This window comes from Gossypium arboreum, chromosome 10, assembly GCF_025698485.1.
Source record: "Gossypium arboreum isolate Shixiya-1 chromosome 10, ASM2569848v2, whole genome shotgun sequence".
Classification (NCBI taxonomy): Eukaryota; Viridiplantae; Streptophyta; class Magnoliopsida; order Malvales; family Malvaceae; genus Gossypium; species Gossypium arboreum.
The window spans coordinates 19,531,515-19,603,603 of NC_069079.1; the positions used below are offsets into that span (position 1 = coordinate 19,531,515).

Here is a 72,089-nt window from a genome sequence, read left to right on the forward strand (position 1 = left end):
TATGCTTGAGGAAAGTGTGGCAATTTGGCTTTGCAAATGGCCTATTTTTTTCCACACGGGCAGAGACACAAGTGTGTGTCTCCACCGTGTGTGACACACGGTCATGTTACACGACCGTGTGTCCCCTGGGGTAGTCCTTTGAAATAAGTCAGTATACCCTACAGGTTTGACATGGCCTAAACACACGGTCCTATCTACTGGTCGTGTGTGTTACACAGACTCACACACGGGCGTGTGACTGACCATGTGACATAAGTCAGTATACCCCCTAAATGGCACATGGCCTAGCACACGGGCGTCTGTGGCCATTTCGAAGGGTACACGGGCTAGACACACAAGCGTGTGGTCGAACGTGTGACTCAAATCAGTAACCTCCCTAGTTTTCCCATGGCCATGGCAGACGGGCGTTTCTTTGGTCGTGTGGTACAAGTCAGTATGTATGCCCTGTTTTCACTCGGCCTGCGCCACGAGCGTGTTTGGTGGTCATGTGAGGCACACGACCTGTTCACACGGGTGTGTGACCTATGTTTTCATGAAATTTTTCTAAGTGTTCAGAAATTTTTATATGTGATTGGTTTAGTCCCGAACCACTCTTAAGCAAGTTTTATGGTCTCGTAGAACTATTTAAGGGACTTTGTGTATGTGAATGAATGATATTGAATGTTTGATAAATGTTATATTGTCCGGTAATGCCTCGTAATCCTATTCCGGCAACAGATATGGGTTAGGGGTGTTGCAGGGTACCCCAGGGGACACACAGTCGTGTGGCAGGACCGTGTGTCGCACACAGTTGAGACACGCCTATGTCTCTGCCTGTATGGACAAAAATAGGCTATTTGCAAAGCCAATTTTCCACCCTTTTCTCAAGCACACCTAACATCCAATATGGTACCATTTCAATACATTTATAAGCAGCCAAAACATGAGAATTCGTACACATTTCATCATCTCAAAACCAAGCCATAACATATCATCATTCCAGCATTAACTCACTAAATGAAAACTAGTTACTTGAGCAACCATATAACCTTACCAAACAAACCAAAACATATGACAACTTATACATCATGAATTACTTACCAAACACCTAATTCAAGCCAACTTAAATGGCCATACTCACCAACATTTACATCATTTCACAAGCCAATACAAATGGCTAATATCATATCTCAAAACTTATTATCAAAGTACTAGCCTATACATGCCATATACCATATTTACAAAGCTTCAAAAGTACTAATAAGATGATCGATAGTGTGATGACATTTCCCGAAGATCCTCGAGCCCGAGCTAGCTTCGATAATTTATAAAATAGGACAAGAACACACAAAGTAAGCTTTAAAAGCTTAGTAAGCCATATACAAATTAAGTCATCATATGAATATTTGCATATCAATTAAAATATGCTAAGTATAGCTAAACACATACAAGTTCACAAACCTTTCTCATTGTATACATATTCAATATCATAATTGAATTCATCAAATACTTCCCATTTCAATACTCGTATGAATATCATACGTACTTGAGTCACTTAACTCATTCACACATTCTTTCTCGACTTGACTTTTCCCATTGAACTGTTTGGAATCGTTAAGAATACTCGGCAATCACATATAGCTCGTACAATGCCATATCCCAGAAATGGTCTTACATGTTATCACATATCAATGGCACTGTCCCAGACAGGGTCTTACGCGAAATCGATTAATGATGCCAATGTTCCAGACACGGTCTTACACGTAATCACAATACAATGCCAATGTCCTAGATATGGTCTTACATGTGATCACATCTCGATAACCTAATGTCATGACATTTGTATCCTATACTATTCTTAAGGTTAGTATGAGACTTTTGGATATTGTAACTTCGTCGATTCTTGCCTGTATTTACTCATTCAAAATTCATAGCAGTTCAAGGACAAATAAACATAAATAATTCAATTTAAAGAGATTTATTTGCGTATGAACTCACCTTGGTTGTAGAAACAACGGAACTAGCCGATTAATCGAGTACTTTGTTCTTGCCTCGATCTAAGTCTGATTTCTTTCATTCTTTATCTATATATTCAAAATTAATCCATTTAATCACCAACTCAATCAATTTCATCCAAAAACACATATTTAAGCCAATTTGCACTTCTGCTCTAAACTTTCACATTTCTTACAATTTAGTCCTTATTTCAATAAACACAAAATTAGACCAATTCATTAAAAACCCATGTGTGCCAAATTACCATAGTAGCCCATATTTCACATTTATTTCACATTTCAACCACATAATTTGTACTTTTCACAATTTAATCCCTAAATAGTGTTTTTTTTTACCAAAAATAACTTTACAAAACATGTATATCAAACACCAAGATTTCATATTTCATCATCAACATCACAAATCTCGTAGATTGAAAAATGGCACTTCATGAAATCATCAACAAATTCAAAAATTAAGGTACGGGCTAGCTAGTACTAGATGCAATGATCACAAAAACATAAAAATCATAAAAAAGAGCAAAATACATACCTTAATCAAGCCACACAAGTGCCAGATGGTTTAAGAATTCAAAACCCTGTTCTTTTCTTTAATTTCGATTCAAAAAGATGAGAAATAATGAACCATTTTGTTATTTTTTGTTATAATTAACTTAATTATATAATTACCATTTTAATCTTAATGAAATAAATACATAATTCACATATTTTAAGGTCATTTATGACCAACACTACTATCATTGGTCCAATAACATTATAAGGACCTCACAATTAACTTATCAAAGCAAATAAGCATTTAAACAATTTGAACGCAACTTTTGCATTTTATGCGATTTAATCCTTTCATCAAATTAAGTAGTCAAACACTAAAATTATTTCACGAAATTTTCACACATACATATTCCCACAATATAAATGCCAAAATAATATTAAAATATTTTTACGATGTTAAATTTGTGGTTCTAAAACCACTGTTCCGATTTTGCTAAAACCGGGCCGTTACAACTCTCCCCCGTAGGGATTTTCGTCCCCGAAAATCTTACCAGTGAATAGGTTTGGATATTGTTCTCTCATAGCATCCTCAAGTTCCCACGTAGCTTCTTCAATCCCGTGTCGATGCCATATTACTTTCACTAATGCAATTTTCTTATTTCTCATCTCTTTGATCTCACGAGCTAGAATCTGAATCGATTCTTCACTATACGACATATCTGATTGAATTTCAACCTCAGTCGAGGAAATTACATGTGAAGGATTGGATCGGTATCGCCGAAGCATCAAAACATGAAATACATTATGTATGTTTTCAAACTCAGACGGCAATGCTAGCTGATGAGCAACTGGTCTGACTCGCTCGATAATCTCATATGGTCCGATAAATCTCGGACTTAATTTGCCTTTACCACCAAATCAAAGTATTTTCTTCCACGGAGATACTTTCAAAAACACTCTATCCCCAATCTAAAATTCAACATCTTTTCATTTAAAGTCTGCATATGATTTCTGATGATCTGATGCTTCTTTCAGACTATCACAAATCACTTTCACTTTCTGTTCGGTCTCTTTAATCAAATCGACCCCGTGAATCTTATTCTCACTTAGCTCAGTCCAGAACAATAGTGTTCGACACTTCCAACTGTATAAAGCTTTGTACGGTGGCATTTTAATACTCAATTGGAAAGTATTGTCATACGCGAATTCAATCAATGACAAATATTTTTCCCGTACCTTCGAACACAAGAATACAACATCTCAACATATCCTCGAGTATCTGTATAACTCGCTTGGATTGACCATCCGTCTGCGGGTGAAATGTGGTGCTAAAATGTAGTTTTGAACCCAGTGCATCTTGCAGTTTCTTCTAAAACCTCGATGTGAATCTCGAATCTCTATCTAAAATAATAGAAACAAGTACTCCGTGTAATCTCACAACCTTGGAGATATACAACTCAGCTAACTTTTCAAGCGAATAGTCCGTTCGTACCGGAATGAAATGAGCTACTTTTGTAAATCTGTCATCTATAACCTAGATCGCATTTTTCGTTCTCAGAGATAGGGGCATCCCGACACAAAATCCATAGTCACTCTATCCCATTTCCACTCGAGGATCATAATCGGTTGCAATAATCCAAATAGTACTTGATGTTTAGCTTTAACTTGCTGACAAATCAAACATTTAGAAACGAACTCTGAGATATCCCGTTTCATGCCATGCCACCAATAAAGTTGTTTCGAGTCATTATACATTTTCGTACTTCCTAGATGAACAGATAAACAACTACTATGTGCTTCATTCAAAATCATCCAAATCAACTCTGAATTTATCGGAACATATATTCGGCCTCTGAATCTTAAACAATCATCAGAATCAACTTGAAACTCTACATCAAGGTTCGAATCACATTGAGCTCATTTTGCTAACATTTCATTATCAAATTTCTAAACCTCACAAACCTGCTGTAAAAAAAAAGGTCTCACTTTCGACTCAGCTACAACTGGACCGTCGTCAGATAGAGCCAACTGAGTATTCAGTGCACGTAGAGCAAATAAAGACTTCCGGCTTAATGAATTAGCAACAACATTTGCTTTTCCCGGATGATAATCAATCACTAGCTCATAATCTTAGCCCAGACCATTCAACGATGCATCACTATAGATCACAAATTCCTTACCCAATTCTAGCTGTACTAACACTGGAGCTTCAGTCAAAAGAGCTTTCAGCTGATTAAAACTTTTCTAATATTTCTCAGACCATTCAAACTTTACATCTTTCTGAAGCAATCTCGTCAATGGAGTTGCAATCATTGAAAAACCTTTTACAAATCGTCTATAATAGCCAAAAAGTCCCAGGAAACTACGGACTTCAGATACATTTCTCAGAGGCTTCCAATCCATTATTACAGAAATCTTACTCGGATCGACTCGAATACCCGATGCTGACACAATATAACCTAGAAAACCAACCTTGGACAACCAGAATTCACATTTACTGAACTTTGCATATAACTACTTATCACGCAGAGTCTGCAATACAATTCTCAAATGCTCGACATGTTCAGTTTCATCTCGTGAGTAAATTAAAATGTCATCAATGAACACAACTACAAATTGATCTAGGTAGGGTCTGAAAATCTGATTCATTGAGTCCATAAAGACAGCAGGTGAATTTATTAGTCCAAAAGGCATAACTAAGAATTCATAATGATCATACCTCATTCTAAATGTAGTCTTTGGCACATCAGAATCTTTCACTCGCAACTGGTAATAACTCGATCTCAAATTTATCTTCGAAAATACTATAACCCCTTTTAACTGATCAAACAAATCATCTATTTTAGGCAGAGGATATTTATTCTTGATCGACACTTTGTTAAGTTGGTTGTAGTCTATACACATTCTCATCGTGCAATCTTTCTTTTTCACAAACAATACGGAAGCACCCCAAGGCGAGAAACTCGATCGTACAAATCCTCTATCTATCAACTCTTGCAACTGAGATTTTAATTCTTTTCAATTCTGTCGAAGCCATTCTGTACGGAGTTATTGATATAGGCACTAATTGAATACCAAACAACTTCTCTAATAGGTGGTAATTCTGGCAATTCTTCAGGAAACACATCCAGATATTCACACACAACTAGCACTAATTCGATCTTTTTTTTCAATCACTTTTGTATCAAGCACATAAGCAAAATAAGCTTCACAACCCTTTCTCACATATTTCTGAGCTAACATTGATGATATTGCTGCTGGTAAATTGTTCAAATCATCTGACTCAATCCGAATAATCTCATTATTTTGACATCTCAGATCAATCGTCTTTCATTTACAATTCACATTAGCATCATGCAACATTAGCCAATCCATACCCAGAATTATATCAAATTCATCAAATGGTAATAACATCAGATCAGCTGAAAAACAGAAATCTCGAATCATCAACGGACAGTTCTTGCACACTTTATCAACCAACACATACTTGCCTAAAGTGTTCGATACTCTAATTACAAATTCAGTAGACTCTACAGGCAAAGTCTTACTGGATACTAAATTCACACATATATACGAATGAGTTGATCCTGGATTTATCAATGCAATAACTTTAGTATCATAGAGAGTAAAAATATCGGTGATAACATCTGGAGATGATGCTTCTTCACAAGCGCGAATAGTATAGGCTCGTACAGGTGCTCTGGCTTCAGCCTTACAGCAGAGTCTTTGGTCGTTCTCTGACTACCAGTCACTTTAACAACATTTCTGGGTGGTCTAACTCTAGCTGCAATGTTACTCGGCCTCGTGTTTTGTACTATTTCTTGCTCAGCCAACTCAGGACAGTTATGAATAAAATGATCTAATGATCCAGATTTAAAACAGGCCCGATCATTCAATCTATAATCACTGATATGCTATTTTCCACAATGTCTACACTCAGGTCAGTTTTGTCTCACACTGCCAACACTGGCAATAGATGTAGCTTGAGCTTTAGAACTCACACGTTGCTTTTCACAATCCCTGATTGAATGTCCCATTGATGCATTAAAACGGTTAAATAGTCTCGAAATTTCTTCAATGAAGATTGATATGGCTTACTCATTGATCTCTTTCTCGAGTCTCTAGCTTCTGAGTCTACTTTTCTCTTTTCTTTGTTGAGATCCTCGGCTTTACAAACCCTTTCAACCAAAACAACGAATTCTTTCAATTCAAGAATCCCGACTAACAATTTTATATCCTTTTTCAATCCATCAACGAACCTTTTAAACATGATCTCCTCAGTAGAAACATATTTTCAAGCATACTTGTTTAAACGTATGAATTCTCTTTCTGTAATGGCTTAAATTCAAGGTTATCAGAACAGTGGTTTCGTAAACACAAATTTGATTTAAAGAGAAATTTATTTTAATATTTTTTCATGAATATTGATATGATAGAAAAATCTTATGAAAATATTGATAGAAAAATTTTACCGATTTAGTGGTTAGTTAGAAAAAGAAATTATTGAAGAAACTAGGTAAAAACAAGGTATCGATACCTCGATCTCGTAAAAATAAGTCAAAAATATTTTTATAAATATTTATGGAATGTTAGTAATATGGTATTAAAATTTCGTTAGAAAATTTTTACATTTGGGTAGTTAATTAAGTAAAAAGGACTAAATTGAAAAGGGTGTAAAAGTTACTAAAAAGATGAAATAGCTCAATTGTTAAATGAGGACGGACATAAATTGTAAATAAGCACAAAAGGAGATATTTTGGGTGACATAAGCTGAGAAAACTCAGGAGAATTGGTTAAATAAGGACAAAATGGGAAAATAACAAAATTTATCAAAATAAAAATGGGACCAAATTGGAATATCTAGAATTCTCTTCATATTTCTTCATTATCATCAGCCAAAAATGTCCTAAGGGTTTATTCAAGCTGGTATTTCATAATTTTTGCGCCAAGTTAGTTAATCCCTGTCTTTTTCTTATAATTTTTGTGTTTTTAAGACTTTTACAACTAGGTCCTACTATTAAATTCATTAGTTTTTGATTTCATGGATGAAATTGAAAGTCACCATGGTTGAGTGCTGTAAGTTTATGATGAAATAGCATGAAATTGAATCTTTAATTTGTTTTTAGGACCTAATTGTGAAAATGTTTAAAACTAAAGTCTAGTGCTGAAATTCTGGTTCCCAAAGGTTATAAAGTAGTTTAAAGTGATAGAATTAAGTGTTAATTGAGAAAAATCAGCTCAATTGAGAGGCTAATTGAGTAGGGGTGAAATTATCATTTATTAAAAGCTTAGGGGAAAAATGGTAATAAACATCTTGCATTAAAACAGTTTTGGACAACAGCAGTAGACTAATTTTGAAAAATCACCATAAATTGTTGAAATTGAATTAGAAGATGAAAAAAATATGGAAATAAAGCTTATTGAGTCTAGTTTCTCATAGAAGAAATGGTGTAAGCAATGGAATTATAAATCATGAGATATAATAAATTTTGTGAGACAATATGAGAATGAATTCGGGTTCCCCTATTCTGAATTTGGAAAATCATCAATATTGGAGAAAAATAATTAGGGGTTAAAATTTACATGTTTAAATTATTAATGAGTCTATTTGCAATAGAAACAAACAGAAACATCATCCAAGTTTTGTACTAAGAGATAATTAACTTTTAGCAATGAAAGGTCGAAGCTGTCAGACAGCAGAACAGGGGTAAGTTTGAAGATTTTACTGTACCCATTGACTAAACCAAAAATTCTGAAGATTTTATGGTAGAAAGCTATTTGAGTCTAGTTTCAGAAACATCAAGCAGTTTTTAATTTGGAATTCTGTAGCTTAAGATATAAATAATTTAGTGACTACGACTGAAGTAGACAACTTTGAATGAACTATAAATAATAGTGGAATTATAGAGAATGTTACATATGAACATGAAATGCATTAAATTGATGATTAAATTTATTTATTTAGATCCATAAAATTCAAATACGAAGCTAGATCGAGGAAAAGAAAAAGATCGGGATTAGTAGATTTTTGTATACGAAAAAGTATCGAGGTAAGTTCGTTGATACGTGATATTCGTGACAGGTTTTAAAAATTTATAATTAAGCGTTCTTGAAACTAACTATTATCACGATGAAGCCAAGTGTACCTATCGAACAGTAGTATAGCTTTAGCAAGACCAGGTTGTCGAACCCAAAGGAACCAAGAGTACTAGTAATTACTTTCTTTTTATTATCTAGCCTAAAAATTAAGGGATTTGTTTATCTAAATTAATTAACTAAACTAAGAGTGCACAGAGAGAAATTGGGGAAAAGCTTTTGGGAAAATTCGATTGATTAAGACAATACTTAAGGAAAAATCCACCTAGACTTCACTTGTTATTTGACTCTGAATCAGACGATTTATTCATTTGACTTGATCCGTAGAAATCCCTAAGTTATATTATTATCTCTCTCGAGACTAATAACGTCTAACCCTAGGTTGATTAATTGAAATCTCTTTCTAATTAACACCTAGTATTGTATTCACCCTAATTTGGCAAAATCTTATCACCCTATCTCTAGGCGTGCAATCAACTCCGCTTAATTATGAAAAATTTACTCTTAGACAGGGTCTATTCCTCCTCTGAATAAGAGCATTAACTCGAATCAATATCCTAAATATTAAAACAAATTAAAAACACATAATTAAGAACAAGTCAAATATTTATCATACAATTCAGATAATAATAATAAGATCCGTCTTAGGTTTCATTCCTCTTAGGTATTTAGGGGGTTTAGTTCATGATTATAGAAGAAAACATCTCAGAAGAATGATGAATACAGAACATAAAGAAAACCTAAAACCCCTGAATGGAAATTGAAGGAAGATTTTCAGTCTTGATGATGAATCCGGCTTCTAAGATGGACCAATCGGCTTCCCTTGAGTAATTCCTTGCCTCCTACTCTGCGTCTCCCCTCCTAAGTGTCTCCTTAGGTGTTTAAGTAGGCTTTAGAATGCCTAAGAGCCCTCAAAATTGGCCTTTTCTGAATAGGGTTATACTTGGGCTCGGCAGGGACACGTTCCTGTGGCATGCCCGTGTGCGATTACTCCAGCCCGTGGTCAAGGCTGTTGAATAGGCACAGGCGTGTAGTCTACCCGTGTAAGTCGTGCTTCAATCCTGCCAAAGAGACACGGCCGTGTGAGGAAGTCCAGGCCGTGTTGATTGCCCATGTGGGTCTATTTTCTCCTTTTTCGGCCCGTTTCTCACTCTTTTTACTCTGCTAAGCTCACTTAAGTATAAAACATGAAATTAAAGAATTAGGAGCATTGAATTCACCAAATCTAAGGAGAAATCATTCATAAATATGTTAAGCATGGGATAAAAATATGTATAAATTACGGTTTATCATTCGTGCAACTTGAATTATATTTTTAAATGCTTGAAATATATGTTATTGATGTGAATATGATTTGAATGTTCATTGTATGAAAATTGATGAAACATTGATATATTTGATAAAAGGGGAAGAAATCCCAGTTGAATAAAAGGAAAATTCGATGGATCTCTGAAAAGAAATTGACGGTAAAAAGGATCTAGCCCGGATGGGTGATCCTATCTTGATATAGCCCTCTCGAAGAATATGTGTAAAATGGATTTAGCCCAAACGGGTAAATCAAATTAGGGTTTGAATTTAGCCTGGACAGGTAATTCAAATCCAAGCTCATTAGAGTAATTGTCGTTGCAGGGGATTTAGCTTGGACAGGTAATCCCGTTGTAAGGATGAGGTTCCCAGGAGTGTGCTCTCTGAAATGGAAATGAACGCACATGAATATGAATTGATGGACCCGGAATTGTACACTAAAAGTGTACCTCTGAAAATCCATCGAAATTTTGAAAAATTCAACGGGATAAATATGGAAAAATAACAAGGGAATGGATATCATAGTATTGATGAGCTCATCAATCATGGTATATATTATTGATACATGAAAATTATTGGACTAACTTGAATGTTAAGTTTGTCCATGTTAGGGTAATAATGCATTGAATGGATATTTGAATGTTTATTGCATTGTATTGAAAATATTATGTAAGTATAATTCTTGTTACATGAGCTTACTAAGCCCAAGTTACTTACCTTGTTTCCATTTCCCCTGTTTTATAGTGTTAAGAGCTCGAAGGTCGAATTCGATCGGAGACACATCACACTATCAACCTCAAGATTTCGGTATATAAAAAAACTTTATTTTGGAAATAAATGGAATGTATAAGCTAATAAAGTAAACGTTAATGTGAAATGTTTGTAAGGTCAGCCATTGGTATGACTAACAAATCTTGGTCTTGGCATGTGATGAGGTTATCTTATAAATATGCATGAATCTATCTTGAAAATATGTTGAATTGGATTAGTTGATGTGGATTGGTCTCTGTTTAAAATTACAGGGAAGGTTAGATATCTATAAAAGGGTTATATTGAGTTAAAAAAAATTAATTCGTAAACTCCAGTAATGCCTCGTACCCTATTCCAGCAACTAATGCACCTGGAGTATTTATGGATTTGATGAACCAGATATTCAGTCTGTACTAAGACAGATTTTTGGTAGTATTCATTGATGATATTTTGGGTTATTATCGGGATGAAGAAGAACATGCAGAACATTTGAGAATTGTGTTGCAAATTCTGCGAGAGAAGCAGTTATATGCTAAATTCAACAATTTTAGCTTCGAGAACTGGGTTTTCTCAGAAATATTGTATCCGCCGAAGGCATCAGGGTAGATCCAAGTAAAATCTCAGCTATTGTCAATTGAAGTCCATCGAAGAATGTATCTGAAGTTAGAAGTTTCTTGGGTTTAGCTGGTTATTATCGGAGATTTGGATAGGGGTTCTCTATGATAGCTTCTCCGATGACTCGATTATTACAGAAAGATATAAAGTTCGAGTGGACTGATGAATGTCAGCAGAGTTTCAATCGATTGAAAGATCTACTAACGAAAGCACCTATATTAGTGCAGCCTGAACCAGGTAAGGAATTTGTTCTTTATAGTGATGCCTCATTAAATGGTTTAGGTTGTGTCTTGATGCAATAAGGTAAAGTAATAGCCTATGCTTCAAGACAACTTAAACCACATGAAAGAAATTACCCAGTACATGATCTTAAATTAGCTACTATTGTATTTGCACTGAAGATATGGCGACATTACTTGTACGGTGAGAAATGTCATATTTATACTGATCATAAAAGCTTGAAATATCTGATGACGCAGAAAGATTTGAATTTGAGATAGCGCAGATGACTTGAACTGGTAAAGGACTATGATTTGATTATTGATTACCATCCGGGTAAGGCTAATGTTGTAGCTAATGCTTGGAGCCGACAATTTCTGTTTGCTTATGAGCTATGAATACCCGGTTGTTACAGACTAATGATGGTTCAATCATAGCTGAATTGAGAGTTAAACCAAAATTTCTACAGTAAATATGTGAAGCTCAGAAGAATGATTAGAAGTTATAGGTTAAACGGGTACAATGTGAGTTAGGTACTGATTCTGAATTTCAGGTTGGGATTGATGGTTGTTTGTTATTCAGAGGTAGAGTATGTATAACTTAAAATTCAAAGCTTATACAGAAGATTTTACCCGAGGCTTATAGCGGTAGTAAGTCTGTACATCCGGGGAGTGATAAAATGTATAATGATCTGACAAAGATGTACTAGTGGTCAGGTATGAAACATGATATCTCTGAGTTTGTATCAAGCTGTTTGATATGTCAGAAAGTTAAAGCTGAACATCAGGTCCTTCGGGGTTACTTCAGTCAATCACTATACCAGAATGGAAATGGGAAAGAATCACTATAGATTTTGTATCGGGGTTACCGTTGTCTCCGAGGAAAAAAGATGTCATTTGGGTGATTGTTGACCGATCGACAAAGTCAGCGCACTTTATTCCTGTACGTATGGATTATTCTTTAGATAAATTGGCTGAATTGTACATATCTGAGATTATCAGGCTACATGGAGTGCCTGTCTCCATTATATTGAATAGAGATCCCCGATTTACGTCTCGTTTTTCGGACAAATCGCAAAAAGCCCTGGGTACTCAGTTGTATTTCAGCACTGCATTTCATCCTCAGATAGATGGCCAATCTGAGCGTGTAATTTAAGTATTGGAATATGTGCTCCGATGTTGTATACTAGAGTTTGAAAGTAATTGGGAGAGGTATCTACCTTTGATTGAATTTGCTTACAATAACAGTTATCAGTCCAGCATTAAAATGGCTCTGCATGAATCTTTGTATGGTAGAAAATATAGAACACTGTTATATTGGACAGAGCTCAGTGAAAAGAAGATACATGGGGTTGATTTGATCCGGGAAACAGAAGAAAAAGTAAAGGTTATTCAGGATAGTCTAAAAGCAGCTTCCGATTGTCAAAAATCATATGCTGATCTTAAACGAAAAGATATTGAATTTCAGGTCGGTGACAAGGTATTCCTGAAAGTGTCTCCTTGGAAGAAAATTCTTCGGTTCAATCGAAAGGGTAAATTGAGTCCAAGATTTATTAGGCCATATGAAATCATAAAAAGAATTGGACTAGTTGCTTATCGATTGGCATTACCACCGGAACTTAATGGAATCCATAATGTTTTTCATGTTTCTATGCTACGAAGATATCGATCGAATCCTTCACATGTTATTTCTCTGACAGAAGTAGAGATTCAGCCGGATATGAGTTACACTGAAGAACCAGTTAAGATTTTGGCTTGGGAGACAAAGGAGCTCAGAAATAAAAAGATATATTTGGTGAAAGTATTATGGCAAAAGCACGGGATTGAGGAAGCGACATGAGAATTGGAGGATACAATGAGGAAACATTACTCGAATCTCTTTACTGGTAAGATTTTCGATGACGAAAATCCTTAAAGGTGGGAGAGTTATAATGGCCTAAATTCAAGGTTATCAGAATAATAGTTTCGTAACCACAAATCCGATTTAAAGAGAAATTTATTTTAATATCTTTGCATGAATATTAATCTGATAGGAAAATCTTATGAAAATATCGATAGAAAAATTTTACCGATTTAGTGGTTAGTTAGAAAAAGAAATTATTGAAGAAATTGGGTAAAAACAAGGTATCCAGACCTCGATCTCGTAAAACTAAGTCAAAAATATTTTTATCAATATTTATGAAATGTTAGTAATATAGTATTAAAACTTCGTTAGAAAATTTTTACGTTTAGGTAGTTAATTAAGTAAAAATGACTAAATTGAAAAGGGTGTAAAAGTTACTAAAAGGATTAAATAGCTCATTGTTAAATGAGGACGGACATAAATTGAAAATAATCACAAAAGAAGATATTTTGGGCGGCATAAGCTAAGAAAAATCAGGAGAATTGGTGAAATAACGGCAAAATAGGAAAATAACAAAATTTACTAAAATAAAAATGGGACCAAATTGGAATATCTAGAATTCTCTTCATATTTCTTCATTATTATCAGCCAAAAACGTCCTAAGGGTTTATTCAAGTTGGTATTTCATAATTTTTGCACCAAGTGAGTTAATCCTTGCCTTTTTCTTATAATTTTTGTGTTTTTAAGATTTTTACAACTAGGCCTACTATTAAATTCATTAGTTTTTGATTTCATGGATTAAATTGAAAGCCACCATGGTTTCTTGCTGTAAGTTTATGATGAAATAGCATGAAATTGAAGCTTTAATTTGTTTATGAGATGATTTTATTAAGTAATTTCAATAGAAATTGATTTTTAGGATCTAATTGTGAAAATGTTTGGAATTAAAGTCTAGTGCTGAAATTCTGATTCCCAGAGGTTTTAAAGTAGTTTAAAATGATAGAATTAAGTGTTAATTGAGAAAAATCATCTCAATTGAGAGGCTAATTGAGTGGAGACAAAATTATCATTTATTAAAAGCTTAGGGGAAAATTGGTAATAAACATCTTGCACTAAAACAGTTTTGGATAGCAGCAGTAGACTAACTTTGAAAAACCACCATAAATTTTGGAAATCTAATTAGAAGATTAAAAAAATATGGAAATAAATCTTATTGAGTCTAGTTTCTCATAGAAGAAACGATGTAAGCAATGGAATTATAAATCATGAAATATAATAAATTTTGTGAGACAAGGTCAGAATGAATTCAGGTTCCCCTATTCTGACTTTGGAAAATCATGAAAAATTAGATAAAAATAATTAAGGGTTAAAATTTATATGTTTAAATTATTAATGAGTCTATTTTCAATAGAAACAAACGAAAACATCATCCAAGTTTTGTACTAAGATATAGTTAATTTTTAGCAACAAAAGGTCGAAGTTATCAGACAGCAAAATAGGGGTAAGTTTGAAGATTTTACTGTACTTATTGGCTGAACCAAAAATCTGAAAATTTTATGGTAGAAATGTATTTGAGTCTAGTTTTAGAAAGATCAAGCAGTTTTTAGTTTGGAATTCTTTAGCTTGAGATATAAATAATTTAGTGACTATGACTCAAGTAGACAACTTTGAATGAATTATTAATAATAGTGGAATTATAGAGAGTGTTACATATGAACATGAAATATATTAAATTGATGATTAAATTTAATTATTCAGATCCAAAAAATTAAAATACGAAGCTATATCAAGGAAAAGAAAAATTTTGGGATTAGTAGATTTTTGTATACGAAAAAGTATCGAGGTAAGTTCATGTAACTTGAATTATATCCTTAAATGCTTGAAATGTATGTTATTGTTGTGAATATGATTTGAATGTTCATTGTTTGAAAATTGATGAAACATTGATCTATTTGATAAAGGGGAAGAAATCCCGATTGAATGAAAGGAAAATTTGATAGATCTCTGAAAAGGAATTGACGGTAAAAAAGGATCTAGCCCGAACGGGTGATCTTATCCTGATATAGCCCTCTCGAAGAATATGTGTAAAATGGATTTAGACTGGATGGGTAATTCGAATAGAGTCTAAATTTAGCCTGGACTGGTAATTTAGATCCAAGCTCATTAGAGTAATTGTCGTTGCAGAGGATTTAGCCTGGACTGGTAATCCCGACAATATTCTATGAGTTTATATTACAGGAGGTTTAGGCTGAACTGGTAATCTCGCTGTAAGGATGAGGTTCGTGGGAGTGTGCTGTCTGAAATGGAAATGTGCGCACATGAATATGAATCGACAGACCCAGAATTGTACACTAAAAGTGTAACTCTGAAAATCCATCGAAATTTCTAGAAATTCAACGAGATAAATATGGAAAATAACAAGGGAATGGAAATCATGGTATTGATGAACTCATCAATCATGGTATATATTATTGATACATGGAAATGATTAGACTAACTTGAATGTTGAGTTTGTACATGTTAGGGTAATAATGCATTGAATGGATATTTGAATGTTTATTGCATTGTATTGAAAATATTATGTAAGTATAATTCTTGTTACATGAGCTTACTAAGTACAAAGTGCTTACCCTGTTTCTATTTCCCCTGTTTTATAGTGTTAAGAACTCAGAGGTCGGATTCAATCGGAGACACATCACACAATCAACCTCAAGATTTCGGTATATAAAGAAACTTTATTTTGGAAATCAATGGCATGTATAAGCTAATAAAGTAAATGTTAATGTGAAATGATTGTAAGGTCAGCCATTGGTATGGCTAACAAATCTTGGTTTTGGTATGTGATGAGGTTATCTTATAAATATGCATGAATCTATCTTGAAAATATGTTGAATTGGATTGGTTGATGTGGATTGGTCTCGGTTTAAAATTGCAGGGGAGGTTAGATATCTATAAAGGGGTTATATTGACTTAAAAATTAATTAAGAAACTCCTAGCGCCTGCACCTATTCCTAATAATAAATACGGGTAGTGGGTGTTACATTTTCATACTCAAACACAGTTATTCGACCCTGTTTCAATTCTAAAAACTCTTTATGCTTTTGATCGAGAAATCTTTGACTTATGTATTTCTTTCAAAACTCGGATTGGAAGAACTCCCAGGTAACTCGTTCTCTAGGAACTACAGATGTCAACGTTTTCTACCAATGGTACGCATTATCTCTAAGTAAAGATACCACACATTTGATATATTATTCAAGTGTATAGGACAATTCATCAAATACTCGGATAGTATTCTCGAGCCAAAACTCAGCTCTCTCAGCATCATATCAATGGTAGCTCTGAACTCCTCAGCCCCATGTTTACGTATCTTATCTATTGGCGGCTTACTCAATTGAATCAGATCTATCACTTGTGGCACAGTTGGGATTTGTTGAGGAATAGGCGGGGGTGGAGGTTGCTGAGCAGCCAGATTCATTCGAACGAACTTCGTAAACCACTCACTTATCATCTGGAAGAAGGCTTGTTTAGCTTCTTCCCCTTGATTACTTGAATTCGGCCTAGAATCAACCGGCGCTGCCCCTTGAGCAGGAGCAGGCGTATTACTTTCCACTTCATCAGCTAAAACTCGATCGGAATCCATTACTATACGAAAAATGCATTTTAACTGTCTGGAATCATCACACTATTGCAGTTTATCTATATGGCATGTATAGCTAGACTCTTACTTGCTACGTTAGTCCTCGAATTAACTAAACCGCAGCTCTGATACCAATAAAATGTAACATCTCTAACCCATATCTGTCGCCGAAATAGGGTTACGAGGTATTACCGGATAATACACATCATTCACATACATTTATGCATTCATAATCAATATCCATTCAACTCATCCACATTGTCCCTTATAAGGTCTTACGAGACCTTAAAACATGCTTAAAAGTGGTTCGGGACTAAATCGATAACATTTGCAAACTTTGGAAAACTTATAAAATTTTCAATCATTCAGGGATCACACGCCCGTGTGAATAGGCCCTGTACCTTACATGCCACCAGACATGCCCGTGTCACAAGCCGTGTGAAAACAGGGCATACATACTGACTTGCACCACACTGCCGAGGACACGCCGGTGTGCTAGGCCTTGTGAAAACTGGAGGGGTTATTGACTTGGGTCACACAGCTGGCAGCACGCCAATGTGCCAACCCGTGTGTCACACATGGCCAGTAGACATGGGCATGTGTCTAGGCCGTGTCAAACCTGTAGGGTATAGTGACTTAATTCAAAAGGGTAACCCAGGGGGCACACGACCGTGTAGCATGACTGTGTGTGCACACGACTGAGATACACGCCCGTGTCTCTGCCCATGTCGACAAAAATAGGCTATTTGCAAAACCAATTTGCCACCCTTTTCTCAAGCACACCTAACAACCAATATGGTACATTTCTACATTTATAGGCAGCCAAAACATGCCAATTCATACATATTTCATCATCTCAAAACCAAGCACAACATATCATCATTAAAGCATTAACTCACCAAATGACAACTAGTTACTTGAGCAACCATATAACCATACCAAACAAACTAAAACATATGACAACTTATACATCATTAATTACTTACCAAACACCTAATGGCTATACACACCAACATTTACATCATTTCACAAGCCAGTACAAATGGCTAATATCATATCTCAAAACTTATCATCAAACTACTAGCCTATACATGCCATATACCATATTTACAAAGCTTCAAAAGTACTAACAAGATGATCGATAGTGTGATGACATTTCCTGACGATCCCTGAGTCCAAGCTAGCTTCGATAATTTATAAAATAGGAAAAAACACACAAAGTAAGCTTTAAAAGCTTAGTAAGCCATGTACAAATTAAGTTATCATATGAATATTTGCATATCAATTCAAATATGCTAAACATAGCTAAACACATATAAGTTCACAAACCTTTCTTATTGTATACATTTTCAATATCATAATTGAATTCATCAAATACTTCCCTTTTCAATACTCTATGAATCTCATATGTACCTGAATCACTTAACTCATCCACATATTCTTTCTCGATTTGACATTTCCCGTTGAACCGTTTGGAATCGTTAAGGATACTCGACGATCACATATAGCTCGTACAATACCATATCCCAAATATGATTTTACATGTTATCACATATCAATGTTGCTGTTCCAGACAGGGTCTTACACAAAATCGATTAACGATGCCAATGTCCCAGACATGGTCTTACACGTAATCACATCTCGGTAACCTAATGTCATGACATTTGTATCCTATACTATTCCTAAGGTTCGTACAGGACTTTCGGATATCATAACTTCGTCGATTCTTTCTCATATTTACTCATTAAACATTCATAGCAGTTCAAGGATAAATAAACATATATAATTCAATTTAAAGACATTTATTTGCATATGAACTTATCTCGATCGTAGAAACAACGAAACTAGCCATTAATTGAATACTTTGTTCTTACCTCGATCTACGTCCGATTTCTTTTGTTCTTGATCTATATTATTCAAAATTAATCCATTTAAACACAACTCAATTAATTTCATCCACAAACACATATTTAAGCTAATTTGCACTTTGGCCCTAAACTTTCACATTTCTTACAATTTAGTCACTATTTCAATAAACACAAAATTACACCAATTCATTAAAACCTATGTGTGCTAAATTACCATAGTACCCCTAGCAACCCACATTTCACATTTATTTCACATTTCAACCACATAATTTGTACTTTTCACAATTTAATCCCTAAATAGTGTTTTTTACCAAAAATTACTTTACAAAACATGTATATCAAACACCAAGCTTTTATATTTCGTCATCAACATCATAAAGCTCATAGATTCAAAAATGGAACTTCATAAAATCATCAACAAATTCAAAAATTAAGGCACGGGCTAGGTAGTACTAGATGTAATGATCACAAAAACATAAAAATCATAAAAAAACGAGCAAAATACATACCTTAATCAAGCCACACAAGTGCCAAATGGTTTAAGCATTCAAAACCCTATTCTTTTCTTTAATTTAGGTTCAAAAAGATGAGAAATAATGAACCATTTTGTTATGTTTTGTTATAATTAACTTAATTATATAATTACCATTTTAACCTTAATAAAATAAATGCATAATTCACATATTATAAGGTCATTTATGACCAACACTACTATCATTGGTACAATAACATAATAAGGACCTCACATTAACTTATCAAAGCAAATAAACACTTAAACAATTAGAACGCAATTTTTGCATTTTACGCGATTTAGTCCTTTCATCAAATTAAGCAGTCAAACACTAAAATTATTTCACGAAATTTTCACACATACATATTCCCATAATATAAACGCAACAAAAAATATTAAAATATTTTTATGACCTCAAATTTGTGGTTCCAAAACTACTATTCCGATTTAGCTAAAACTAGGCTGATATAGTGCCGCCTCTGCCACCTCTACCATCGGTGCCGCCTGTAGTAGGCCCTCCACCTGTGCCGCCTGCGGTAGGCCTTGTCCTATCACATTATTTTTTGTTTTTTTGTTACATCTTTTTTTTTTTAACTGCTTTTGGTTTTTTTTAACAGTTAGTGGTAGAGGCAAAATGATCACGCCTTTACCAGAGGCAGCACCACCCTACATGTACCATTTTGGTACATAATTTTATATTTGAATTATGTTGGTGTTTTTTTGTATTAAATTAGTAAAAAACCCGGATATAATTCATACTCTAACACCAATAACTCGGGGATGGTGTGACCATTCGAACCTTATGTGTGGAGGGCACCAGGGAGGTTCAAACCTTAAACCTCCTAAACCCAATGCACCTTATCAATCTCTATTACCATTTAGGGCACCTCAAAAGTAAGAAAGAAAACCAGCCTATAGTAGTGACCTTCCATTGTCTATTAGGTTAAGCAAGGTAAAATAAGGTTTACATGTGATGCAAGTCGATGTGCATCAAATTCGTGGTCAATTAGACCAAGTTTTCCAATTGTTACAAAACAAATTAACCTCTAGCATACCTAGTAATACCGAGCCAAATCTAAAAAGGGTAGGAAAAGAACATACCAAAGCAATTACTCTTAGATCTGAGGTTATGGTTAAGGAACTTATCCGACCAATTAGTGGGGAGAAGGATTAGAGCACCTGCACTCCTAGTGTTGGAGATGGGGTAGGAGAGAAGGAAGGACCCGAGAGTGAGCCCACACAAACTGAACCAAATGATAGAATTGTCCCAATACCATAACCAAATCTGACGCCCATACCCTTTCTGAGTAAATTAGAAAAGAAAAAGAAGTTAGACAATGAGGAGTTTCTAGACTTCCTCAATATGTTTAAAACCTAGAAAAGATGTTGAAATATGGAAAGTTCCTTAGGGAAGTGATGTCTAGGAGAAAGAAGATTAAGACAAAAGAGTGATTCGCTCTTAATGTCGAGTGTAGTGCTGTTGTGTCTAGAAGAGTCCCACAAAAACTCAAGGATCCCTGTAGTTTCACTATTCCCATAGAGATTGGAGGTGTAAATTTTGGCAAAGTGCTCTGTGATCTTGGAACTAGTATAAACTTAGTGCCCTTGTTCATCAACTATAGCTTAGGTCTAGGTGACTTTAGGGAAACTTCGGTGACCTTAAAATTAGCCGATAGGTCTCTAGTTAACCCAAAGAGAGTTTTGAAAGGTGTTTTAGTGAGAGTTTGACAATTCATCTTACTGATTGACTTCATAGTTCTTGACTTTGAGGAAGATTTAGAGATACCAATTCTATTAGGAAGACCATTCTTAGCTACCTGTAAGGCCACCATAAATGTGGGTAAATAAGAAATGTCGATTGAAATAGGTGGAGAGGTAGAGACCTTTAGGTGTGTGCCACACTAACCTAAGGTGAAGGAAGTATCCCCTAATTTGTGAGCTAGAGTGTCAAGCTATTCAAGTCGTGTCTAACCATGCGACTAACAATGTGAAATATTTGAAATGGTTTATGTTTGCATGAAGTATTATAGTTAGCTTAACGAGTGTGATGGTAGTAATCATTAAAGGATAAATGAATAAAGCAGTTGGTGTTAAAGGCGTGAGAAAACAATCTCATGCAAATAATGAATGAAATGAAGTTAAGCTATGAAAGTGAGGAAAATTAATCATGTCTAGTCAAACTATGAAAAGAGGATAATTGATTTAATCTGTTATTAGAAGAGAAAGAAAAATCAAGAAAACGAATAAAACTATATAGGTGTCATTATATCTTTAGGGATTCGAAAAAGATTGGGAATGTAAATGGTGTTAGACACGTTGAACCAATGGAAGATTTTAGATTTAAGATTGAGTTATTACGTAGTATTATAGAAATATTTGGATAAGGAAGTATTCACTAATAGTAGAAATTATATTTGATGTCAACCATTATATAAGTCTACAAATAACATTGTGCAAACACTGAGGAAATAGAAGCTAAGAATCTATGTATTAACTCGAGTTGTAAGATGTCAATTGATCAATTTATAGGTACTACTAATTATATGAGATTTGTATGCTATTCAATGAAAAACGACTGAGATGCAGCTAAGTCTATTCTGATAGAGAAAGATGTTAGAGATTTAAGTTTGAGAAGTGAAATAGTTAGAAGATAAGTTGAAGAAGACTATGAATTGCGAAAACCCTATCTGTTTTCAAGTAAGTTTCGAGGATGATTTTTTTTAAAGGAGAAAAGAATTGTAACGACTCGATTTCCGTCAGTGTAGGAAATTTCAATTTTGGGACTAAATTTATTAAGTCAAACTATCTGAAAAGTTGAAATGAGAAAGTCATGAGTTGAATACGAGAGTAAGAAATAAAATTGACTAGTAATTAAATTAATTAAGTTAAAATAAATAGTATAGGGACTAAATTATAATGTGAGTAAAATGAAGAGATTTGATTAAAATTTGAGCAAGTCCTTAAGATGCTAAGCTAAGGATCAAAAATCAATTAACCCATAAGTATTACAAGGTTAGTGGAGGACTATGATTACCACCATCCATTAGAATTAATTAATAATAGGCATTGATTAAAATCTTTTTTAGGTAAATTAAGTCTAATTTATATATGTATATAGCTTAGTGGGGAGAGAAAACCAAAAGCAATTATTTCCTTTTATTCTTCATCAAGCTGTACGTAAGGAGAAGAAAAACCAAGTTTCTTCCTTTAACATTCTGCTATTAAATCTAAAAGGGTAAGCTTTTGTTTCTTCTAAATTCTTCATGAACAACTAGGAAGCTAGTTTTAATTAATCCATTAGTTGGATTTTTTTTCTATTGTAATATTATTTCAATTTGTCATTGAAGAGGTCTTGAGGTAGTTGAACCCAGAAACATGAAAATATGATACTTAAGCTTGATTATGTGAATATTATGGTAGGAATGTGATCTTTCATAATTTGATACGTTAAATTAGGCTCTCCAAAATAATCGAAGAGCATATTCTCAAGTGATTTAAATATCTTTTATATGTTTTTATCAATTTTTAGCTTTAACCATTAATAAACATTTTTGCTTAGTTTATCCCTTTTGAGACCCAAATTGGCCAAACAATGCTATGGGGAACCTAACGATGTGATTGAGTTGGTGTAGGGAAATGCTAATAGTCCAACCTCGAGGAAAACATTATTCAGAGTAAGTGTTACGACACTGATTCCATGGAAATTGTGGCACCGAGTCCTTTCTATAACACCCCTTACCTGTATTTGTCGCAGGAACAGGGTTACGGAGCATTACCAAAATTTACAGGTCAAACACAAATATTTCATAACATTTAACATTCATATTAGAAATCATTTATAATAAATCATATTTTCCCTTAAATTAGCCTTCGAGGCTCAAAATATACATTAGAAACAAGTAGGGACTAAACTGGGTACTCAAATTTTTTTTGCAAAATCTCAAAATTTTATCAAGGTGCAGGGAACACATGCCCGTGTGGTTACGCCGTGTGAGCGACACGCCCATGTCTCAAGCCATGTGGGCATTCGAAATAGAGCACATGATTATGTCCTAGCCCGTGTTCGTACCCGTGTAACTCTCTGACTTGGGTCACATGGCCAAGTCTCACGACCGTGTGCTAGACCGTGTGAACATCATTAAATAAGTGCAGGGGTCACATGGCCAAGCCACACACCTGTGTGCCAGGCCATATGATCAATTCTGAGTATTCTATTTTGAAAATTTGAAAATGCAGGGGACACAGGCCAAGTCACACGCCCATGTGCTAGGCCTTGTGTCACACACGGCTGAGACATATGCCCGTATCTATGCCCGTGTGGAAAAAATAAGGTTATTTCCAAGCCTTATTTCTCGCCCAATTTGTATTCCACCTACATCAACACTTTAACACTTTCACAAGCCAATATAAAACATTCAAATCAAACCAAAACTAAGTCTTATACATGATATATCAACTCATATGTTCAATTATCCAAACTTACCAAAACAACCATACATACATATGAGCATATTTACCAAATTTATACTATCACAAACCGATCATTAACATACCTATACAATTTCCATCATTTATCCATTTTAAACACACATCAACATATTAAGGCCACTTTTTACATATCAAAACATACCAATTACAAGCCATACCAAATGGCTAATTTTAACCAAACACATACATACCATCCATGACCACTTTTAGCTTATACATGCCATTATAACCAAAATGTAATTACTATATATATCGAAATGAGCTGATGGATAGTGTGATGATATCTCTGCCAAGCCTCCAACCCAACGAGCTTCTGAATTACTATAAAACAGAGGAAATAAAACAGACTAAGCATGTAATGCTTAGTAAGTTTCTATAACATGAAATTTAACTTACCATTATTTCACACATAAGGTAAGCATACAAATATTTATCCAAAGAAATTTGGCAATTTTCCTAAACACATATAATCTCTAGAAACATGTTAGTCATGTACTTCATGTGAATATCAAGAAATAAGGATGAGCTCATCATGTAACAATTTTCATATATATATGCTTTCCACATCAAATATTCATAAACATGTACATTTTCATAATAATTCATATCTCAAGTTCAGATTATCCTATGTCAGAACTTTGCCTGTTGAATTTACTTGAAATAACGATGGATATACAAGTAGTACACTCGAAGTGTACAAAATTGTAATATGTCAATTCATATTCAGGAATGCTCATACGAGCACATAAACAAGAAGCACTCTTTAGAGCCTTATAATAGGAAGCTGATGTGAGCTGTATAACAGGAAGCTTATCCGGGCTGCATAACGGGAAGGTCATAAGGAAGCTCATGCGAGCCAATAATGGGCAGCTCTAAAAAGCCATTAATCAGGAAACTCTGGATAGCCATATATTGAGAAGTTCAAGCGAGCCAATATCTAGAAGCTCCGGAGAACCATTAATTAGGAAGCTGACAAAGAACCTTTAATTGGAAAGCTCACGAAGAGCCATATATCGGGACATTCATAAGAGTTGCGGTGTGTCCACAACACATGTAGAATGACAATTGATCGGGATACTCTAAAGAGCTATTAACAGGAAGCTCGAGAGGGCTATTAACGGGACGCTCTTTCAAACTGTGGTGTGTTTGTAACATATGTAGGACCACAACCAATTCAGAAACCCTGTATCCATCGAAATTTCATCTATTCAAATGGAACTTAACATTTATCAGGCTTTTTCGAATATGTATTCAATTTCATATAAATAGAAATTTCACAATTCACATATACAACATTCAATTCAAACATATAAATATACAAAAATTTAGTTACATGAACTTACCTTAACAAGTGTTCGTGTATTTATAATCTGCTAATTCGATGCCTTCTCTTTTCCTCATTCTAACTCCGTAGTTGGTCTATTCGAATCTATATGAATGAATTTAACATCAATTCATATTCAATTCAATTCACACCTTAGGCAAAATTATCATTTTGCCTCTATACTTTTAATCCTTATTCCAAGCCTAGCCAATTTTTACATGTAACATTAGTAGCCCATGTATTCCATAAAATTCAAAATTTTTTCATGAATTTTACAAATTTTTAATTTAGTCCCTAAATCATAATTTCATCAAAATTCCCTTTACAAAAATTGTTTATCTAACAACAACCTTTCATTTTCTACCATAAAATTTCATATTTCAACTAAATTCATCCATGGAAAATCCTAAAACTTTGATAACTTTACAAATTAATCCCCGAGATAGCTAGATTAAGCTATTACAATATCAGAAATATGAAAATTATTAAAAACGAGACAAGAAAACATAGCTAATTAAGCCAAAATAGTTTGCTTGAGTTCAATATCCATAATTAGGGTTTCCATGTCTTTAATTTTGGAAAGATGATATAAAATGATGATATTTCTTATTTAATTAAAATATCATCTTTTATTATTTCATCTTTCCAATTTTATCATTTTCTTTATTTAATTTTCCATAGATGAATCATCATTCTTATCTAGTAACTCCTCTTAATGGTCTATTTTCCATATAAGGACCTCAAATTTTGAATTCCATAGCTATTTGATACTTATAGCTACTAGATCTCAACTTTTGCATTTCATGCAATTTAGTCCTTTTACCAATTAAACATGTAATCGGTAAAATTTTCTTAACGAAATTCTTATACGATATTCCTATCATACGGTAAACCATAAAATAATTTTAAAATAATTTTTCTTAAGGACTTGGATTTGTGGTCCTGAAACCACTGTTCCAATTTCACTGAAAACGGGCTGTTACACTTTCACCTTACGGATGCAAAAATTCAATGCAAAACCAACATGGAGCTTACTATTTTAGGAGTTGCAATACCAAGGGTAGGATGTGGAGACACTGAGCGAAAGTCGTGACACCGTTCCTCTAGGGTCGTGATACTATTGAAGGTGTTGAAGTGAAGAAATTAAGGCCAACTCTAGTGATGTCGTGACATCAACCAATGGATGTCGTGATAATGAAACCCTAAGATCCACTAGTTCACCACTGTTTAGGGTGTTACGACATCAATACTTAATAGAGAGAAAAATTACTATGAGGTTAGCTTTTTTTTCCAACACCATCTTTAATCAAAGTACAACTTTTAGGGGCATTCTTGTCAACTTTTTGGATTGTAATCAGATGTTAAAAGCCACTTTTGGCTGAAAACTAAAATGAGCTAATTATTTTTACTTTTCTATTATCCTTTTAGCTAAGTACTTAGTCTTATTCACCATTTTTAGGGTTTGGTTCTTAGCTTTTTTTGGTTTTAGTTGTTAGCTAGTTAATTTCTATTATAGCTTGGTGTTGTTTGCATTTTAGTACTCAAAATCCATCTTATAATTTCATTTTCATCCAAAAACCTTAATATATTTTAGCTCCACCTTAGCTTCAAAGTGTAAAAATTTGATCTTTGTGGGTAGTTTTCACCTCTATTGTTGTTGTCATCTTCTTCTTCAAGCAACCATTAAGAAATTTCTAAGCCTTTTTCAACTCTACTTTTATGCTCATTCGAATGGATGATTTGAATGTATATTAGGTTGTTGTCTGAATGAATATAATTTTTGGTAACTAAATCTATGGTGGTTGATGGAAATGTTGTTTGTTAGTTTTTGGTACAAGGACTAAATTGTAAAAATTAGATTAAATCGAATAAATTTCAAAATTTAGAATTGATGCCTCTAGGTGAATATTTAAGTAGGTGAGACCAATAGGAGATCCTCCTGAGTACCAATTTGGTTGTCCCAAGTTAGTTTGGTAAGGTCGAGAGATAAATCAGACTAAATCGTCTGATTTAGTAAAATGGTGATCGAGAGGTAAAATTAAACCAATTATAAGTTTTAACCTTTTAGATCCCTAACCCAAAGACTAATCAGCAATATAGAAGTCAATCAACTTCTTGCGTGCATTGAATTGTTAATCGTGTAATTTTTACTATTTTGTAATTTAGTCCTTCTTCATGTTAAATAGTTGATTAGTGTAATTATCTATTGATTATGATTTTTTGTAATATAGTTTTTAGTGAGTAGCTAGCTAGGCTTCTTGGGTTCAATCTTTGGAATACTCGGGTGTTCCATTGTAACACTATAAATACTACAACTAACTTGTCACACTTGTAGTAAAGACACTATAGTTATATTTTTATTTGTGTTAATTCATAGTCCTAGTGCACATACATCGAGGTGCGATCAGAATGAAATGAGTTATCTTGGAATGTAGTTAGATTAAGTTTAAAACTTTAATATTGTTATTGAGTTTTAGGGATTAAATTGTAAAGAATGGATGCAGTTGGAAATAAATATTATGGATTGATAGTTTGAGATCTCTAGAGAATAAATTCGAAGTCATTTTTTAACTTAATAAAGTAAATAACAATATACGAGCAATTCAGATATAAAGATTAAAAAATGACTTATTTGTAAAGTATGTAATTATGCTTAGTTTTGGGTATGTTTTATTTGGTTGTGAAATTGATACAATTTCATAAATGAATTATCAAATGTAATGGAAGCGAGACCGGATTGTCTAGGGTTTAATGTGATAGAAACGAAATCGGTTTGTGCTAACTTAATATGTCTTAATCCATATTTTTAATAGATGATTGTATATTTTAAATTAATGGTAGCCATAAATTGCAAAGTATGTTTGTTTTATGTTATGATTGAAATCCAAATGATAGTGTAAATATCAAGTAGTGACCTCCAAGCTTAATTAATGAAAAAGGTAAGTAACTATAATTTATGTAAATTAATGTAATTGAGATTGAAAGCTAAATTGCTATGCTTGATTATATGATTTGATATAAAGCTATGATATGTATTATATTGATGTCAAGTTAAGTTAATAACTTAGATAATTGTTGAAATAATAAATATAAGTGTATTTTTATGTGAATAAAATTGGTATAAAGTTCAACATGAACTATAAGATCATGATGATAGTAATTGACATACATATATAAAGTGAAATATAAATTATTATAAAGCTATTGAGATAAGCTTAGCTACTATGGTATTTTGATGAAAAGTGTGTGATGTTATGTGCTCATGTTGATTAAATTTTATAAAATGTTATTGAGAAAATGATATGTGTATGGTTGGTATAAGAGATTTGAAACTATGAATATTGCATGTCATGGTACTATGAAATTATGAAGTTTCCCTATTGAACGATGCTAGACATAGTCAGTTTATAGTTGACATGTTATAAGATTCATATATGCTGCTAGTGGGAGCATTTTGGCACTTCGGTGCGACTCATTTGGCACTTCAGTGTGATTCATTCTGGCACTATGGTGCATTGCATTTTGCTGACTGTTAGAGAGATTAGTGCATTTATGACTGGTAAGCACTTTAGTACTTATTGTGGAGTGTTAGGGGATTAATCTGCGTACTCATACTTGTGCCTACGTCCAGTTAATAAGGGCCAATTGTAAATAATGATATGTCATTCTGTTTCCGATAATGAAAGGTTATTCTGATCTTGGTAATGATATCATGATTCTGAGAATGATATGTGATTTTGATCATGCTAATAATGAACACGAGGTGGTTTTGATAATGAGATTGACTAAACGAAATGATATCATGAAATCATTGATAATGGTATGGAATATGACATCTTGTTGTTAATGAAATACTGGATAGTTGAATTGATTTAATGATTTGATATAATGTTATTAATAGTTCGCTTATTAGCTTAAGGTTTTAACATATTGAATTCATATTATGTTAGCACCACTGAGTATTCAATACTTAGTGTGCGGGTTTATTTGTTTCTATTCATAGATCTAGGATAGATTTGATAGATTAAAGGTTTCGCGAAGCATCTAAGACTCAAAGGTTCGTCACAGACCAATTTTATATTTTTTTTCTTATAAGTGGTTAAAATCATGTACCTAAGTTGAGTCATATAATTAAATGTCATTTTTGGGTCTTTTAATATGCTTTGGTACTTGTTGGACATTTGAGTGTTCTAATGTTGAACTGAGCTATTTAATTTTGATGTGTATATGCATTATTATGCTTACTTGATAAATGGTACAATTGGGCTAATTCAAAGTTATTTGATAATGTTTTTGAATGCAAAATTGATGTTTTATAATTAGGTGATATAGTAATTATGCATAGGTATGATATAGTTTCCTGAAGTGAAAATAGTACTTTTGACATTTTTGCTATTTGGCCTCGAGACAATAAAATTATTGTCTCGAGATACTTTAAACAAAAAAAATTAAGATTTAAGGATTTGAATAAACGTAATGATATCATCTGCACTCTCTTCACTCTCTACTCAAATTGCTTGAACTCTATTTGATCTAATTAAATTAATTTATTCTACTAAACTTAGTAAAATTAATTTGTAAAAAGTCATAGATTAAAATTCTTGTAAAATTTATGTTTGACATAAATTGAGACTCTTACTCTAGTACTCCACTCTATTATATAAAAAACTAAAAAAAAAAATACCAATTGTATTTGGTTTATTATCCAAAAGCGTACCAGTCATCCTTTTATGGAGGCCAAATTGGGCAGATAATGCAGTCGGCGTCAATGTTGAGTGGAGACAGCCTTCCCATTGATCGACGGGCTTTCTCTCTAATCTTTCCTTTTCGATTGTTCCATCACTGTCAGCTGCATTTTGCTTTTGTATTATTGGTTCCACGCCCCCCTATTCTCAAATACTATATCTATCAAAGCTTAATGTTTTGGTTCTCATTGATAAAACCAAGAAAGCAGCCGCTTCAATTTCATTTTTATCAAACTATGTACTAATAATTCCCACACCAAATCCAAAGCAGAATTCAATAATTATTTTGTTTTTTTACTAGAAAATGATGGTTTATATGTAGTTTCCAGGAAATTTAATAACTTGTATCATCCTTTCACTACGTTCAATTTGAAGAGGCAAAAGGATAAGGTGATACTTTTGTACGTAAAATCTATGCTAACATATATTTTTGGCAAAATAAATCTTAGTTTGTGAATACAATTTTTTAAGAGGTATAACATTCTTTAATTTTATAAGATAAATTATTTTAATCTTTTATTTAATTTTTCTTTTTTAATTTTTTAATTTATATTATTTGTTAAATCATCTTAAAAATAATAAAAATTAATATTTGATATGACCTACATGTAAATTGCTACATAGATATTATGTCATGCATGTCGAAATGAATTAATTTTTAATTTAAAAATTCAAAAAATTATTTTTAAAAATATTAAAAAGTATAAAGTATAAAAATATTTTTAACTTTTAAAATAATTAGTTAATTACTAAAGTGACATATCGTGAACTGTCAATGGATGTCACATTATCAAATTTAACAACTATTAACTTTTTCATCTATTTTAAGATTATTTGACAAATAATACAAGTTTAAGGGTTAAAAGAGATAAAAATGAAATGAATTACTTTCAATAGTGATAATGATAAATTTAGTTTTAAAGCTTATTTCTTTTGTGACTTTAATATTTTCTTTTTATTATTATTATTATTATTATTATTATTATTATGAATTACTTTAAGCCTTTAAATTTTAATTAAATTGTTCTTTTTAAGAAAAAGTTGATTGAACTTTTAATTTTTAACGACACAAATGTGATAGCTTTTTAATTGTTCACGTGTATTTAATTGTTGACATAAATAATTATTTTAATTTATTATTATTTTTAAAATTTTTATGTATTTTTTTAATTTCTATAAAGTATACACCAACTATTATATGGACAGGCTCATTCTTGACATTTTTGGGGCCTTAGGCAAAACAATAGAATGGAGTTTTAGGTTCCTTAAAAATTGGTAAAAAAAAAATTTGAACTCCTAAAAACTAAAGAAAATTGTTTTGGGGCCCTTAAAAATTGGTATATTATTTTTTTACTTTTAAAAATTAAGTCCAAAATTGAAAAATAATATTTTAAATCCCTTTCACCTTAGACGCTGGGCAATCGCACCTCCAAAGCTGAGTCTGTATATGGATTGTATGTTATTATGATTAAAATTTTAATAATTCCCTTAAATATGGTTACGTGAATGGATTAATCTTTAATTGTTGTTGATAAAATTTTTAATTTCGCTGATGCAAGTGAGATATTTGTTGGCCCCAATTATGAAGTGGCTGGTATTAGATACTCATCACAATAATAGAGAGGTAATGTTGAACATAGTTTGACCATATTTGCCTACATTGAGGGAGAAAATTAATTATTTAAAGAGTACAAAAACACCCTATAAACTTGATACGAATCAAACTTAATTTCCATGTTCACAGTGTTTAAACATATAAAATATATTTAACCTTTTTTTATACCTTTAGGCCTATTAACTCAATCTTATACAGAACTTTTCTTCAAATTTATGTAGGGTCGGGATATTTTGATAAAAAAACAAAATGTTTTATGCCTTCTTTAATACCAAGACAAGCTTTTTTGTATGTATAAATTTTAGTCACATTTAAGTTAAATTTTATAAGTAACTACTTCATTTAAATATTTTAATTGTGAAGATATCCAATTACAAACAAAAGCAAAAATAAATCATCTTAAGTATTATTTAGATGGAGTATTTTTTAACTTTTACATGTTAGTAAGGTGCATGGTGAGTGACTAGGCTTGTTTTACTTTGAGGGATAATGTCCAATAAAAACCTATTTGCATCAATTATTATCATCAAGAGGGCACATATTGTCCCAAGAGAGCGGCTTTGTTCCCACCTCAATCTTCATCACCTTATTTTAACTGTCAGAATCGTGATAATTTGGAAGTAGCAAATTGATCTAATACTTCTATCCGGAAGAATTATTGTGCAACATTCTTCAACAATTTGAGACGAAACTCTCTTGAAGAAACAAATAAATTCCTTCTTGTGGGTATTGTTATATTGTCTAGCCCAACTATAGGAAACTTTTACAGTCTCAAAGCACTCCAAGATAAACTTTGAAAAACAAATAAGTTCTTGTTTTTTCCAAATACGCCACATGATGAAACTAAAAAAACAAGGTCAACTAACTCCCACGTAGACAATTCCAATTGTAACTTTAACCATTCTAATAAATCACTAGAAAAACCTTGTTTTGTTGATTTTCGGGCGCTATATGCAGCCAAACTTTCTTCGTAGCTAAACAATCTCTCAAAACATGGAGAATATCTTTCAAATCATGACCACAAAATGAACATGAATAATCCTGGCCAATACCATCTCACTTAACTGATTCCACATTGGTAAGTAATTGTCGTTTGATGGTAAGCCAAATGAATAAGCGAACTCTTTAGGGTCCCTGAAACTTGTAGATAAGTTTCGAAAACTCATCTTTAGAATGCCAAGAATTCTCCGAAAGTGCCCAATATGCACTTTTTACAGCAAAAGCCTCTGTTGGAGTACGACTCCAAACAATCCTGTCAAGTCCCACCAAAGGATGCAGAGGAGAAATACTCATAATTCGCTTCACCAAATCTTCAGACAAACAAATACGAAGTAACTCAAGATTCCACACACCTCTTGTTACCATTTCATTTCTTTATTACTTTTTCACTTACAAATTTCTCTTGTTACCATTTCATTCCTTTATTACTTTTTCACTTACAAATTTCTAACTTATCTAACACCTCTCTCAAATTGAGATCTAATAAAGATTTTAACTCAATTTTAAAGATAAAAACTCTATTTATAAAACTTATTGTTCATATTAAAAATATTTACCTATTAAATAAATTTAAGGTCAAACTTTACTATTAATATCCGTTCTATGTGTAAATTACATATTTGATTTTTGTACTTTAATTTGGTTAATTTTAGTTCTCATACTTTTTAATTTTAAAATTTTAGTCTTGAAATAAACATAATATATTAAATTCATTAAGTTAAATTTTACTATTTTAAAAATCTTATACACTTAGCATATTATTAGATTTGTAATATCATGTCAACTTGTTATCACATAATGCTCATAAAAATTTAGTTTATTTTAATTAATGGATTCAACTGTTATTATTTGAGTCAATAATAAAATTTTAATATTCAAAAGTTTGGAGGCTAAAACTATCAAATTAGAGAATATGAATTAAATTCAAATTTAATGTATTTGTATGGAAGTAATAAATTTAATTGAAAGACAGAAAATTTTACAATCTAAAAAATCCAAATTTTAAGAACTGATTAATGTTGGAGGAATAAATTGAAATGATTTAATTCAATGAATGGCGGCCAAGTGGTATAGAAAAAGCAATGGAAATCTGGGCATGAAATATTCTATGCTTGAAAACAATTGTGCATCGAGAGTGATAAGATCGTTCAGCTTTATAGTAAACAAAAGTATAGGGATTTTCACATCACTGTTAGCCTGCAATGGTTGTGATTGAATTGACAAATTACTATTCTATGTTAATTCTTACAGAACAAAATAAGAAAGGAAGACGGAACTGAGATTTTGAGAAAGAAGGTAAGTCACTTGAAATTGTTATTAATAATCGGAATTTCAACCACAAAAAGAAATATGAGAACAAAAGGAACCCCGATCGTTTCTGCTTTCATTTTTGTTAAGAGGAAAACCTGTTGAGAAGATTGTAAAATAATGGTACGTTATACTTATTATAACAACCCCCTGCATCGAATCCTTGGTTTTTCAAGCTGTTGGTTCCCAAAAAGGAAGAAGGGGGAATCTCTTGAAAGGAGAAATATGGATGGTGGTTCCTAAACCCTACATTCCCCTAGGTCCTTTAATCGAATAGGTCGTCCACAATGACAACTCCAATGGAGGATTCATTCAAACTGACAAAAGCTACCTATGAGGAACAAAGCTGGCATGTGGGTCTACTCTTATTGGACCTCAAAAGGAAAAGGGTTGAGCTTCAACATGATTATGAATCCCCCTGGCATAGGGAATTTTTTCAGTTACCAACACTAGAGAATTTCTATAAAACTGGGATTTTTTGAATCTTTTTATTCGGTTTTGAGCAATAGAATAATGTTTTCCTGTTTACATCTGAGGTTCGGTCATGTGTGATTATACCAATATTCCTGTGATCTCCGTTGAAGATCCCAAATAGTATTGTGACTGTCCGATTTGGTGTATAATTACGACGCTAATTTTTCAAGCACAACAATATTTTACTTTTACGACTTTAAGAACATGGATCCTACAGTAATTTTAGATGTACAAAATGGCATGAGAATGCTTAGATCAACTTGTAAATTTTAGCGCTTTTGATGTACTTTACTGAGAGATATAGGACAAACCAAACTAAACCAAATGGCATTGAGTACCAAAGAACACAACGACGACAACAATAACAACAAAAAAAGATTGTAGTTTTGTTTATACATTCATAAACCTAATAATTTACTCAGAGACACTCACTACGTCAAGTCACCTTGAAAGGTACATGAAAAAGATAATGAACCTAAAAAATGAGATTCACTTGAGCCAATTTCCAGGGGTTGAAATAGCAAGTTCAGGCCAAGAAAAGCAATCCCCAGCACCAACAGGCCCAGCTTCTGCTCCATCAAACTGCCATGGGTTCCCCATTCCTGTTGCAGCCCCACCATTGCCGCCACCACCAACTGCTCCATCTCCCACTAAAAAAGGCCACATCCCTCTTCCAAGCCCAAACCCAACATCTTCAAGTGCAGGAGCAATACCAAGCCCAAACCCACTAAGAGCCAGAAAACCAGGGCCCTGAGGGTTCAACAATGAAGCAAAACCATTGCCCTTGGACTCTCCAACAACACCCAAACTTCCCTGGTTGCCTGAGACTGGCAGTAAAACTTGAGTGGCAGGCAATTGGAAGTCATTATAGCTAGTGGTGGCGCCGGCATTGGTGGAAGAAGAAATGAAGGTGGAATGGGTGGTGCGTGAACGTTTTGCGTTTTTTCTGGTGCCACCACCAACAGGGATGTCCCTTAGGGTGCCACCATGAGTCCAGTAACGGCGACATGACTTACAGAAATGGCGAGGCTGAGAGAAGTTATAGTTATTGTAATAGCAAAACTTAGTGTTGGTGGAATCACAGCGTGGACAAGGCAGCTGTTCTTGTCCTGGTGGTGGTGGGGCTCCAGAGTTAAGGGCCTTGGTTAACCGCCTGTTTGGATCTCCGGAATCCGATGGCATTTTCCGATAAAACAAAAGTGGCTTAATTTTAGGAATTTGCTTGTTGTGGGAGAAATAGAATGAGGAGAGAAAGAAGAGGAGAATATGTTATTTATATTGTGAATGCTCTGATAAATATGAAAACAACAAATTTAAGATTGTAGTAAGATCTGTGGACAGTGAAACATGTTCCGAAGGTTGTATGAACAGACAGAGAGAAAGAAGTGAGCAGGCATGACAGTGCTCTGTTAGAAACGACAGAATCAGATGTAAAGAGAAGGGGGCGGGGGATGATAATCATTAAATGGATTTTTTTGAATAATAATCATTAAATGGATAAGCAGTCAAAGAAGGGTAATGATTTTCCCACTTGGGATATCTGTAGTTTTTCGTCAATGGAAGATGACATAGTTCAAATATTACTGCTTCTAATCCCGATGGATGAACTACTTCATAATTTAGTTGTTAACGCTCTACTCTCAGTTTTTTTGGTTTTCATATATGCCTATCTACCCATTCCAAAATGTCCATATTTTTTCATCTTATGTATTTGTAATCTATATTTTAGTTTTTTAATAAAATATTCGTTATATACCTCAATGCAAATATAAAATATAAAATTATTAATTATATTAAATGTAATTATTAAAAACTATAAATATTGAAGATAAAAATCAGGAGCCAAGTAAGAAATTTTTGAAGTCCAAAATTAAATTATATATGTATATGATAGTAAAAATATAATTATATTATTTTAATAACTGTATATTTATTATTTTTAAAGGATTAAATAAAATTTTTATCATTTTTAGATATTTAAGTATAATTTTAACATTATTAATTTATAATTTTATAAATTATAAAAGAGTTTAAATGAGTCTTTATCAACCCCAACTTCGTTATTGATAAAAATATTATAAATTATTTAAAACATAAATAATATTATATTTATTGGTGCAAGCCAATACACATCAATACACGTCAATATTAATCAAAATGAATTGCAAAATATTGAATTTTTTTTTAGAATACATGAAAAATTTTTAAAAGAAAAACTAAAGTTAAAAGTACTAGATGAAAATGATAAGTAGGAGCTGGTGGTTACAGTATGAACAACCATCGTGTAAATTGTAGCACTGTCATTATACTAGTAATTGAAAACAGTTCCTGGGTAGAGAAGCATGCTATTGCCAATTCCCCAACAGTTTCTGGCTAAGCATTGGGAGTCAAAAGAATTTGAAAAAAAAAAAAAAAAGAAGGTTGATAATGATATAGAGGTGGAAATGAGATGATTTTATTAGTAAAATATTGGAGTTTGATTTACTTGATTCTTGTAGAACACAGCTTTAATAACATAAATGAACTAATTGAATTGCAAAGCAATCAATGGCAGGGGTGATATGGATGGAAAACAGGAAGAGGGATGTGATGGGGATGGATGGAGGTGGGGAAAGTGGCGACATAATGAGGAGTGTCGGGCAGCGTGGGGTGCAATTATTGGGTCTTCCCTCTGATTTCGGAGGCCTCATGTCTGGCATTTTCTGATTCCTTCTCCGTACTCTTCCCATCTCCTCTTTTCTCATTTCTTCTTTACCAACCAAACCTCTGCCCTTTTCCTTTTCACATGTTCACACTCACACCCCTTTTTTACCCGATAATATATATGTTTTAAATTCAATAGTAAATACAAAAGCATCACTTAACTTTAAAAATTGCAAGTCTGAAGTTTTTTTCAAGTTTGATGACTAAGTTTTAATCTTCGATTCAATTATTAATACCCATAAATAAATAAATAAATATATTTTAAATTCAAATTAATTTGACAATCACCTCGAATATTAAAGAAGAAAATTAGTTAAATTTTATTTAATAGATTCATGATATTCAAAATTATTTTATTAAAACAAAACTTAAATTATAAAAAAGAAATGGAAGAATAGCTTTTGATAGGTATAGACAAAGACAAATAGAAACTGTCATATAATGATAATCTTAACAGTTTAATTATTTAAATAAAACTTTTAAATAGTTTAATAATCATTTTATAAAATTTTAAAATTAAATAATTAAAACGTAATTAATTAATAATTTAATAATCTTATGTCTAATTTACTCTATACACAATACAAGCTACAAATAACACATATAATCAATTTAATACAAACTTAAATAATTTGTAATCATGAAATTTAAACTATGAACCCACATGTGTCATTTACTCAAAATACTACATACATCACCAAAGTTTTATTAATAAAATATATTTGATCAACGCCACAATTTGAATGGATGTTGGCTTTTTTGAGCTGTACAATGAAATCTTAATTAAATGCAAGCTAAACGTGCAAAAACAAGGAGCAAAATTAGGGAGTGGAGATTGTTTTATTACCTTTCACTCCAATCTGGAACAAATGTTGAAAACATTCACTTAATAGATATGTTACATCCTTTACTAATGATTTTTTAACTTAATATTGCAATATAAGATGAGATGGAGCAAGTAAAATATTACCAAAATCATCCATTCTATCACTAATATTTACGTTTTGTAAGAAAGACGTTTTCCATTAAAACAAATCGATGTGAAATCTGCATATGAGACGTTGAAGCCGTGAAGAATAAACCGACAGCCATATAAATAAAACAAGAGAGTAAGAGAGAAAAGGGGGGGGAGGGGGTGTGAAGAAGCAGCAGGTGAGCAGTGAGTGAAGGACGGGTGAATGTGGGGTTTGAAGGGGTTGTTGGGCAGCGGCACGCGCAGGGTTCAGTGGTCATCTCATATCTAAAACTGTCTAAGCCACGACATGATGTGTCGCTGTCAACCAACAAAATCCTCAGTTTCCAATCCTTGCCTTCGGTGTCCCCCATGCTATCTCACCATTTTGCTTCCATTTCTTTCTTCTCTTCCCCTCAACTATCTTCTTTTTTGCCTTTTTTCCTTCCCTCTACATTTACATTGTATAAATCAACTGCTTATATTTTGATTTCTTATTACATTCAGATTTCATTCTTTGTTATTGAAACAACATTCTTTTAGTACGATTATCTTATTACAATTTCACTCTAATCACTAACTCTGTTTTTCGTTAGCAAAGTGTACAAACCATTTCATGTAGAGGAGTTCATTCTCACTTGAGTTAAAAAGATGGAGAGATTTCTTGTATATATTTTACATGTTACGCATGTGTAATCATTCATTGTAATTGATGGCAACAAAATGGAAGAATGTCTAAAGCCTTGAAAAGTATTTCACTTCTGGGGACACATTAAAGCCAATTTTTTCTCCATGCACCCAACTTAAATTATAAACTTAGAGTGATAAAATATAATTGAGTTAATCGTATAGACATCTCAAATTATGATCTTAATTCTAAATTGGTCTTTAAATTTCCAAATATGCTAATAGCTGTAACACCCCTAACCCGTATCCGTCTTCAGAATGAGGTTACGAGACATTACCAAAAAAGATACAACTTTCATACATTCACACAATTACTCAGATCATATTCGAAGGTATATCTTTGTAACTTTAGTTTATCAATTCTTGAATCATTAATACACAAAGCATAAAACAATTTTATTAAACTCACATATAACCAGGGGCGAAACTAGGGGGGCAGGCATGGGCCCCAGCCCCCCCTAAAATGGAAAATTTCCATTGAGGCCCTTTAGATTTTTTTAAAATTTTAAATTAGTAAAGATAAAATTACACTTTGCCCCCCTACAATTATAAAAATTTAATTTAATCCTTTAAAAATTATAAATATATAGACTAAAAAATTAAAATTTCATTCGGCCCCCCCAAAAAAATTGTTCTAGCTTCGCCCCTGCATATAACCATTTTGTTATCTTATTACATAAATTACTATTCATATGACCAATTTCCAATACAATAACTGAATATTAAGACATACTAAATACATATACTTTATTCAATGTCAACTTTCATTTGTCTCTATTACTATACACGCATATAACATTTCATATAACCAAATCAATATGTAAATCATAATTTACTTTTCTCATCAAACACATCACAAGTTTGTATTTATACATATAACATAACATACTCTTGTCTAATGCTATAAAGTGTCAAGGCCGAATTTAAACATGATAATATCAGTTAATACACAAGCTAAATAGCATGTCTAACCATCATATTATCAAACAATCTACGAACCATTTCTAAGCATAATTATCAAATCTAAACATACCAAAATTTATATACTAACATCATGACAAAATTACAAATACATAATCAATTCATTTGCTCACCTATTCGGCTGTTAAAAATTAACTATTAAAGTCATACCAATTCCACCATTCAATCTTAAGTTAAAAATTACCATTTGCATATTCGACCAAATATTAACTTGTCACTTAATGACTATCCGTTTTGCTAACAAAATATACCTCATACATATTCTTTATTTACTAATAAGTACAGAATTAAAATAGCCATATTATTTCTATAATTTGCCGTTAACTCTTTCTACATATAACAAGAATCAAACATTAAACTAATCATCTTGACCTTTAAATATCAAACCACAAACAAACATGTTACATGCACACATATTTAATTTATCTATCATTAGCTGAATATGAATGCACATCATTTATAACTAATGATTAAAAACTTATAATCATTATCCATATTTACTTCATCACATAACCAAATACCAATAATTCAAATCATAACCATTTACCTGATACATCCCACTTTTATATCATACATATCACTTAACAAAAATATCCTACCACAATTTCACATCATACTAAATTTTCCATACGCATATACTTTGGCATAACTTCATTACCATTAGCAAATATATCAACCATGATTCACATATAAACATATAATGACCGAAACATCAAAACCACAACCAAAACATATCCACCGACCATATTAACCTCACTTAAGCCAATTTTATAATCAACCACCTCACAAAATATACCACAAATCATACATTCTAAATGAGCTACTTTCATGGCCGATTATGATTTATCATTAACACATCTCATTTTCGAATCATATAACCAGCATCACAAACATATCATCAAAACACAAATCATACATATCATATAATATGCATACCAAAATAAACTCCAACCATATCAAAGATAACCAAAATTTGATCAAACCTTGAAACTGAACCTAATAAAATAAACAAGCCATTTTCACATGGCTTAAATATATATTCACATAACAAAGTCCAACATTTCCAAATATTATCTAGCCTATACATGCCATAGGTTCGAAATTTAACTTATAAAGTACCAAAAACAGCTGATAGTGTGATAGAATTTACTGACAATCCTCGAGCTCATAACTTGACTCTAAAATCTATAAAGCGGAGACAAACATACACATACAGTAAGCTATCATAGCTTAGTAAGTCATAAGAAAATAAATAATTCAATGACGATATCAACTCAATTTAACCAAACCAATTTATAATATCATAATCACATTTAATTTCAAGCTTACAATGTCATATACAACATATACTTTCATATATAAATTTTACCTTGGCGAAAATATATATCTATTATCAAAGTAACATTCAATTTCAAAACCATAGTAACATTATATAACCTAATATATATACACTCAAAAGCACATACTCTTGAATAAAAATTTAATATCACATATTTATGCATAACATATGACCGAATATACCATACTAATACATATATATTTACATTAGCATTATGTATAATTTGCATCCTATCTCAAATAACCAACTTACTTTATTTCTAAATAGGTAATCAACTATCACATACCTGGTCACTTTAGCTCGTTTTACACATTCGATCACAACTTATCATTGCCCGTTGAACCATTCGAAATTGAATAGGATAGTCGGATAATCACACATATCGTACAATACCAACGTCCCAGACGTGGTCTTACATGTAATCACATATCGATACTACTGTCCCAAACAGGGTCTTACTCGCACACGTAGATCGGAATCACATATCGATGCCAACGTATTAAAGTGGTCTTACTCGCACACATATATCGGAATCACATATCGATGTCAACATATTAAAAGTGGTCTTACTCGTTCAAATATATCGAAATCACATATCGATGCCAACGTATTAAATGTGGTCTTACTTGCACACATATATCGATGCCATGGTCTTACTCGTACATCACATATCGGAATCCTATGTCATGACATATGTATCTTAGCTATTCCTAAGGTTCGCACAGGGCTTTCAGACGTCATAACTCGGTCGAAACGAATTTGTAAATATAGCTCTCTAGCATATACATATTCGACTAACAACAATATACTTCACATAATTCATTTCAGCATAATAAACTCGTATTTATTTAAAATAAACAACATCTATTTGCTTATAAACTTACCTCAGACAACGAAAATCGAAACGGGACGACTAATCGACAACTTTGGTTTTCCCTTGATCCAAATTCGATTTCTTTGGTTTTTGATCTAAACATATTAAAATTAAACTCATTCAAACATATTTTAACTCAATTTAGTCCAAAAACACATAAATGACAAATTACCATTTTACCCTGACATTTTACACTTTTTACAATTTAGTCCAAATTGCACAAAACACAAAACATGCAAAATTTGAGTACACTATGCTTAGGCCGAATCTTCCTTATGTTCATCCAAGTCCATATATTTCATTTATTTCACATTTTAATCTCTAAATTTATTATTTTTTCAATTTAGTCCTAATTACTCAAAATCATCAAAAATTCCAATACAAAACATGTTAATCCAAAACATATCTTTCATATTTCATCAACTAACATCACAAAGCTCAATTATTCATCAATGGCATAACTCAAAATATTCATCAAAATCAGAAATTTAAGCATGGACTTTGTACATTACATTGCAACGATCTCAAAAACGTAAAAATTATCAAAAACCGAGCCCTTATTCGGTTTAACCTTGAATCAAGCTTGCTAATGGCCGAACCCTTGAAGGTTTTGTTTCTTTTCTTTTTGTTTCTTTTCTTTCTTTTTTATTATTCGACAAGAACAAAACATTATGCATGCTTATTTTAATTTTTATGTTTTATTATATACATGTTATTACCTATTTTACATAATTAACCTTTAACTTAAAATATAAAGCCATTATATAATAAGGTCACTACCGTCCATTACATTCTATTATGGGTAAATTGCAATTTAAACACATCATACTACAAAGACAATCACAATTCGGTCCTCACACATTAAACCATCAAATTTTCATTTTACGCGATTAAGCCCTTTTATTAAATCGAGCACTCAAACAACAAAATTAAAGCACGAAAATTTCACATATATTAATTCACACCTAATAAACATATAAAGTAATTTTAAAAATATTTTTCTAACTCGGATTCGTGGTCCCAAAACCACTGTTCCGAATAAGGTCTAAATCGAGCTATTACAATAGCATTCTTAAACTATCGATGCTATAAGAATTAAGTCCTTCCAATACTAAAACTGTTTTTTAACAATTAAATGAAACATTAAATTTTATGTGTCATAATTTAAAATAAATATTTTAAAGAAAAGTACAATATTGTTTCGTAAATTATGGAAGTAAAAATTAAAAATAAAGTAAAAAGAAGAAGAAGAAAGATTTATTGTACCCCACCAATGCTATACATAACACGAGAAGAAGACACCTAAAAGACACCTATGAACAGTCTTCCACTTACCTCTTGACCTACAACACTTGACATGTTTTCCACCTAAGTGGCCGAACAAAGCGGTTAGTCAAGGGTTAGAATTCTACCAAAGGTGAGATGCTCACATCGCCTCTGAGTAGGTGGTTGTACATCTACGTACGACCAAGACACCTCCTCCGTGAACTATACACAACTCTTTGCAAAAGAAAATAAAACCTTTCATTGTTAAGAGATTGAATTGGTACCTTCAAAAACAACACTTTAAAAAATTCTCCTAAAATAAATAATCCCTTAACGGTTTCTAATTTTAACTATTTTCATAAGTAAACATTATCCTAGTTTATCTATTATCTCAATATCTTTGTACCGACAAGAAAATATCTTTGAGAGCACAACTAGACCTGCTCATGGGTCGGGCTACAGGCCCAGCCCGAAGGCCCGCCCCTGAAATGTGGGAGGGTTTGGGCAAAAATATAGGCCCAAAAAATGGGGTTGGACAAAAAAATAATGCCCGTTTAAAAAACGGGCCGGGCCTCGGGTAAAGTATTTTTGACCCGGGCCCGGCTCGAATTCACTAAATGACAAAAAAATTTGTTATTTTTTTTAATGTTATTTTCTTATTGTTTTCTCCCTATTTTGCTACCATATTACTATTATGTTGCTACTATTTTGTTGTTATTGTTTGGATATTGTATAAAACTTATTTTATTATTAATTTTGTTATTATTTTAAAGTCATTTGTTAATTTTGTTATTATTTTAGAGGTATTTGCTTATTAAGTTGCATCTATCTTAGTGCTATTTAAGTCAACATATTTTTAAAATTTATTTTCATTTTGTTGGAGAATATTTATTTTGATTTTTAGTATTTTGATGTATTTTATATATTTAAAAGTTATATAAAATAATATAAAAATTAATATGGGCGGGCGAGTCGAGTCCGAGTTTTATTATTTTTATTTGGGTCGGGCTTGGGTAAAATTTTAGGTCTATTTTTAGGCCCGACCCACCCATGAGCACCAATAAGCGTAACCATGAAATGAAAAAAAATTGTATAAAGTTAAAAAGAAAGGCAAGCCACTCGATTATTAAAAAAATTTTGTTAGGTAATTCAATTTAAAAAATTATAAAATATCACTCTATTTATCATTTTATTTTTAGTGTAAAACCGTTAAAATATTAATAAATTGCTGAGTTGGCAATTAATTGAATGACATGTAATTTTCTAATTATTTTTTTCACATAATTTTCATGTCATTTTATAATTAATTAAAAAAAATTTAGCCCCACACTTCAAACTAGACCGTTCAGCTTCATCTTCTTTAGTTGATCTTCACACTCTTCTTCTGAAATTGAAAAACTTCTCCAATGCCTTGCTAACAGATCCGCTCCAATGCTGTCCCATTTTCTTGGAAGGTATTATTAATTTACATTACACTAAATTTCAATAAAAAAGAATAACATAAGCTTTGCTCCTTTTTTATTTTGGATGAATCAAGATTGTAATATCTTTGAAATTTGAATCTCAGCAAGGAAGCAGAAAAAAGTTCAATGCTTAATAGCTATAAACATGGCTTTTCTGGGTTTGCAGCAAGGTTGACAGAATCCCAGGAAAAGGAAATTGAAGGTGATATAATGTCCTGCAACAACTTGCATTTGCTGTTTTTGTTTTCTTTTAGCATATAAAACTTTAAAAACTAAAAAAAATAATATTATTGTTACAAATTGCAGGGTTATATTTCCTAGTGAGGATCTGTTTTGGGCTATCGGTGGAGGAAGCTTTGTGGTCATTGTTTCATGGAAGATCAAGTTGGTTCATGTTCCAGAGAAAGTTATAGTATTTAACGTGCCTTTCACTGTTGGAATCTCCATTCTTCGCTCATTGTTTCTGCTTCCTTTCTACTTTTTTCTTCAGCTTTGTTAATCATATTTCAATGAAACTACATGTACTTAATTCTAATTTTTTTTAAAGATTACATGGACTTATGACATATTTTAATCTTATTTTTAGGCTTAATATAACATTTGGCATCTAAAACTTGATATTTTCCTTAATTTGATATCAACTTTTTTTTTCTAGTCCAATTCAATGCCTTAAACTAGTCACTTTATACTAATTTGGTAATTAAGTTTTTTTTTATCTAATTTAATATCTGAATTTGACATTTTTTCTTACTTTGTGATGCTCAATCTTTTTTTTTTATCGAAATTTATACGTGAACTTTTCAAATGGTAATACAAATTACCCCTCCCCCTCAGAACACTAACAATGTTAGTTTTTATGAGATGACAAAAATAACTATTGTACACTAACATGGACAGATGACATGGAATCTAATAATAGAAATGATTACATTTCTATGGAGTTTAATTTGTTTCCCTTAATAATATGCTCAAATTTTACTTTTTTATAAGGGCCAAGATTAATGGCAAGAATAATTTAAGAGGGGCTGCAAGTTTAAAACATGAATTGATCTTCAGAAAGCTCTAAATTCTACAAAAATTTCGTAAGTGTTACAGGAAATGCATGCTCAAAAATTATGCTTGGAGCTATGTTTAAGGAACAAATATTAAAGAAGAAAACAAGAGTTTTAAAACCCAAAATAAAATTAATTTATTATGTTAAATTAAAAAATTAAAAAATAAATAAAACTAAAATTAATTGAATATTTAAAATACAACAACAACAAAAAAATAAAAAATTCCCATATCATTTTCCAGATATTGTTCATACATTCATCATTTTTGCTACATCATAAAAAATAACATTATTAGTATATTAGATAATTTATATAACGTTTGAAAAGTTTAGGCACTAAATTAGACAAAAAGAAAATTGAATATCAAATTAAGAAAAAGTGCCAAGTTTGAATACCAAATGTTATATTAAGTTTTTTAAACATATTTAATATATGTTTTCTTTTCAAATATACATGAATATATTTAGAAAACATATCTCTAGGTACTTAAATAAGGGTTAGTATTTGGCACACTAATAGTGTACATCTTATTTATTTTACAAATAGCCGGTCATGTGTCTCTTTTAAAAATATTTATTTTTTAATATTTTACTATACTTTTATAAAACATTTGTCAACCTTTTAATCCTGTTTGTGAGTCTAAAACCCCATTAGTAGCATACAAAATATTATTCCTTTATATAATACATGCAAGATAATTTTGAAACAATTTTTTCTGAATTAAAATTATAAATTTATTAAATATTTAATATAAATATTTGTTAATCATAAAAATTAGGTAAAATATTAAAATGTATTAAAATTATTTTTATTTAATAAGTGTTGTTTCATATTTAAATTACCATTATATTTTAGAATTTTAATAAAGCATATTAAATATTGATTAAATTTACTTTTCTAACCATCACATTTTAATAAATCAAATTTCGTATCAAATTTCTTCTAATAATAAACAGTTATTATTTTTAAAAATATTTTTACCATTGAATGATAAAAAATGGATATTCGAAGATGACCCCAAGGAAATGAAAAAAAAAATGGATGGTGAGTTAGATCCAGTGGGACCATGGACATTTCATAGTGGAATATGGGTATTATCTTCCAATCAATGTTAAATGTGGCTAAGGAAAGCAGACACAGTTGAAGCCTGCTAATTGTTCGTTTGTAAGTGGGAGAAATAAGTAATTGCATTTATTAAAGAAGGTACGTGAGGTGATTTTGTGAATAAAATGTTTGGTGAAAAGCGGATAATCCACCCTCAACAAAGAAACTTACATCACTTGCCAGAATCATCTTCAAATTCATTTGAACCTAAACATGGATGATGAAAATGTGTATAGGAACTTGCGTATGTTCTTCGAATATTAAACAAACTCTTGTGATTAACAAGAAATCACATCTAATTAATCAAAGATTACGAAGTTGTTTAAGATTGACTGGAGAAATATATTTGGTGCTTCCATGGAGAAGTTGTCGAGCAATTATAAGATTGGCAGCCTCACTTGGGTGATAAGGATCCCAGAAAACATGCTTGTCACGGTCTTTGCACATACTTGATGTCGGTCCACATGGGATTATCCCTGCGTATTGCCCTCCATTTCCACAACATGCTTCGCTTGCTGTTGTAAAACCTACATGTAAAAAACCATAATGTTGAGAAATTAATCTGGGGAAGGGAAAATATGATTCCAACAACCTGGGATTAATTATACCGTATTTCGCATAATTAGTGATGAGTTCCATCACTAAGTCGTACACATTGGCATGAACAAATATGGCTCCTTTAAGCTTTCCATTCAATTCAGTCAGTAACTCCTTTAATCGCCCATTGTACTGCATTGCTAGCTTGTTTGCTAAATCCACACATTCGTTTTCGTTCAATTGATTGATGGTTTTCTGATAAGGAATGCACCCGATAGGACCGACGTTTCCGATGACAAACTTCCGAGCATCGAGCTTGTAAAGTCTCTGAACCCACCATTAACAAGTTAAAACATTGCTGTAATTAGTTAAGAAATGATAATTCAATATTGGTTATTAAGCTGAAAGATGTCCATACTGTTAATTGGTTACTCAAGTGATTAATCATGTCTTCAATGAAACTATCTGGAGTTTCAGAAATCCTTGCTCCAATCGACAGAACTGGGAGAAGATAGTTGTTGAGAAAATCATTTGCTCCAATTGTAACTGAGAAAATGGATCTTTTCGAAATATAATCTTTGGCCTTGGATGGACCCAACAATTTATCAAATTGCTTTCTTGTATTGTTGAAGAAATCGATTTGGATATCCAATCCCAGTCTATTAACAAATATTCTTCCAGTTGCATTCATAATCCCCCCTCCTCCTGATGCATAATTTACACCATAAAGTATAGCTTTCCCAGTAGAATTTGGAGCAAGATATGGAACTGCATAATTTGGTACTCCCAATTCTTCTCCTGTTAATTAACTTGGATAAGATCCGTTAAGCCCGTAAATATAATACGAAAACCCAAGACATAAAGAGAGTTAACAGAGCTTACCTACAATGTCACCAATGGTTCTACCATTGGTATATCTGCCAGTAGGGTTTCCACCGGAAGCTTTAAAATCAATTCCATTTGGTGGAATATTTGCCCTAGACAACGTTGGTAAATAGTTATTATTACCAGCATCCACCAGAGAATCACCGAAGATGAAAGAAGCTCCAAAACCACCATTTTTATCGTCAGCTGCATTAACCAGATAGCAGCTTAAAGTACTGAACCACAAAAGAACCAAACCAAAACTCCAAGCTTTCTCCATAACCATGGCTACTGGCTCCATTCGCTACCTTATGATCCCTTCGTTTATCGAATTGGTGAATATATAATAAGTCCAGTTTGATCAAACTTGTAAACTTGTGTATATATGGAGTTAGCATTTGGTTTGACCTTTTTCTTGTAAAGGAATGGACTGTTTGATGAAAGTTAGGTGATCAACATGTTACAACTTTTCTCAACGTGTGTTAAGAACTTTTTGAGGCCTTTTGCTTTATGTAAACGTAAGGTGGCACTGCTGCTATGATTAATTAAAGACAGTCTTGGCTGCAATTAATTTTTCTTTGTTATAATTGGAATTTGTGGGGGTAAATTTATGATTTTTTGGTAGAAGCTTGGTGATTGTTTGGTAATTGCTAAAGCAATTAAATACAAATAAATTAGGTTTTTACTTGTGCAATGTATAAGGGTATTGTATTTCATACTGAAAATATATTTAATAAGTTTACAATTTTTTACTTAAAACATGATAATTGATAACTAAAATAATGAAAAAATGTTAAAATTTAGTAGTTTTTTTAATGAACTTTGTATTAGTATTCGAAAATGTTATTTTATTAATAACATCATATATATATATATATATATATATATATATATATATATATATATATATATATATGTGTGTGTGTGAAGGATTAATACTTATTTTTTATGCTATTACTCGTACAATTCTTTCTTAATAGACATATTTTCCATTCCTTCATTTATCCATTTTGTTGTAATAACAACAAATTCATTTCTATTAAGTTATAGTACATTCCTCTAAAATATAGTTTTTTAATGCTAACTCTCAATTGTTTGAAAATCCATCCAAATATTATCTATAATTATATGTTAAGAAATAAATAAGAAGAATGAGTTAAAAATATTTGGTAAAAAACCTCATGATTCATTTTAATTTTAATATTAAGTAAATTGATCCCTAAAAGAAAACGTAATTTAATTCCCATCAATTTAAAAAATAAACAAACAAAGATAATTAATAATTGCATCAATATTTTGCATCAATTTGTCCTACATGGAAAAAAGAAAAAATATTAATAATCTAGAATCCACATCTTGAAGGGTAATGTAATGACCCAATTTTTAGTGGGTTCAGAAAATGTAGTTTCGGGACTCTATTTCCATAAATTGAGTCCATAAATATTAAATATAGATATTTAAAGAGTTATTTTATAGGTGAATTAAATTTTGGATAAGTAATTTAGTCGAAATTGTATTTAATTAGGACCCGGAGACTAAATTGTAATGTCCAATCGCTATAATTTTTTTATTAGTAAATGGTTTAAGGACTTAAATTGTAATTAACTAGAGGACCAAAATATCAATAAAACCATATTTAATTTAGAACTAGTGTACCGTAGGATATTATTAGGTTTAACGGGTAAAAAAATTGATTAATTAAAGTGAAACATAATTAATTAAATTAATTTATAAATTAATCCAACTATAAAGTTACTTTTTGGTGGAAGGAAAGAGATGTCATCTCTTTCAACCGAATTTGGAGAAGGAAGAAAGCTCTTGACGCCATAGCTAAGGTTTCAAACTTTTGATCTTCAATTGGTTAGTTTAATTTAGTCCTTTTTCATGTAATTTTTATGTTTTAGAAGTCATGAGACCTTGATTTAACTAACCCATGTACCAATTTATAAAATTATTAAATTTTTAAAAGTTTTCGTTTTGATTTCTTGAAGGTTTAGGTGTTAAATTGATAAATTTTAAGATTAGATATGAAAAAAGGACTAAATTGTAAATATAAGTTGATAGTTTGGTACATTAGCGACTAAAGTAAATAAAATGTAAAATTGACTGTAGAAATAAATGAATACCCTAATGAGTAATAGTGAAATCGGATTTTGATTTGGAGCTTTAAATTGAAAGTTAAGTTAGTCGTAGTTTTAGAGACTAAATTGAATAAATTATAAAATATGTATGAATTTTGTAATTGACTATGATTTGAGCTAGAATTTAATATTATGTATTGTTGGATTATAACTGGTAGCTAAATACGACACAATAACGTCGAGAGGGAAATTAAAGATGAGATCCGATGATAAGTAACTTGAATGTTAGATTTGTATTTCTATAATTCAACTCACTTTAATTGTTGCATATTTCTATTGTTTTACATGGTAAGATATGAAGGTAAGTTGAGATTGGTTAGTTGAATTGAATTGGTGCAAATATGTTTGTTTATCAAGATAGAGAACTAAATTGAATAGAATTGAAAATAACGTAATTTGATGAAATATGAAATTAAAATTGAATTGTGTTGAGATAAGTTATGTTATGTAATACATTGATGAATGGAACGATGAATTGATATGATGAAATGTGAATGGAACAAAATGATGAATTGGATAAATTGTTACCCTGTTAACTATTCGGGTAGAGCCAGACATAGTTGGCATGCCATAGGATAGATTGAGACGGGTTATTTCGACTACGTGTCGAGTGCTGGACACAACTTTCACTTCGGTTATACCGATGAGCACTGGGTGCAATCTATTTACTTTGGATTATCCAATGAGGCATTAGGTGCCAAATTTGGTGTGTTGGTTGGATCCATGTATCTGTTTGATTCTGAGTCAAGTTAGTAGAGATTTAAAATGGAAGGTTGATAATGTTATATAAATTGAATTGCCAATATGAAAAAGTATGAGAATCGAATTTATAAGTATAAAGAATTGAAATAAAATGAAATGAATTAATCGATTTGATTCAGGACATGGTATGTTAATTTGGTGTATCTTTATATTGGTTAATTGAATATGTATAGAATGAATCGTATGGCTTAAATGATACCTTATGTTGTTATGTTGGTATTTGGTTAAATGGCATGTCGATTCAATGTTTTAATTATCTTGACTTGTATTTTACTTCTTAAATTATAGAAATACTATTGAGCTTATTGCTCAGTGTATGATTTTGTTTTCTGTGTGCAGTTTAGGTGCAAAGTAAGATATCGAGTATCGACTTCAGCATCCAATTAGAATCCTGGACTTAACAATGTTTGTATAAATCTCTTTTGTCAGTTATAAGGCATGTACCTAGGTTGAGTCAAGTTTGGTACACATTATGTTTATAAACACTTGTATTTCAAAAGACTAATGTATAAGCTTGATTTATTATATATAGATTGCAAATTAACTTAAATCTAGTTTGAAAGTCTTGTTGATTTTTGACATGAATGTGTATGTTTTGGAAAGTAATGCATTAGATTGTTAGCTTAAAGGTTATAAAGTAATTGCTTATTGTTGAATTAGGTAGTTAAGTACATTTGTAGATACTAGAGGACTGTATTTGTTAGCTGGTATGAGATTTGAATAAGTTAGAACTTGGTTGGAAAAATTGCAGTTTATTATTTAGTATAAATTTCCAAGACAATATGTGACGTCGCGATGTAGTTCAAATGTCATCGCGACGAGAAAAAACTTATAATGTCATAGTTAGACAAGGAACCCGATAACATTGTCACTTGTGAATATGATATGCGAATTGTGCAAGTATACACGTCGAATCAAGTAATAAAGTGATAACTGAGATCGTCTCCACAAGGACCGGATTAGGTATAGAAATGGTCAAGTTATGGTAATGATTAATGTTATGGCAAAATCGAGTTAAGTATGTAGTGGTAAGTTAAAATAATAAGGATAAGTACAAAATGTATATTGACTAATATTGGAAAATGTTAAGACAAGGCAAGAGTAAAAAACACAATGGCAATTACGAGAATAATTACGTGAACAAAATACGAACAAAAAAATAAATAACTAAGAATGCTATGGCAAAGATACTACGGCAAAGGATAGAAGGTCTATGATGTTGATTGGAAGGTTGGGATTACTAAGAATCTGCCCTTACTTTCAATAATGCCTCATCAAAATTGTACTTAACCTACTGCCGAGAAGAGACTTAAAGTGACATGCTTCTTTCGAGAGCAAGATATCAAGTTACCTGGCATTTGTCTATAGGCCTTAGCACGACACTTGTTTTGTCTTCATTCTATACAAACGCTGCTTTATGTCTAGAGTTTGGTGCAGTATTTGGTCAAATACCCACTTTTATCATTCAATTTCAATCCAACTAATCCAACCTTTTTAGAATTAGATTTAGTTTATGGGCATACTACACACTTATATATGTTTAGAGAATGCACACATACAGTTAGGAAATAAAAACAATTTGATCAAATAATAGATTAAATCAAATATATGCTTCAACCATTAAAGGAAATAAAAGTTTCATCGTGTAATTCCAACCCTATGAGATTTAATTCATGGGTTGAAGATTAAAATTCAAGTTCAAAATAGGATCCAACATCGTTTTGATCAAATCAATTACGGGAGAACAAAATAAGAAATAATGGAAGAACTTAGGAAGATGGTTGTCGCCAAACCAATTTGTAATCCAGTAACACAGTGTCCTATGGTGGCTGAGAGGGACTACCTTCAACTTCCTCTTTCCTTCTCTACTCAGCTGCTACCCTCTATTGTTACCTCCGGATCTCCATACTCTTTTGCGTTCGCCTAAGGATCTCTCCTATTTTTTTTGTTCGTCCCCTTTAGGGTTTCCTCCTTTGGTTTTTTATAATATTTTTCCTTAGGGTAAATCCAACTACCCATGATATCTATTGTTGCGTCCGGATCTCCACACTTTTTTGTGTTTGCCTAAGGATCTCTCCTCTTTTTTTGTTTGCCCCCTTTAGGGTTTCCTCTTTTGGATTTTTATAATATTTTTCCCTAGGGTAAATCCAAATAGCCTATGATATCTTCTCCTTTTTTTCAGACAGATTTTTCTAGTACAAGTAGAGTTGGACTGAGGCTAGTATGCATTAAGTGTTGACTAGGTCATCTTCCTAGAATTGCCATGGCATACAAGTTGGCAAACTATCCAACCTTTTGCCCCAACAAACCTTCTCTCATTTATTTCTTTCTCCACATCCTGCACCTACCAAACCACCAAACACAACCCTTCCACATGCAATTAAAAGTATCTAACATTTAAACACAGTCCAAGCTCCTAATGCAGTTGATAAAAATACTAATAAAATGTCACTAAATGTGCCCAAGTATAAACAATTAGTTAGGTCTAAAGGAATGAAATATAACTTTTTTCAAGAGTTATCACACCCCCAAACTTAAGTTATTGCTTATCCTCAAGCAATATATGCATAAATGCATGTATGTAGCAGTATTACTAGTACATATACCTATCTTGTATTATTAATCTATTCGAAGACTAATATATACATCAGTTCTCAGCCATCTTCTCTTAAAAAAAAACATGTTCAAGTTACAAAGGTTTGATTTAACAAAGGTAGTGTAGAAAATTGTTCCCTAAAAATAAGATTTTCTAAGTTCCATGTGTGTTGTGGCCATAATGAATATCTCCTAGCTTATTCAGTTCATTTGTTACCTAAACTCAAGTCACTCTTGCTCTTAATCATACTTGTATAAACCATTTACAGTTGTGTTTTTGTTTCATATAATATTATTATAATAGGGGATTTAGCATGTTTTTTCATATAATATTACTATAATAGGGATTTAGCATGTCACAAAATTTTTTCGCTTAATAATCACAATGGAGCATACACCGAACTACCCCCTTAGCTACTCAGCTCGTTACTATAGCGAACTGCCCCTAATTTATTTACTTTCTATTACACACTCTTACCTAAACTCACCTTTCTAGTCAACAACATGATGGAGCAAACAAAGTGGTGCTGACTTACTCAGCAATTCTAAGCATTAGAGTGCCTACTATCCTTTATTTAATAATGCCAAAGCAAAATGACTGAATTTTGGCTTCAAAAGTCCTTAAGTTCATTAGAAGATATTCACTACAACTCGAAAAAATTGAGTATAAGATATCTCATTTTTAGAAATTAATTTTCAAGCAACCAATCCTAAGCTAAATTCACCCAATCCACTGTCACATGTTCTAAGTGTATTGAAGAATCTTAGCTCATCATCAAACATCATAAGTACAAATTGTACTCCTCATAGGCAAACAGTATGTAATAGTTACATTATCGTGGAAAAGTAGATTCAACTAAACTAAAATGATCGTACATACTAAATATAACATGCAACCTAAAATGCACAACACTCTCCCAAACCTAAGGGATGCATTGTTCTCAATGTATGATTAGATATATAAAAGAACAACCAAAAGAGAAATTTTTACAACAAATACCATAGCAAAAGAAATGAAATGCATGATGCATGAAAGAAAGAAAAAAAACTTAGCTGGCTTGGACTAGCATGTAAATACTTTATTTTGCCCAACAAGTGGATTTTCGGGCACTGACTTTGTATTGCCACTTCCTCTTTCGAGGGAGTCAATTCTTCCTCTCCTTGTTAATTTTTGCGAGTTCATTGATCATACGATCTATGTCACGGTCCTGTACAGATACAGGAGCTGGTGGCGAAGGTATAACAAGGTCTTTCCCTTTAGTAGTGGCAGTGGTGGCAGTATCATCCTTTTCTCTTTCTTCCACTATCTTAGCATTTAGGGGCGCCGTCTTCTTGGGCTATTCCATAGCAGTTTGAGTAGGTGTCTCAACAGCAAGTTGAGTGGGTGCTTCAGTAGCAGCTTGAGTGGGCTCCTTGGCAAAATCAAGAAATGCGAGTAAGATGGTTGGGAAGATAGGAAATTTTGGCATTGGCTTTATAAAATTCTTTTACAGGGATTTTCTTAGAGCCAAATCCCTACTCCTCACATAAGCCCAATATTTAGCTTGCTGCTGCTAGGCATGTGTCATCTCCTCAGTCAGGTGAAACTATTGGGTTTCAAAAAGGGAGAATCATCTGCTCTAATTGCTTCAAGGATGCACTATTTACTGTTTAAAGGAGCTACGAGAAACTGGAGGTGTTGTTGTGGGAGTATGTGTAGCAAAGGAAGTGGTGGCATGACTCTGCTGAGTTGTCGTAGTAGCACCAGTACCCTGGATCTTAGCAAAAATAGTCCTGGTTAGTCCACCTTTGTTAGAGGTGATATCCTCCTCCGCATTAAAAGGGACTCAGGCGATTCGACGTAAAGCAGTAATAAGTGAGGGAAAGTTTAAACCACTCGCATTCTTCTCAGCACACCGATGTACTTCTTGAAAAATAATCCTCCTGACATTAATCCTTCTCCCTTTTATAGTGAAGTTTAACAAAAAATTCTTTTTTTTGAAACAGTTGTATTGTGCGTAGACGGCATAAGTCGGCTCCTTAAAAAATGATACTATATTTTCCCAATAAGCTTCAACAAAGCCCTCTCGATAGTATAACACTCCTAACTAGAAATAGTCCATCATGTTCCTTCAATACATAAATCTTCCAACACTTACTTTAAAACCTCAGCAGTGATACTTTCAACAAATGATGTGTGCTCATCTTGGATACCTGCAAGACCAAACTGTGCATTAATATGGTCTTCATCAAAAGGAACTGAAGTACTTTTTACATAGATAAAAAGGGAATCTGGAGAGTTTACATAGGCATAAAATTCTTAAACAATTTTTCCTAAAATGTTCCCGAGGTGCAAACAAAAAATATTTCACCTATGTTTTTCTACCATGAAAGACACAGATTCATCATATCCCATATATGGTTCATCTTTAAATAAGAACCCTTGCTCAAAATAGAAAGGGCGCTTTGCAATGTTGCTATTGTATCTCATGGCTGCGGCACTGTTAAAGAACGTCTTTGGCTAAGTAACACCAGCCCTTGATGATCCAACAGTTTTGGAGGTAGTTTTGACGTGAGCCACTGAAGAAAGCTAGAAGAAATCTTAGAGAATGTAGTGGAAGAAAAAATAGGAGAGATTGAAGATAAAAAGTAATAAAAATGAAAATTTTAAGGAAAACTTAAGAGACGTGAGCAGTTGATGAGAGAAAAATAAGGAGATAGTGATAACAGTTCAACAAAAGTGAAATGTGCTAGGGAAGTTGCGTAACGTGGAGGAGGAAAAAAGGAAATTAAGAGGATTTTGGGGGAAAAATGTGAAGTGCCATAATCTATAAACAAAAACTTTAACTGTTCTTCCATGGGCTCCCAAGTAATAGAAATTGGCCCAGCTAATAAAAGAACAAATCTCTCCCTATGGACTTATCTGTTTGGTCATCCTTACGTTACCTATTTCTCAGTTTGTCGCAATGCTACGACAAACTCCACTTAATATCGCAACTACTCAGTTCATATTCTTTATTCTGTCTCTAGAAAAAAAACTATTCAAAAATAAGAATAGAAATAGAAATAGTATTAAATAAGTATTAAAAATAAAATTAAAGTAAATCAATTAAAAAAATACAGATAAAAGAAATTGTTAGCTCAAACATCTCGGAGATCAATGGAGTTCTTATCTCGATCCACATGAGTACTCCAGTAGTGTTTTAAGCGCTACCCATTAACTTTAAATGTGACCCCCATTTTCAAATCTTTGATATTAACAATTCCATGATAATACACCTGGGCTACTTCTAAAGGACTTGACTAACGAGACTTTAATTTAACAGGAAACAATTTGAGCATAGAGTTAAATAACAACACCTGTTGTCCTAGTTCAAATTGCCATGACATGATTCTTTTATCACGCCAACGCTTGGTCTTTTCCTTGTACAGCTTAGCATTCTTACATGCTTATTCTTGGAACTCTTCCATTTCATTCAATTCTAATAACCTTTTATTACCAGCAGTGACCCAATTCATGTTCAACTTCTTAATAGCCCAAAACGCTTTGTGCTCAAGTTCTACAGGAAGGTGACATGGCTTGCCATAGACAAGCTTAAAAGGTGACATCCTTAAACTTACGAGTAGGATTTACCACTTTTCTAATAAAAAAAAGTAATTTCTTTGTTCGAAATTTTAGCTTGTCTGATGGTTTGAGGGTGATATTCTATTCAAAATTTTCGTCTTCTTTGACTGTTGAGATCGGGTGGCAACACACCACTCACTAAATAGTTCACTATGTTAGCATACCAAGGTAATGCCATGGCAACTAACAACTGTTCGTCTAGAAATTCTTCTTTAATAAGTGTATCATGATCACCTTCACTTTCAAATTCTAACCTTGACAAGTGATCAGTCACTTGATTCTCAGTCTCTTTCCATCTTTAATTTCCAAGTCAAACTCCTACAGCAATAGTATCCACCTAATCAACCTCGGTTTAGTATCTTTCTTACTCATTAGATTCTTAATAGCAGAATGATCTATGTAGACTATGACCTTAATACAAACTAGATAAGAACAAAATTTATCGAACGTGAACACCACATCCAATAACTCCTTTTCCGTGGTGGTGTAGTCAAGCTGTACTTATGATAAATTTATGCTAGCATAGTATATTGCCTACAGTATTTTCTCTTATCTTTGCCCCAACATGGCTCTCACAGCATAATCACTAGCGTCACACATGAGTTCAAAAGGCAATGTCCATTCCGAAGCTACTACAATTGGTGTTGCTATAAGTTTTTTCTTTAACTCCTCAAAGGCTACCAAACATTATTCATCGAAATTGAAAAGTTTATTTTGCTCTAACAAAGTACACAAGGGTTTAGATATCCTTGAAAAATCCTTAATGAATCTTCTGTAAAAACCTGCATGACCTAAAAAATTTCTAATACCGTTGAGATTTGTGGGAGGTGACAACTTTTCTATCACTTCAATTTTTCCTCTGTCCACTTCAATTCCTTTCTGTGATATCCTATGTCCTAAGGCAATTCATTCACGAAGCATGAAGTGACATTTCTCCTAATTTAAAATAAGATTCGTTTCTTTACAGCTGCATAGAACCAATTCCAGATTTTTCAAACAATCTTTAAAATTATTCCCAAATACAGAAAAATGAAGACTTCAAGAAAATTTTACACCATGTTAGAAAATATGGCCATCATACAACATTAAAAAGTTCCTGGGGCATTACATAACCCGAACGACATCCATCTAAATGCAAAAGTACCATATGGGCATGTGAAAGTTGTCTTTTCTTGGCCATTGGGGGCTGTAGCAATTTGATTATATCCCGAATAACCATCCAAAACACAGTAGAAAGCTTTCCCAGCTAATCTATCTAACATCTTATCAATGAATGATAGGGGAAAAACGATCTTTCCTAGTTTTCTTATTAAGCTTGCGGTAATCCATATATGCTCTCCATCCCGTGACAGTGGGAGTTGGTATGAGCTCATTGTTGTCATTACTTACCACTATGACACCTCCTTTGTTAGGTACAAATTGCACAGGACTCACCTATGAACTGTTTGAAATAGGGTAAATAATGTTAGTTTCAAGTCACTTAATAATCTCTTTTTTGAAAAATTCTTTCATAATTGGATTTAGTCTTCTCTATTGTTCAATGGAATTGCTAGGGCAATCCTCTAAAAAAATATTATGCATGCACAAGGTAGGGATAATTCCCTTTATATCAACCAAATTCTCTTTATATCAACCAGGATCCATCTCAATCCTTCTTAAATCGCCGAAGAAATTCTAACGACCTTGCCCCTTTCTCAGGTGTCAGATTCGTAGAAATTACTATCGAAAAAATATTGTTTTTGCCTAAATATGTATACTTCAAGTTGTAACTCTAGTGTAGGAGGTTCCTCTATAGAAGGTTTAAGAGGATTGAAAGGTCGATTTGATTAATCCAAGGGTTCAAACCTCTTCCCTAGTTTATCTACTATCTGCTTAGCTTCCATAAATTCATTGAATTCCTCAAAACTTGCTGCATCACTCTACTCAAGTGAGTCTTTGCCACTGTTAGAATTGTTATGGCAATATCTGATGAATTCCTTCACTACTAATTCTATCAACCCAATGGTGTGGCATTCATTATTAACATCATCACATTTCAAAGCATTAAACATATTGAAGGTAACCTAGTGATCATTTACCCTCATGGTCAGTTTTTTTTTTTTTGTGCATTAATTAAAGTCCTGCTAGTAGCAAGAAAAGGTCTTCCGAGAATAATTGTCATATCTTGGTCAGCTTCACATTCTAAAATAAGGAAATCCCTAGGAAAAATAGATTTATCTACTCTTATCAGCACATCTTCAATTTTATCTTCCAAATGCGCGTCGAATCAGTCAGCCACTTACAACGTAATCGTACTAGGTTTTGCTTTTCCAATTCCTAGCTTTCTAAAAATATAAGCATTAGATTTATACTCGCTCTTAGATCACATAATGCCTTACCAACATAATGATTTCCAATTGAATATGGGATACTAAAACTTCTTGGGTCTTTCAACTTTGGAGAAAATTTATTCATCAACATTATTGTACCATTCAGTGAAAGCGATAGTCTCAAATTCTCCCAATATGCGCTTCTTTGACAATATATCTTTTATAAATTTTACGTAACTGGGCATTTTCTCCAAAGCTTCTACTAAAGGTATCTTGATATGGAGTTGCTTCAAAACCTCCAAAAATCTTTTGAACTGAATATCCTATTGTGAATTATGAAATCGCTGAGGAAAAGATAAAGGTGATCATCCTTTAGGTTGCTGATATTGTTTTATTATGGCATTCTTATTGACAAAATGTTTTGATTTTGCCACAACATTTGGTTACTTACCCTTTTTAGGTTTAATATGTTTTTCAGATGACTCTGGGATCTTTACTTAGTCGTTATTCGAGTTATCCTTTTCTACCGTGGCATATTGAGAAACATCATCAAACTGAGTTCCGCTTCTAAGAGTGATGACCTTGCACTGCTCTTTCCCTTGTGATATTAAATTCTCAGTATCACTTGGTAATGCTCCATATGGTTTCGAATTTATAGCATTCGCTGTTTGCCTTACTTGTTTCTTAAGAGCTCAGAGAGACGCAACCTAAATCTAAATTACAACATCAGCTTGGAGAGTCGCAGCTTGAATCTAAATTATAACATCATTCTTAGCCATATATTCCTTTAGTAAGGCTTCAATTGATGATAATAATAATGATGAAACTGATGGCTGACCTTGCTGGACATTTTGCTTCAGCATAGGTAGAGTATAATCAGGTGGTGCATTGATGGCATTTTGTCTTGCCATATTGTTAAAATTCCTCGTACCTTGATTTTTCCAACTAAAGTTTAGATTTTGATTCCACCCAAGATTATACGTGTTGGAATGTGGGTTATTGTTCCAGTGGAAATTACCCATGTAACACACGGATGCTAATTTTGATGGGCATTCATCAAACACATGATCTTCACCATAATAAACACACAATAGTTTGAGTAATTTTATCTCCTGGACTGCAGTAGGCCTTTTCATTGTTTTAATCATATTAGCCAAAAAAGATAAATGGGTTGTCAACAAAGTGATTGCATCCAACTCTATACTACCAACAACTCTCTTGCCCATCTCAACTCTTATAGTATGATATTGATAATCATTGTTGGCAATCTTTTCCAAAATCTTATATGCTTCATTATAAGATTTATCCAACAAAGTACCATTGGCAGAAGCATCAACTACCATCCTCGTATGTGCATTCAACCCATTATAGAATATCTCCATCTGAGTCTAGTGTTGAAATCCATGCATCGAACATTCTGAATTAAGTCTTTCAATCTTTCCCAAGCTTCATATACTATTTCATACACTTGTAATTTTGGGGGTTTGAAGTTTAAATCCAAATTGGTTAGTGCAATTTAGTCCTTACACTTGTAATTTTTATATTTTTGAAATCTCGATATTCAGGGTTACCTGACCCATATTATAATTTTTAGTATTGTTCAAGATTTTAGATGTTAACATTGTTGAATATTTTAAATATTAGGGAATAAGATTTTTTAAGTTAGAAATGGAAAAGGACTAAATTGTGGAATTAATTGTTGATTTTGAACAATAGGGACTAAATTGTGAAAAATTCAAAATTATGGGGTCAAATTAGAAAAGAGGAAGCTAAATGTGGTCTAGAGTGAAATTAGTATAAAAATATGAAGTTAATTGTGAAGGTTAAAATTAGTCTCGGTTTAAGGTCTAAATTGATAAATAAGTAAAATATAGTGTGAAAATTTAAATTTAATGTTAAATTGAAATGTGTAGTATTAATGTGATTTAATTGTTTTATTTTGTAGCTAATGTCGTACCGGAATCCTCGAGTAAAAAGGGAAGGGTAAAATCAACGTCAAATAGCTCGAAAATCACAATTTGTGTTTCTATAATCCGAATTAAATAGTAGATTATTACATATATAATTGTTTGCATATGGTAAGCATTTGAGGTGAGTATTTTGGTACTTGGGAATTGAATTAAATTCATAATTGAAATGAAATAGATTGATTTTTATATTATGAGATGTATTGCTTTTGAATATATGTGTATTGAGAACAATGTGATTTTTATCAAATTGAATATATGCTTATATGTGATGATATATATTCATGAAATTGAGACATTGGCTGTATTGAAAAATGAAATGAAACCCTATTAACTTTATCAGACTAAGTCAGATATAGATGGCATGTCATAGGAAATGAAGAGTTTAGGGATTACTTTGACCTTGAGTCGATGAGGCATTGGGTGTCAATTTGTTTCGGTTTAACCGATAAGACACTATGTATCAATTTATATAGGCTAGTCGCAGTTATTACTTCAGATTTATCCGATAAGGCACTGGGTGAAAAATTGGTGTGTTGGTTGGATCCGTGTATCCGTCCGAGTCCGTGTCGTGTTAATGGGGAAAATAAAATAATAATTTATATGATTGATTTTGAAATGGCAAAGATGATAAATGAATATGAGATAAGAAAATATTGAAATGAAAAATATGAGAAATGATTATGTGATGAGAAATGAAATATGAATTGATGAATTGATATGTGAAACTTGAATGAATTCAAGTATTGATCAAAGATATGAATCATGCCATTGCATGAGATGATGTATTCAAATGTTTAATAGAATGCCATTGATATATACTTATATATTTGAACATGTGAAAATCATAGTAGATATGAATAAGGAATGAGCAAAAATTATACTATTGAATTGAAACACATGAACATAGCTTACTTGCTACATTTTACATTTTAAATACTTACATCAAGTTTATGTTACTCGGATTATAGGAATATTAATGAGTTTTACTCAGTGTGTGGTTTTATTTTCTATGTGCAAGCTAAGTACTGTTTGAATTGTTGTCGACTCAGCATCAAATCACAAATCCCGAGCTCAACTGTAGTGATATTTCATTTTGTAATGGCATGTACCTAGGGAGTGTTTTGTTGATATCGTTTACAAGATATGGTTAACTTAGTTGCTAGTGAAATGATGGTTAAATGTGTATATGGTTGTAACTGAGGCTATGTTGGTATGCTAGCCTAGTTTATATTTTGGTATGTGATAGTTTAAAGTTGGTAGCTTAGCATAATGCTTGGTATGTGTTTAGTTTCATATTTGGTAACTTTAGAAGTTTGAAAGTTAGTTCAAATATGGTAAGTGTGATATGAATGATAGTCTTGAATTTGTGATGTGTTGTTGATGTATTTGAACATATAAAATGTGGTACTAATGAGGATATATTGGTTAGGAATATTAGGTGATAAATTTGGTGTATTTTGGGCATTTTTAATCGTGTTTTGAATAGGTTAAATGATTGGTAATTTAGTTGCTTAGTGCCCCAGTAAGTAGGAATTGGTAAACTTGAGTTTTAAGGTACTTTTGGGTGCACACGGTCTAGCCACACAAGCGTGTGTCACACACGGGCAACACACATGGGCGTGTGACCCAAGTTAGAGGATTGCACGGCCTGGATTATAAAACCTAAATTAAGTGCATTCCACTAACATCATCAAAGATAAATTAAAAAGATAATCGTAGACAGAGTGTGGACTAATACTCTGATGCTAATAATTGGAATAGTCTTATATGTATCCAAATTCTGACATTCTAGAAGGGATAAATAGTGATAAGAGTGTAGAAAGTGGAAGACTAAGTTTAGCAATGTATAAATAGTTATAAGAGTGTAGATAGTGGAAAACCAAGTTTAGAAATGCATAGCATAATTTATTATTCGAATGTATAAGAATCTAGCATGAAAGTATTAGATTGTCGTGACCTACCCTTACATATTATAATGTTATTAGTTAGTTTATATGTTGATTATGATTGAATTAATTGTTTGATTCGTTAGTAATGCTTATAACCCTAATCTGACAACGAAGAGGAGTTAAGGGTGTTACAAGTTCTTTCAATATCTGAGTCAAAAGGATATTCTTTGTTAGCAGAAATGCCTCTTCTCATGCACTGATGACAAACCTGTAGAAATTAAATATAACTAAGTTAAATAAAACTAACAGAGTTAAGTAAAATAACCAAACCAAATTACACCAAATTGTCGATCCCCAACAACGACGCCAAAAACTTGTCATGTGTGAATATATATGTGAATTTTTCAAGTATACATGTCGAATCAAGTAATAAAGTGATAAGTGAGATCGTCTCCACAGAGACCGGATTAGGTATAGAAATGGTCAAGTTATGATAATGATTAATGTTATGGCAAAACCGAGTAAGTATGTAGTGGTAAGTTAAAATAATAAGGATAAGTACAAAATATATATTGACTAATATTGGAAAATGTTAAGGCAAAGCAAGAGTAAAAAACAAAATGGAAATTACGAGAATAATTACGAGAATAAAATATGAACGAATAAATAAACAATTAAGAATGCTATGGCAAAGATACTACGACAAAGGATAGAAGATCTACGATGTTGATTGGAAGGTTGGGATTACTAGAATTTGCCCTTACTTTCAATAATGCCTCAGCAAAATTGTACTTAACCTACTACCCAAAAGAGACCTAAAGTGACATGCTTCTTTCAAGAGCAAGATATCAAGTTACCTGGCATTTTTCTATAGGCCTTAGCACTAAACTTGTTTTGTCTTCATTCTATACAAACATTGCTCTATGTCTAGAGTTTGGTACAGTATTCGGTCAAATTCCCACTTGTATCATTCAATTTCAATCCAACTAATCCACCTTTTCAGAATTAGATTTAGTTTATGGGCATATTGCACACTCATCCATATGTAGAGAATGTACGCATATAGTTAGAAAATAAAAGCAATTGAATGAAACAGTAGATTAAATCAAATATTTGCTTCAACAATTAAAGGAAATAAAAGTTCCATCATGTAATCTCAACCCTATGAGATTTAATTCATGGGTTGGAGATTAAAATTCAAGTTAAAAAAAGCATCCAACATCATTTCGATCAAATCAATTTATAGGATAATAGAATAAGAAATAATGAAAGAACTTAGGAAGATGGTTGTCACCAAACCAATTCTCAATCTAGCAACATAGTGTCCTGTGGTGGCTGAGAGGGACTGCCTTTGGCTTCCTCTTTCTTTCTCGAATCAGCGGCTACCTTCTACTGTTGCCTCCGAATGTCCATACTCTTTTGTGTTTGCCTAAGATTCTCTCCTCTTTTTTTATTCGCCCTTTTTAGGGTTTCCTCCCTTGGCTTTTTATAATCTTTTTCCCTAAGGTAAATCCAACAGCCCATGACATCTTCTCCTCTTTTTTAGGTAGATTTTTCTGGTACAAGTAGAGTTGGGCTGAGATTAGTATGCGTTAAGTGTTGAGTCGATCATCTTCCTGGAATTGCCACGGCATACAAACTGGTAAACTATCCAACCTTTTGCTCTAGCAAATCTTCACTCATTTATTTCTTTCTCCACATCCTATACCTACAACCCTTCCACATGCAATTAAAAGTACCTAACATTTAAACACAGTCTAAGCTCCTAATGCAATTGAGAAAAATACTAATAAAATGTCCTAAAATGCAACTAAATATACCTAAGTACAAGCAATTAGCTAGGTCTAAAGGAATGAAATATAACTCTTTTCAAGAATTATCAAACTCCCTCATACTGGACTCGATTTTCGAGTCATGGTACCAGGACATCACATTTGTTGCTGAAGCAATTAAAGAAATTTTAAATCAATTAATCATATTAATTTATTATTGAAGACAATTTCACTCTTATCGTAACAATTGAATTCAGATTAGAACTATTTATGATCTAAAATAGCTTATACATTTCACAATTTAGTTAATCGAATCAATATATTCTTCAACATAATACTTCAATTTATTAACTAACATTTGATGTCACATCAAATAACAGTTATTCACTTATTATCTCATCAATTCTTTTAAACTTCTCATATGTATTAGTCATTCCAACCCTTATAACAACTTTATAATATTACAATCCTTCTACTATTTTCCCTCCTCCTCTACTCTATTCCACATCCTTATTGTACATATATAAGATTTTTTGCTTTTAGTATATAACATGCTTTCATGTAACATTAATTATGATTATACAAATCACATGTATAATTAATTATTTTTATCTTTTTCTAAAGAAAACGAAATTAGGATTTGTTTTTTGTTTTTGAAGCTAGGCTCAATGAAATTTTTACCATAAAAATTTTAGAAATTCCATATAAGCCAATTAATACAGTTTTTTCCTCAAACCTTACTTTGTTCTGTTGCTAGGCAGCTCTAATCCTTCTTCACTAAAAATTAAATATATTTTAGTGAAGAGCACAAATTATGTTACTATTTGTTTCCTTTGAAAATAAAACCACTAAGGTTTTAGTCATATAAATTTCATCTCCTTAACAGTTTTGTACAATTTGTAATAATTTTTCAAAGTCAGAATAGGGGAACCCGAAATCATTCTAACCTTATCTTACAAAAATTATTATATCTCACATTATATAATTCTATTGTTTGCACCGTTTCTTTTGTGCAAAACTAGACTCGTTAAGCTTTAATTTCATATTTTATTCAACCTCTAAATTAATTTCTAAAATGTTTGGTGAATTTTCAAATTAGAGTCACTGTTGCTGTCCACAATTATTTTTAGTAAATTTCTCAACTTTTTCCATGGTTCTTTACATTATTTTCATTTAATCATTCATAGTCTTTATCCCTTTGATTTCTATTAAATTTAATCACTCATATTTTTGTGTAGAGAACATAGTCATTTCTTAATTCTTAATTCTTTTTACAACACACATCATATTATCTCTTATTTGAAAGCTTAGTATTTCAAGTTTCTACATGTCATGCTTCATTACATACCTTCTATTTTAAGAATTTAGATTAAAATACACATTTCAGTAAATTTTATTTTCAAAATATTTAATTCAATTTATTTAATAGAAGTATGGTTCATATGGAAACTTACCTTTTGTCAAGAGTTTCTTCCTTTTTTCTTCACTTCCATTTCTTTCTCATTTTCCTCACTATCATTCTCTTTTCTTCTAATTTTCTTCACTTTCATATACTAATTTCTTACTTCTAAATTGATGAACATACTCTCTATTAGAGTTGTGACCCAAATTCTTATTAAAACAAAATAAAAGTGGCAAGAGGATCCATGAAGGCAAAGGCTGAGGGCTCCTACAGTACGGTATAAGATGCATAAGAAGAATCCGTATAGAAGTTTACTTCATTTGTTTGATATTGAGTTGAATAAGGTGTTTTAACATTACTGCATTACTTCTATTAGATGTTGACTAGAATAAGGTTTTTTAAACCTATAAATAGACGCAGTCTATACTCATTGTGTTTTAATTTTGAATTCAAAATAGTAAATTTTCTTTTCCTCTACCCATGGTTTTCTCTCAAAAGGATTTCCACGTAAAATCTGTGTCTTCTATTTTTCTTTCTTTTCTTTGCGATACATTGTCATTATCGACATTTTATTTTAACAAATTGGTATTAAAGATTTTCGAGTTACTTATCTCGATCATGGTAATTGTAACAGCCCTTACCCGTATTCGACGTCGGAACAGGATATGAGGCGTTACTAGACTTAAACACAAGCAAACATATATTTCTGAGCCATAAAATTTGGCATCAAATTCAAAATTTTTACATTTAATCATAAAGTCCTTAATACAAGCCTACGAGGCCCAAAATGTGCTTTGGAAGTGGTTTGAGACTAAATCGAGAACCTTAGAAAATTTTATTTTACGACACTTAAATTTTTTTTGCTAAAACAGGAGTCACACACCCGTGTGGCTTGAGACACGCCCGTGCGGGTAGGCCGTGTGTTTACACACGCCCATATCCCTAACCTGTGTAACTCTCTGTTTGTCACCAAAGAACAAATTGAAGTCACACAGCCATGACACACGCCTGTGTACTTAGGCCGTGTGCTTGATACTGAGCATTCTATTTTGTAACAATTTAAGTGCAGGGGACACACAGTCGGATCACATGCCCATGGGGCTGACCGTGTGTCACACACGGCTTAGGCACACGCCTGTGTGTCTACCTGTGTGGAAAATAATAAGGCTATTTACCAAGCCATTTGCCACCCTTATTCACACATACACTTATGATAAACCGTAATTTATACATATTTTTACCCCATGTTTAACGCATTTTATGGATGATTTCCCATTAGAATTGGTGAATTCGATGCTCTTAATGCTTTAATTTCATGTTTTATACTTAGTAGAGCATAGGAGAGCGAAATGAACGAGAAACAGACCAAAAACAGAGAAAATAGGCCAAAGTACGAAATCAACACAGCCTGGACCTTGTCACACGGGCAGACCACACCGTCGTATCAATTTGGCAGGCTCGAGCACACGGGTATGTTCCTGCCGAGCCCAAGTTGAGTCCAATTCAGAAAAGGCTAATTTTGAGGGCTCTTAGGCATTCCAGAGCCTATAAATACACCCTAGAGGAGGAAGAAAAGAGAGGCACAGAATAGAGAGTAAGGAATTACTCCAAAGAATCTGATTGATCCATCTCAGAAGCTAGATTCACCATCAAGACTGAAGATCTCTCCTCAATTTCCCCTTCAGGGGTTTTGGGTTTTCTTTATGTTTTGTATTCTTTATTATTCTGAGATGTTTTCTTATTTAGTTATGAACTAAAACCCCTAAATACCTAAGGGGAATGAAACCGAAGACGAATCTTGTTATTATTTTCTGAATTGTATGATAAATATTTAACTTGTTCTTAATTATGTATTCTTAATTCTTGTTTTGATATCCCAGGATACTAATTCAAGATAAGCTCTTATTCTGAGGAGGAATAGACCCTGTCTAAGAGTACATTTTTCATAATTAAGCGGAGTTGTTTGCGCGTCTAGACATAGGGTGACAAGATTTTACCGGATTAGGGTGAAACCTAATAAAGAGATCCATAGATCGAGTTAATGCAACCCTAGGGTGTTAATTAGAGAAAGGTCTTAATTATTCAATCTAGGGATTAGACGTTATTAGTCTTGAATAGGGATAATAACATAACTTAAGGATCTCTACGGAACAAGTTAAATGAATAAATCGTCCGATTCAGAGCTAGAATAACAAGTACAGTCTAGGTGGATTTTTCCTTAGGTATTGTCTTAATTAAATCGGTTTTCCCAAAAGCAATTCCTCAATTCTATTCTCTGTGAATTCTTAGTTTAGATAATTAGTTAGTTAAAACAAAAACCTCTTTATTCTTAGGCTAGATAATAAAAAGACAGTCATTACTAGTACTTTTAGTTCCTTTGGGTTCGACAATCTGGTCTTGCTAAAACTATACTACTGTTTGATAGGTACACTTGCCTACATAGCAATAATAGTTAGTTTCAAGAATGATTAATTATAAATATTTAAAACCTATCACGAAATCATGCAATCAAGTTTTTGGCGCTGTTGCTGGGGAACTAAGATATTAGGAACGCTCAATTTTTATTAATTTAGCCATTTATTTTTCTTGCAATTTAATTTAATTTAATTATTATTATTTATTAATTTACTTTTTTCCTTTCTCTTGGCGGGTTTTTATAGTTTATGACTAGAAGAAACCTGTCAGGACCACTACTTTTTGACGAAGAAATCGATCGCATAGTTTGTAGAAACCAAAGAGAAATACAACGAAGCTTAAGATACATAGAGAACGAGCAAGAGGATGAATACTCATCCCGCAACCGAAGAGATGGCTGAAAACCAAGACAACCAGCTACCTCCTGCAATTGCAATTAATCAAAATCCTACTCCACACACTATGTATGATTATGCTAAACCTTCTTTAACAGGAACTGAATAGAGAATAGTTAGACCTGCTGTAGCTGCAAATACTTTTGAACTAAAACCTAACTCTATTCAAATGATACAGCAATTTGTTCAGTTTGATGGTTTGCAGGACGAGGATCCTAACGCTCACTTAGCAAACTTCTTGGAACTATGCGATACTTTTAAAATTAATGGTGTTTCTGATGATGCCATTCGTCTTTGGTTATTCCCTTTTTCATTGAGAAACAAAGCTAAACAGTGGTTGAACTCATTACCACAAGGGTCAATCACTACTTGGGAACAAATGAGCGAAAAATTTTTATTAAAATATTTTTCGCCGGCTAAAACGGCTAAATTACGTAATGATATCTCTTCGTTTGTGCAGATGGACTTAGAAACTCTTTACAATGCATGGGAGAGATACAAAGACTTACTGAGAAGGTGCCCTCACCATTGGTTACCGCTTTGGCTACAGGTTCAATCGTTCCATAATGGCCTGAATCCTTCGACTTGACAAATGGTTGCCGCAGCTGCTGGCGGAACCATCAATAATAAAACACCTGAAGATGCCTATGAGTTTATAGAGGAGATGTCACTGAATAACTATCAGTGGCAAGTCATGAGGACTAAGCCAACTAAAACAGCAGGTGTTTATAATGTCGATTCGGTTACTATGCTGTCAAATTAGGTAGAACTTCTAAATAAAAAGATTGATGGTTTACTTGGTTCTACTCAGGTACATCCAGTAATGAGGTGCGAGATGAATGGAGGAGGATCATGCATAGAGTATCAACCCTTCAACCCTAGCATCGAGGAGGAACAAGTCCAATATATGGGTAACAATAACTCTCGATCCCAAAATAACCCATATAGTAACACTTACAATAAAAGGAAGGGAGCGTCATCTTCCTCGGGTCCTACCGTGGAAGTTCGTCACCCTTTCTTATAGTTCCCCCGTGGGCCCCAAGAAGAACTTTACCAAATACTTCGGGCCCGACCTTTAATTATGGACCGCTGCATTGATTGGGCCGCAGTAGAACAAGTTCAGTTGGCTGAAGCGATTCGGGCCCTCCTAACCACTGACCCTTGGGAGCTGTTTTTTGGGATCATCGAGCCAACATACCTCGAGATCACGATGGAACTATGCTCAACGTTCCATCTTCAGACTGTAATGACGAACTACGATGATCCCGGTATGGTCCAATTTCGCCTAGGCGGGTTAGTCCGCTAGTTCAGCGTCCCAGAATTCGGTACGGCGCTGGGTTTATATACAGAAGAATTTAAGGAGGAGAATGACTTACATGCTCTCAACCGCCACATCCATCATTCTCTTTCACGGTGCTGGGACGCACTAGTACCAGGTGGGGCCACCTACAATCCTAGCCGCTCCAAGGCATCGGCTCTCCCTCTATCTTTGAGGTACCTACACGCCATTTTGGCTCACACGATTACAGGACGGTGAGAGAGCACTAGCATCACCAACACTCATGATGCCTACTTTTTATGGTGTATGTCGCACGGGCACGTCATTGACCTTGCCTATTTCATCGCCTTCGTGATTCAGCACCAGATAGAGCGGTATAGAAAGGGGGTCATCTCCATTGGCCCCTATGTTACTCGGTTGGCTCGACACTTCGGGCTCCTCAGCACCGTAGCTCAAGAATCATCCTTAACTCTCATTGGCCAGATGTCTCCACAAGGCATCTCGAGCATGCTTAGCACGAGGATGATCAAAAAGTGGCGAGGAACCTACCCTCCTCAATATCGTCTCGCCCAATCTACCGAGGAGGAGGCCTACGAGGACATTCCTGATGATGTCCCTCCATAGCACGAGGACCCACCGACTTAGCCACCACCACCCTCTCGTCCAGTTCATGCGGCGACTTCATATGCTGACATCGCTAAGCACCTCACTCAATTTGAGCAGTAGTGTTTTCAACGATTTGACAACATTGATGCTACTCTACAGCAGAATTGTCAGCACCTCCACATCTCATCGCCAGTCCCACCTCACAAACCATCTAGCAATGAAGATGTTTAAAAACATTTATTTATTATTTTATGTTTTTAATTTTTATTAAAACTACTTTTTATTTTTATTAGATTTTAGAATTTTATTTTTAATTATCAATTTCTGTTATTTATTTATGAGTAATTATTCTTCCTAATATCCCCTAAAAAGTTCTTGATTTTATCTCAATTATATAGAGCTCTTAAGCTCATCATTACATAGGAATTAAAAACTCCACCGGGAAAGGTTCTCCACGACTGCCATGTCCTGATCGTCCACGGCCATAGCTACCACTAGATATAATATTCTTTTGGCACAGGACTTATGGACTAATGAACCTCTACCACTGCCGGAGTATCTCCTCCACTCTCGCACCGATTACTCTCTAAAACTCCAGTTCGAGGAATTCATCATACAGGAAGTTTCACTTCTCTCCCTATCTTATTTTTATATTCTAATATCTATCTTTGTACATTGAGGGCAATGTACATCTTAAGTGTGGGGGGTATTTATTTCATTATCAGAAAAATCCTTGAATGACTGCCTTGTTCTCTTGAAAAGCTCTCATATCGTATTTAGGATAAATTCTGATTGATTTATGACGTTGATTGATATATCTTGAATTAAAATATAGGCATT

The 72,089-nt window shown here is 32.8% G+C and overlaps 2 protein-coding genes and 1 non-coding gene across 3 annotated transcripts; all 3 read right to left on the reverse strand.

The window, feature by feature from the left end:
• Window positions 1-34,545: 34,545 nt before the first annotated feature.
• Window positions 34,546-35,787, reverse strand: LOC108488720 (dof zinc finger protein DOF3.4-like). The gene has a single exon (XM_017793009.2). It carries the CDS (start codon window positions 35,465-35,467, stop codon window positions 34,775-34,777), a length of 693 nt encoding a protein of 230 aa, XP_017648498.1. The 5' UTR covers window positions 35,468-35,787; the 3' UTR covers window positions 34,546-34,774.
• An 11,008-nt stretch (window positions 35,788-46,795) lies between these two features.
• LOC108488761 (GDSL esterase/lipase At2g23540-like) lies at window positions 46,796-48,481 on the reverse strand. Its single transcript, XM_017793046.2, has 4 exons — window positions 48,129-48,481; window positions 47,665-48,044; window positions 47,318-47,573; window positions 46,796-47,236 (listed from the first exon to the last, which is right to left on the reverse strand). Exons 1-4 carry the CDS (start codon window positions 48,409-48,411, stop codon window positions 47,013-47,015), a joined length of 1,143 nt encoding a protein of 380 aa, XP_017648535.2. The 5' UTR covers window positions 48,412-48,481; the 3' UTR covers window positions 46,796-47,012.
• Window positions 48,482-69,791: 21,310 nt separating this feature from the next.
• On the reverse strand, window positions 69,792-69,898 carry LOC128283346 (small nucleolar RNA R71). Its single transcript, XR_008273688.1, has one exon. It is a non-coding gene; the product is annotated as a small nucleolar RNA R71 (small nucleolar RNA).
• Window positions 69,899-72,089: the final 2,191 nt, after the last annotated feature.

What these genes read in the sequence shown, in the direction of transcription:
- LOC108488761 (XM_017793046.2), bottom strand. Translation starts at nt 48,411, where the DNA reads ATGGAGCCAGTAGCCATGGTTATGGAGAAAGCTTGGAGTTTTGGTTTG. An exon ending in AACCATTGGTGACATTGTAG is followed by an intron (nt 48,045 to 48,128) that starts GTAAGCTCTGTT and finishes GTTAATTAACAG; the next exon opens with GAGAAGAATTGGGAGTACCA. An exon ending in CACTAATTATGCGAAATACG is followed by an intron (nt 47,237 to 47,317) that starts GTATAATTAATC and finishes TTTTACATGTAG; the next exon opens with GTTTTACAACAGCAAGCGAA.
- LOC108488720 (XM_017793009.2), bottom strand. Translation starts at nt 35,467, where the DNA reads ATGCCATCGGATTCCGGAGATCCAAACAGGCGGTTAACCAAGGCCCTT.